At 45.4% G+C, this 60,948-nt stretch overlaps 1 protein-coding gene across 1 annotated transcript; it reads right to left on the bottom strand.

Annotated features, from left to right (window-relative positions):
- Nucleotides 1-849: 849 nt before the first annotated feature.
- Nucleotides 850-54,248, bottom strand: WNT4 (Wnt family member 4). The gene is made up of 5 exons (XM_074218185.1): nucleotides 54,172-54,248; nucleotides 25,210-25,445; nucleotides 9,864-9,995; nucleotides 9,546-9,688; nucleotides 850-8,926 (listed from the first exon to the last, which is right to left on the bottom strand). Exons 1-5 carry the CDS (start codon nucleotides 54,246-54,248, stop codon nucleotides 8,459-8,461), a joined length of 1,056 nt encoding a protein of 351 aa, XP_074074286.1. The 3' UTR covers nucleotides 850-8,458.
- Between the last annotated feature and the right edge of the window lie 6,700 nt (nucleotides 54,249-60,948).

Here is a 60,948-nt window from a genome sequence, read left to right as displayed (position 1 = left end):
GATCATATCCCATTCTAGATCTGTGATCCATAGTCTTCAGTATCTTCTTTTCCCCTTAGTCTTCAACCTCCTCATTCTTCTTTCCCCCTCTATCTCCCTCTGTTCTTCCATCTTCCTTAGTCTCTTAGTTGTTTATCACTGTCTTATTCCCCCCTCTCTCTTTTTAGTCTCCTCAGTCTTCCCTTCTGCATCCTTCAGTTTCTCTCCTGAAGGCCTTCTTCTTATCTTGGTCTTTGCTGAAGGGGAGACATTGGCATCTGTTAAATGGGCATCACAGTGCCTACACTAACTACCTCAAAGGACTATTTAGAGATGATGACATGAAAACTCTTTAAATGATGTGTCTAAGTATTGGGGATGGCCAGAAGAGGCAGGTGGTGGTGTGCTGGACAGAGTGCTGGATGTTCAGTCAGGAAAGTCTGAGTTTAAATTCAGCCTCAGATATTTACTAGCTTTGAGACCCTAAAATGATCTCTTGTTGTTCAGCTCTTCATGTCTCCATTTGGGATTTTCTTGGTAAAGATATTGGAGTACTTTGCTATTTTCTTAGGATCACACAATTAGTATGATCTGAGGCTAGATTTAAACTCATAAAGATGAGACTTCCTTATTTTCAGGCCTGGTACTTTATTGCATCATCTAGCTGACCCTTTGGGACCCTATATCTATTTAATTTCAGGGCTCAAATCTCAAGGCAAAAATTCCAGTTCATTTCCATTATTTTTGTTTTTGTTTTTTTCTGTTTTGTTTCTTTTGCAAGGCAAATGGGGTTAAGTGGCTTGCCCAAGGCCACACAGCTAGGTGATTATTAAGTGTCTGAGACCAGATTTGAACCTGGGTACTCCTGACTCCAGGGCCAGTGCTTTATTCACTGAACCACCTAGCTGCCCCTTGTTTGTTTATTTTTGCAAGACAATGGGGTTAAGTGACTTGCCCAAGGTCACAATTCAGTTGTCTGAGACTTGATTTAAACTCAGGTCCTTCTGACTCCAGGGGCCTGTGCTCTATCCATTGTGAATAGCTACCCCTCATTTCTGTGAATATCTACACCATTATCCTTTGGCTGCTCCTCCTCTCCAATACTGTCCTGGGTACTGGTGTCATCTCTATAAAAACCCAACTGGAGCTGATAATGCATCCTTTCTTCATCTTTCTCTCTCTCCCTTTTCTGAGGTTTGGCCAAAGGGCTCCTTTCTCCATAAAGCTTTCTCAGACTCCCTCATGTCCCCTCCTTCCTCTGTTTTCTGGTATGATATCTAGCTATGCTAACTTCTCCAAAGGAAGTGTTAATTGTCATGGCTTTGTCTTTTTATCTCCAGGGCTCAACAAGTGAATTAATTCAGAATCAGTGAGTCAGAGTTGTCTATCTAACCATTTTGGCTCATCTCAATTAAATGTGTCCTTAAATATTCTCCAATGCTTTCTTTTGGATCCTCTTCTCTTTTCACTCAATGATTCTGTCAGCTCCCACAGGTTTAATTTTCATTTTACTGCAGATAATTCCCAGACCTGTAGATGTAGTCTTCAAGTGTCTGCTGAGCTGCAGTCACCTGTTCCAAATGCCATTGGATGATGACTTGAACTGGATGGCCTGCAGACATCTCAAACATATGCTCAAAATGGAATCTGTGATCTTTCCCACTATTCTCCTTTCTAAAATTCCCTATTTCTGTAGAAGGCACCAGCTTCCACTTAGGTCACCTAGGCTTGAAATCTATATGTCATCCTTCATGAACTCATATTGACCCCACATATCCAATCTGTTGCCAATTCTTGTCTCTTCTGTCTTCATAACATCTCTCATTTATGCTTCATTCATACAAGCCACTACTCCAGGCTCTTATCTTGTTCCTAGACTATTGTAGTAACCAGCCTTCTTTTTTTTTTAAAGGTTTTTGCAAGGTAATGGGATTAAGTGACTTGCCCAAGGTCATAGCTAGGTAATTATTAAGTGTCTGAGGCTGGATTTGAATTTAGGTCCTCCTTATTCCAGGGCCGGTGCTCTATCCACTGCATCACCTAGCTGCTTCAGTAGCCAATCTTTTAACTGGCTTCCCTGGCAAGTCTCTCCCTACTCCAGTCTATCCTCTATCCTTCACTCAGTTGCTAAAGTGGTTTTTCTAAAGCGTGAGCTGATGATTCTCTCTCACTCTCTCTCTCTCTCTTCTCTCTCTCTCTCTCTCTCTCACACACACACACACACACACAAACATACACTTACACATACACATACACATACACATACTCCTTTAATAAGTTCCTATGATCCCTTATTTCTTCTCGGATCAAAAAAAATCATGTTTGTAAATTAATTCTTCATAATTCTACCACTTTCTTCCTTGCAGACTTTTTATCTGTCTCTCTCCTCAAAATACTGTATAATCTAGTTCCATTAGCCTACTCACAGTTACTCAAACACAAAGTCTATTTCCATCTCCATACCTGAAAAGCTTTGGCCCTTCACCTCCATAATGTAGTTTCTCTGTCTTTTTTCAAGATTCTGCTTCAATCTCTCCTTCTGCAGGAGTCCTTTCTTGGTCTCCCTGTATGCAAGTGTCTTTCTCAAATTGCCTTTCATGTATCCTCCCACATTTTATACCAGTCTGGTTATTTATATCTTTTTTCTCTTTGAAAGCAGGAAATGTGTTTTGCCATTTTTGATCTCAATGCTTAGTATGGTCCCCAGTAGGTAGTAAGAACCTATTACATGATTATTGGCTAGATTGAAATGGACAATGGCTTCATGTAGAATTCTCATTTTTTTATATAGACTACTTATTATGTGACAATTATGAAAGATCCTTTATCATTTGGAGAAGAATCTTGGCCCAGTTTTACACTTACCTGTTTACCTTACCTTTTACACTTAACTGTTCATCTTTCATATTGAACCCCACCTAGTCAGTATAGTGGATAGGGTATTGGACCTCGAAGACCTGAATTTAAATTTGAGCCTCAGACTCTTAATAGTTGTGTGATCCTGAGCAAGTCACTTCACTTCTAAATCTGCCTCAATTTCTTCTTCTGTAAAATGGGGATCATAATTCTATCTATCTCCCAGGATATGGGGAGAAACAAATGAGATGCTTTTTGCAAATTTTACTGTGCTGTATAAATCCTAGTTATAATTATGTATTCAGTTCTACATTGTGCCAAGCACTAGAGAGAAAAGACAATGATGAAGCTCCCTTCAAGGAGCTTACATTTTGCTATGGGGGTGGGAATATGACCGATCCTGGAGAAGCATGAGGAGTGGGATGGAGTTCTGGGGAAGCTCAGGACTGGAGTATATGAAGGGAAGCACCCTCTTATATCTATATGGAATTTGGAAAGTTTTTTCTCCAGGATTCAGGAAACCCGAGTTCTGGGTGTTGGCCTCTTAAACTAGCTATGTAATTGTAGACCCCATTAAAGAAGGAGTTGTGTCCAGGGTTCGGGAGGGGATTGTCCTGCTATCCTCCCCTCTGATCAGAACCCATCTAGAGTATTGAGTTTAGGTCCTTGAAGAGGCACAGTAAAAATCTGGATTAAGTTCAGAATAGGGGAGCCCAAATGATGAGGATCCTTGAGTCTAGTTCATTGGATGCTCATTTGAAGGAACTTGGGATAGTTATCCTGGAGAAGAGAAGACTCTGGGGGGAAATGATGGCAGTGTTCAAGTTATTAAAGGGTTGTCCAATGGAGAGGGTTACACTGACTAGGTATGACCCTATAGGGTAGAAGTAGGAGTCATAGAAGTAGAGGGTGGGGGAAAAGTTGCAGAAGCAGATATGGGTTGACTTTGGGAAAGGCTTCCAACTGCTTGCTGTCCTTCAGGGTGAAATGGGCTGCCTGTAGAGGTGGGGAGTTCTCCTTCCCTAGAGGGCTTCAAGCCAAGGCTGGATGGTCACTTTTCAGGGGATACCTGTGATGTAAGGGTGAAACTAGAAGTCCTTTCCCAATCTGAGATTAAGAAGAGCAAGAAAGCTATAAAGGGTTTTAATCACCCTGCTCTGCCTCCTTGGAGGGTCAAATGAGGCCTTGGATATGAAACCTCCTAGTGTGATAAGGGGTCACCATCATTCCTGCATCCAAAGAAGCACTGGCTCTTGAGTCAGAGTCCGTCAATAGTTATTCTGTGCCAGACCCTGGATTCAGATATCACTTCCAATATTCACTCCCCAGGGAAGTCCTGTTCTCTTCCCATTACCTCACCTCCCATGTGTCAGAACTGCACCTCAAATCCAAACTTGGTGAAGCCCAACCCCTTGCTTTTTCCTTCCCATGAATCAATTGAGCCACAAGCAGTACTTTGGGTTAGGCCCTCACTCCACCAACTCCTCCTGGCTCAGGGTGGGGTCCTCTGACCTCCAGCATCCTACATTACCTCTCCTCACTAAATGAGCAACTCTCTTCCAGCTGGGGACAATGCTCCATGTACATAAAATGATTCTCTAAGGGTGGAATTTCAGGCCTCAGCAGCTGGCTGAAGCTGGTTGGCGAGGGGTCCCTCAGGTCGCCTCCAGGGCAATTCTCTGCCCTTGCTGATCAACCACAGGCCTGGATTTTCTATTCCCAGACTCTGACAAAGTTACAACCACACATTGTAGTTAAAGAAATAACCATTTTTTTTTTATAGTGAACACCACTACAATGTGAGTCAGACTGTTTTCCCCCGGAATTGTCAGGTTAGCCTGGCAATTTAGTATAAAAACAAGGTTTGGGAATCTTTAGAAGGAAAGGTCGCAGTAGGGTAGCAGCATCTAGAGTTATGGTTCCTCTTTCAGGGAATGGAGTATCCATTCTCTTCCTCTTTCCACAAGGCTTTGGGGGGGAGGGGAGTTGGTGTCTGAAACTATGACAATCCCTTGAATACAACAAGGAGTTATTTGGATGAATTGACATCAGAAGATAGGTGTATTCTTTACTCTGGTGTGGTCCTTTCACTTCATCCCCAGGTCTGCACAGATGGGAGAAATTGGTGGGGTGGGCACCCATCGCGAATTGAAAAGTCATTGGGGAAGTCTTGATTTGTGAGGACCAGTTTGCAGAAACAGAGCTGAGGAGAGAGGGAAGTGATCGTTGTCTGGGACTCCAGGCCACTCAGATCACACTTTCGGAGAGAAACTCCCCGGCATGGGCAAGGCTGCCAGCTTGGAGAATCCTAGGAAGGGCAGAGGTCATCCTAGATCTTCAGATAGTATGGGTGCCCCACCTATGAACCCTGTGGAGATTGGGGCACCATCCTAGAGTGGAGGGTGAGGGGTAAAAATGAAATACTTAAGAAAATCATTGATCAGTAGGATGGCATGGGGGAACATGAGATTGTGCGTGAGGAAGGGACTTCTGCCTTGAGATATGCCCTGAATCTGACACATTCCTGAGGCCCTCAAGGAATGTGGACCCAGTCATTTGGGGTTCTACTCAGTCTATCATTGCCCATGGTGGGGTCGTGGACACCTCTGGGCCTCAACTCCTAGAGGCAACAAAGATAGACCCAGCTTTGGGGGAAGTCTGGACATCATAGGGACTTTGATCCAAACTAGAAGACCTTCTCGTGAGTTCCTTGGTGTTGAGGGGGCAGTGCCCATCAGAAAGACCCCTTTGTCTGAAGAAAGAGAGGTCTCAAACTCCTTTCAGGGACTGACTGTTGCCTGCATCTGGCTTCTCCGTGAATAATTTCCTCCCTGCCCCCTTCCCCTTCTTGGGGCTGAAGGAGACAATTGAGTGGAGCCAGACAGAGCCGAGGGGGCTCGGGATGTTACAGTGACATTTATGCAGCTCATCTTTCATCCACATCCAAGCCAGGGCCCTGCACCAAGAGTATCTATCTGCAGCATCTCCTTCAGTTTTGGCCTCTTTCCTAGATGGACAATGAGCAGAAAACTTGGCCCAGGGCCTGAGGTTGCTGACCTTCCCTGAGCAAGCTGGGGAACATGGGAAGGGAAACCTCAAGGCCCTGGGAAGACTCTTCTTACACGCTTGAGTCTAGAGCTGGGAACTGCAGTTCGGAGCCCCCAAACCTAGAATTAGAGGCTTCAGTGGAAGGCTCCCTTGGCTGGGAATTAGGCCAGACTTGGAGCTCTTCTTTGCTCTGTGACCTCCAATAAATCACTTCTTCCTGGGCCTCAGTTTCCTCTTCTATGAAATGCAGAAGGAAAAAGACCTTCTTGCTCAGACATTCTGTGTTCTGAAGCTCCTCCCAGAACTGACAGTTTTAAATGTAAGACCCCTTATAGATTTGACATCCTAGGACCCAGGGAGGGGTGGAGCTGGGGGACCTGGGTCCTATAAAAAGAGATAAGGGGAACCCAGGTTTGGAAAGTGGTTTATTTTTGGTTTGTTCTTCTTAAGGTGCAGTTCCCAGGGAGTCATTCATCTCAGATGGCGCCTTAAATGGGGATGGGCTGGAATCTGTTGTTGGTGTGGATGCTCTTTGCAGGCCTGCAGAGACCTTAGGGTTGGAGATGTTGAGGGAAAGTTAACAACCCAGCTGAGTTGTCACATTCCCTTCTTCCCCTCCCCCCTACTCATATTCCCTAGGTCCAGGGCCTCCTCAGTCCTGGCTCAGATGGGATTTAGTACCTGTCCCATGTTATTTTTTTTTCCCCTTTGCCTAAAAGGGAGTCAGCCTTCTGGAAAGGATGATCTTTGCTTACTCATTCCTTCCATGCCCCACCCCAAGAAAGGGAGACAGATGCTGACCGCCTAGAGGGGTCATCTCCCTGGAGGCCTGAGAGCTGGCTCAGCCTAACACATCCCTCCCACAGCCCACTGAGACAGGGGATGCAGAGAGACTGGCGCTCCCAGTCTCCTAAGTAGGCTGTGGATATTGGTGGCTGGCTGCAAATATATCCCTTTGGAAACCTTCAGTCTTTAATGTGGACCTTGCTCCCCCAAACTGGGAATTGAGGGTGCCTCAGTCTTCAGTCCATTCTTTGGCTTCCTACCTTTCTCTCCCCTATAACCCCTGCTTCTCTAGAGTTGACCAAGAGGGCAGAGATAGAGCCAAAGTATCCATGTCCAAGCCTTGGGGTTTCATGGAGGGTTTAGGATTAGAAATCAAGGCAGCTGTATTGACCTAGTAGATAGAGTACTGAGCCAGGAAGACCTGAGTTCAAATCTGGCCATGGACATTTGCTAGCTCTGTGACCCTGGGCAAGTCACTTCACCAATTGCCTCAGTTTCCTCATCAATGCTGGAGAAAGAAATGGTGAACCACTCTAGTATCTCTGCCAAGAAAACCCCAATTGGGGTTATGAAGAATTGGACATGACTGAAATGACTGAAGGACCAGAAATCAGACCTGTCCTGTTCCTGACCTTGACTTACTGTGACTTTTCTGAATCTCTGTTTCTGTCTTTTGAATGGAGATAATGATACCTCCCTATGCTTCCCATCTTTTGGAAAAGCATCTTGGAAAAAATCCAGGTTCTCTAAGATATGAATTAAGGTTACTCCTTGTGTGAAGTTAGGAAAGTAGCTTGACCTTTCTAGACCTCAGTTTCTTTGCTTTTTAAACTGAAGGTATAAGACCTTCTGTAATTCTTCTTGCCTCTTTTAACCTCTGGTAGGAATATGGGGAAGGTTTGGATGGAAGAGGGTATAGAATGGGACAGGGGCTGCTACTAGCTCTATCTTCAGGGTAGACACCCGGATGTAACCTCTTCAGGGTCCCTTCTCATCTGGGTTGGTAGGTCAGTAGTTCCACAGGGGCAGCGAAATCCTTAGACTTTGAAAAAGTAGACCTGGGTTTTAGCCCTGGCTCTGTCACTTGCTGTGTGACCTTGACGAGTCATGTCCCATAATTTTAGTTTCCTCTGTAAAAGGAGGGCATCAGAATCATTGATCCCTAAGGTGTCTTCCAACCCTGACATACTGTGATTTTGGGATGGTACTAGTTGTTTGATGCTCCATCTGCTCAACTGGGAGTTTCCTAAGTCTGGGCCATCATCGCTCAATAGGGACCCCAGCGGTCCCTCCAGAGGCCTCTGAGACAGGAAGGAGGTGAGTGAACAAAACCATTTTCTGAGAGTGGTCTCCTGAGCTGCTTCCAAGTGGCCACCCTTGCCTCCTCAAGGAGACCTGATGGGGTGGGGTAGGGGAGCTTTCATTCACACTTCTCCCTTTCCCCACAGATGCATCAGGAACTGTACTTGCTTGACCACTGTGATGATGTGTGTTTCTCTCTGAAAGTCTGAAAAGTCTGTATCTACAACAGGCAGAGAAAACACTAGCTTGAGGGGGCTTCGAGGGGGGCTGGTGTCCTTCTGATTGGCTGGTGGGAGGTGGGGATCAGGGCATGCCCTGGGCCTGGGTCTCTGACCTCTGTAATAAATACTATGAAGACATTAAAAAAAATACAACCAGCAACCTTTTTTGGGGGGGGGGCGATCGTGGCTTTTAAATTATTGTCCCCCCTCCATTGGCCATCTCTCTGTTCCTTTGTCTCCGACCCTGGGGGTGACCAGTGAGTCCATCACCGGCACGTGTGCGTCTCCACCAGCCGGTGGCAGTGGCGACATTTGACAAAGCAGCACCAGTGAAATTTGCAGCTGCAGCGCTCGACCACCTCCACCTCAGCGGTGTGGAAGCCCCGGCCACAGCACAACAGTTCACAGCCGTCGATGGCCTTGGATGTTTTGTTGCACTGGCGGCCCCAGGTACCCAACACGCCACTGCGGGCGTCATGCTCACAGAAGTCCGGGCTCGGCTCCAGGTATACCAGGTCCTCGTCTGTGTGGGGCTTGAATTGGGAGTTCCTGGGCACCAGGGCTTTGGAAGATCCCACCCGCCGCTGCTCCACCTCTGTGGCCCCGTCAAACTTCTCCTTGAGGACGTGGCCCACCTTGCGGAAGGGTGGCATAGCCTTCCAGCAGGTCTTCACCTCGCAGGACCCTGACACACCATGGCACTTACATTCTACCCGCATGTGGTTCAGGATAGCCTAGGGGTGGAGAGGGAAGGGAAGGTCATCGGGTGGTGAGGGAAGAGAGAGGTGGGGGAGTTAGGTGTCTGGGGGGTGGGGAGGAAAGAAGATGTGAGTGTGTAGTAGAGAAGTCTCTCATTCTAGGATTAGAGCTGGTTTATTAGTCCAAATCCCTCATTTTGAGCTAGTTCAACCTTCTCATTTTACAGGTAAAGAAACCGAGGCCTAGAGGTGTTGACGGTGGTATTTGAGGAATGGGAATGTGTCCTGGGGGAGGAGGACATAGTGGGGAACACCTTCTGAATGAGGGATTGGAGAATGTCTGGGGTGGTGGGAAAGGTAAAGGGGATAACTGACAGGTGGGGCTAGAGAGCATGTCTGGGGGTACAAGGGAAGGAGGGAAGGGATACTTCTGGGGTCCAGAGTGGCACAACTAGCTGGGGAAGAGCCAAAAGGGATAAAAGAGAAAGTTTGGGCAGGCAAAGAAGAATGTGGGATATAGCCAGAATCGGATCTTCTGGACTACTCCAATGGGTCATGGATGGGACTAATCTTGGTCCCCAAAGGAATGGGAGCATCCTTTCTCTACCTGGAGCTTTAGAGCATGGAGAGGGGGTAGGAACTGGGCAGCACTTACCTTTCTGCCAGCCTCATTATTGTGCAAGTTCATAAGAGCCCGGCTGGAGGAGGCCCCTTTGCTTCTCTCTCGAACATCCACAAAGGACTGGGAGAAGGCCACTCCATAGGCAATGTTGTCTGAACAGCCTGACCATTGGAAGCCTAAAGTGAGTGGAGTGGGGCAAGTGAGGCTTTGCCTTGGGCGGGGGGTCCTTTGTGCTTACCTCCCCAAAAAGGCCATTCTAGGAAGGACCCTCCTGGTGGTTTGCTGGGGGACAGAACCCCTCCCTATCCAGAGAAATACAGCTTTCCTCTCTCCCTTCCTCCTGACACTCACCCTCTGGGCTGACCCCATGCACGGTCCGGTCACAGCCACACTTGTCCAGCTCCCCACTACTGCAGGCCCGAGTTACAGCAAAGGCTACTCCTGCAGAGGAGATAGCGTAGACGAAGGCAGCTTCTCGGGTTCCTGTTAGGACATAAAAGGGGAAGGTGGGTCCATCTCCTTCAACCTGTGCTTCCACTTGGCCCCGACTTGGTCCACTATGCTGATGTCCCCCAGGGAAGGAAGGTCAAGAGGGAAATAGGACTGGACTATATTTAGGAAGCTTGGTGGTCATTTACACAGGGTGACATGATGGATCCCCCAAAGCCTCACCTCTTAAAAATATCCCCCCTTCTACCAGCCTATTAAGTGCCTAAAAGTTCCAATGTCACTCCTTCTTTGGATTTAAGGCCCTGTCTTCAGGGGGTCCCTTGTTACAAGACACTTGGCTCCCTAAGAGAGGCTATCGTAGTAAAAACTCCTATTTCTACAGGACTTTCCAACTGTAAAAGACTTTCTTGACAAGACCAGTACAAATATTATACCCATTTTACTAGATGAGACAGGTTGAGTGACAGTAAGCAGCTTTTTTCAAATTCACTCAGCTAGTAAGTGGTAGAACCAGGATTCAGGCTGCTATTCCCTGACTCCAGGTCTGCTGCCCTTACTCTGAGATTAACTGCCTTTCTTGGGTACATTATATAATATAAACCCATTAGTACTCAAGCTCACTGAAAAAACTAGTTCTAACAATAGCATCATATGATCTTGGGCAAGTCTCTGCAATCTGGATTTCCTCCTTTGTAAAATGAGAGACTTGGATCAATAATCTTTCAAGTTCCCTTTGTTCTAACAACCTCTGAGTTGGCTTGGTCCATTTTGTTTATAAAAGATACTTCTAGTTCACATTTAGGTAGCATTTTAAGATTTATAATACCCCCCCCCCCCCCATCAGACAGGTAGGGCAGTGGATAGATACTTGAAACTTGAAATCAGGAAGAGACTCATCTCCCTGAGTTCAGACTCAGCTCAGATACTATTTGTATGACCCTAGTCAAATCTCTTCACCCTTTTGTCTTAGTTTCCTCATCTGTAAAATGAACTGGAGAAAGACATTTATCTTTGTGAAGGAAAGCCTCACAAAGGATCATGAAAAATCAGACATGACTGAACAACAGTCACTAGACAGGTAGTGAAGAGATCAGAATCTTTTTAACTGATTAGGAACCAATAAGGAACCAATAAGCTGAAGAGACTTTCCCAGAGTCAAACAACCAATTACCATATACTGATACCAGGATTCTAACTCTTCAACCCTCATTCTGTGAATATGCCTTTAATTTGATTAATGGTAGGAAGGGAAGGACAAAGAAGGAAGATATTTGAGTCAGGATGTAGGAGAGTGGAGCTCTTGCTTCCTAACTTGAGTGCTGACTGACCTGTCTTTTCTTCTCCTCTTATTCTCTCTTGCCTCATTCTTTCTTTTGGGACCTGGTTGAAAACTTTCCTGCTATTCTGTCTGGCCCCCGTGTGTCTCTTGAATGATCTGTGAGCAAATCCTCCCTTCCTTGGCATCTACTGACTTTCTGTGTCCTGGGGAAAGGTATTTGCTTTTTTGACCTAGGGCCCATGGAAAGAGATACAAAGAGGCTGCTCTTACAGAATCAAAGAATTTCAGAGTTGGAAAAGATCCCAGTGGCCATCTTGTCCCATTCCAGGCCCTTCAACAACCCACCGGACAAGTGGTTGCTCAGCCTTGGCTTGAAGCCCTGCAGTGACGGAGAACAGACCACATCCCAAGGCAGCCCTTCCACTTTGGGACAGCTCTCATTGTGAGAAAGGTTTTCCTGATTTGGAGCCAAAATTTGCTTCTCTGAACCCTTTACTAAGTTGCACAGTTTGGATCTTCCCCTTTCCCTTTAGAAAGGTCCCCTTCCCCAAGTTTTCATGTTAACTCCCCTCAGTTCCCCTAACCAGTCCCCTTATAACTTGATCTTGGTTGCCTTTCACCATCTTGGATACCCACCCTGGACATTCCTTCAGCTTATTAATACCCTCCCTATAGTATAGTGCCCAGAAGTACTTGGAAGGACATTGGAGAGAGAACAATGTAGTGGGATGTCAAATAAGGCAGATAGACAGCCACTTGAGTCTCTGGTGTTATTATGGAAAAGCTAGAGAAGTGTGGACTAGAGAAGAACACAGATAGATTACAAATTAGATTCCTAAACCCAAAGAATTAATGTCATGACATCAACTTAGAAGGAGGTCTGCGGTGCAGTGCCCCAGGGATCTATGTTTCACCTTGTGCTTTTTAAACATTTTTAAAAATGACCTAGATGACTCCTTTTCAGACTTCCTGGTGACTCAAAGTTAGGAGGGGGAGATAACACACTAGATGATCATCAGCATCTAAAAATATATTAATCTACAATTTTAGAGTGAAGTTAATATAATTTTATAATCTTGTCTGTGTCCTGGTTAGTCTGAGGAAATTTATGGGTGAAGCCCTTCTTAGAATCATGTTTTAAAATACATACAATGAAATACATAGAATTACAAAAGAGACCAAAAGTTAATTAAGATAAAAATTGTCACTTTCCCCCCCATCTAAGTTCTTAAACCCCCCTGAAATTTAACAAGTTTAGAACATTAAGATGAAGTTTACTAAGGATAAATAGGACTTCTTACCCTAGGGTTAAAACAAATTGACTTCACAATGGGGGGAGCCCCTGATTAGACAGAAGCATCTCTGAAAAAGGCTTGGGGGCTTTAATGGATGTTTCAAAATGAACTGATGTGATAACAGTAACCCTAAAAGTGAATTTAGTCCTGAAGTTGCATTAGGAGGTATAACTTTCAGGAATAAAGAGAGAATTGTCTCACTGTCCCCTGGTTTGGTCAGGTCTCCTCTGAAGTATGGGTTCAGTTCTGGGTTCCACATTTTAAAATAAGTTTTATGACTGACTTTTGCTTTTATATCCTAGCCTTATCTATCTTCAACTTCCCCTCACAAATGAACCTTCTCTCCTGACAAAGAAAAAGTGAAGCAAAGCCAGTGAGCATAATGACCTCACCTAAGAGCATATGCAACTTTCTATATCCATACCCCCTCCCCCATTTCATCACCAAAAGGAAGGGGTGAGCACCAAATTTTAGAAAGAGAGGATGTCAAAACACTGGAGAGCATTTAGAAAAACATGACTAGGATGGTGAATTATTCCAGGTTTTTGCCATGTAAGGATTAGATGAAAGAATTTCCTTAAAATTATAAGTGGAATGGAAACCCTCAGAAGGGAGTGATTTTCTTCATCTTTTCCCTTTGGTCTTCAAGCAAATTTGGATGTATTTTCGATGAGTTCATTGTAAAGGTCCAAGTTAGGTGTATAGCAGAGGGAATGTATGGATTGGTGTGAATTGGATTAGATGATTACTAAAGTCCTTTCCAACTCTGAAATTCCACAATTTTGTGAATTTACCCTTCTCTCCCCTTCCACTCTTTTGCTCACAACACCTAGGTAGGCTGGTTCTTGGGTATATAGGCACACATTTCATCTCTGTTCTTGACTCAAATTTTTCCTCCTTTAATGAGATCTGGCAGAATTTACCCCCAGAGAGTCCAGGAGTATCTCCTTATCTTGATAAGGCAAGGGAAGAGTTTAGGGAGAGATCATTAATTTAAAGGGAGATTAAATAATTGCCCAGATAAGGGGCAACTAGGTGCTGCAGGGGTAGCTAGGTGGCGCAGGGGTGGCTAGGTGTATAGTGGATAGAACACCAGCCCTGGAGTCAGGGAGACCTGCGTTCAAATGCGGCCTCAGACACTTTATAATTACCTAGTGGTGTGACCTTGGACAAATCACTTAACCTCATTGTTTTGCAAAAAACACAAAACACAAAACAAAGCAAAAAAAAAATTTGCCCAGGAATAAAGAATTTTAGAGTTGGAAGAGATTTTGAAGCCATTATAATTCAATCTATATAGGAGGCCAGGAAAAAAAGGGAAATAGGATACAGTGACTGGGTTAACCCATCCTTCCCATGCTACTTACCACAGGCTAGTTTTATTTCTATGACCTTATGACTTATAGACTGTCTGAGCTTCAGGGATCTTAAGACAAGGAATATTCGAGCCAGAAGAACAAAAAAATGCCTATGGCTGCCAGCTGGGCTCAGTGAAGGCTAGAACCTATGTGGTTTCTATTTGTGTGATGAAGGGGATGTGTTTGCAAGTTCTGTGACTTCCCTTAACCTTGAGTGGACCTGTAACTGGGTGTGTTTCTGCCCTCCCAGGAACTGTGTCCCTGAGGACTCTCTTACTGTGTGTATCAGTGTCAGGAGGGTTTCTTTCTTGAATGAATGTGTGTATTATATCTGCACTGAAAAAAGAACGTCAAGCCAGACATTAAGAGAACTGAATTTTAATCCTACCACTCCCTAGCTGGGCAAGTCCTCTGTACCTCAGTTTCCATATCTGTAAAAAGAGGACAATTCTACTGGCACCACCTAGTTCATAGAGTTATTTTGAGGAAAGCACATTGTAAATCTTTTAAAGTCATAGAAATGACTTGTTTTATCTATGTGTGTATGCACACTGTGCGGCTCTGGCATGGCATGTGTGACCTTATCCTTTTTCTGGGCCGTGTATAGGGCTCTGTGTGGTGGTGACTGTCCTTCTGTCTCTCACTGGGGGTGTCTGTGTGTGTGGGAGCGGCTGGGGGCAGCCCATTGGCCTAGTGGTTGGCAATTATCTCCTGGGACACCCGGCCCTGCTTTCCCAGCTGTCCCAGAGAGTAGTCGCCGTGGTCAGGAGGGAACAGTAGACTCTTCTGTGCCCTCCTTTGTGGACAGGCTGGACTGTTGGCCAGAGGGAGGGAGGGTCAGGGCCCCGGGGGCAGGACACAGCTTCTACCCCAGCCTGCCTGGAGACATGATGCTTCCCCACCTTGAAGCTCCGGCTCCAGGATCCTTCCCCCACCCCACAGAACAACCTCTCCCCTTCCCTTATTATCCTGGACACTCTGGGGGTCAGGGCCTGGGACAGGGTGGGGAGCCCCAGCTCTGGACTGGCAATGGGAGCTGCTTTGGGGGCTGGGAGCCTGCGGGCTTCAGCCATTGTGGGGGCTGAATTCTCTCCAAGTTAATCGAGGCTAATAGCAGGATCGTCTTGGTTGGTTTGTGCTGTGGCTGCCGTAAAAGAGACGACTTCAGTTTCTGGTATTTCTGGCATTTCCAGGCCTGAACCAGCACAAATCTTATGCCCCAAAGATGGGGGAAAAAAGTTAAGTTGGGAGATGGGGTTGACTTCGAGGCAGAGGGAGGTGCTAGAGGAAAGGTGGGTAGGTCGCCACCTGGCATAGGCCTGACTCAGTTGAATTAGAGCATGGAAGAGTACAAAGCATAGAAATCAACTATTCCAATTACTTTGCTGAGAAAGACAGTAAACCTCTGAGACGTTAAATGATTCTTCCAAAGTCACATAGCTAGTAAGTAACTGAGCCAGGATTTGAGCTGGTTAACATCTTTTTGGTTCCAAATCCATATTCTCCCAATACCTCTCAATTCTTTGTCTCCCCTCCCTGCCTGCCCACACTCTACTTCCGTCTGGTTTGATCTTCCCTTTTCTTTTTTTGCAGTTTTCTTCTCTTTATTTCTTCCCCTTCATCCTTCCTTCATGTTAGTGACCCGGGATTGACCAGTTGGTAAGGAGAAGCTGTTGGGTCTTCTTAGAGTTGGGGGGCGGGGAGGCAGGAAGCATCCTCCTGGATTTGATCACCCTCTTAGGCTGCCACCCATCAGAAAGAGAAGGACTTGAGATGGCAGAGAGGAAATTGGAGAATTGTCTGAGCTGCCTCTTCTGTTGGCAAGCTCATAGAGACTCTGTCCTCTGCCCTCCAAGGCAACAGCTGTGTTCTTTGTGCTCCTGTGTCTTACAGGGGTCAGTGAACACAATTTCCCGACCTGTCCACATACACACACACACACACACACACACACACACACACACACACACAGACACAGACACATAGACACAAACACATATACACACAAGTACACTAAACTCCATGAGCAGTGAAAATGGTTCCATAACTTCTTTGCTCTGAGTGAAGGTAAGGAGTGGGCAGTCAGAGCCCTTATTTACCCACAGGGACTAGGACCCTACAACATGGGAGTGCAAACATTTCCAGGGAAGGAGTTTTGACAACTTCTTAAGCTTGAGGTTAGGAAGTACTTTCTGGTATCTACCCTAAAGTCTCTCACACTCTGCTTTAAACCCACTTCCTTTGGTTTATTTCTTCATGGCAAGGCAAGAAGAAGAAGCACAGTGAAGGGGGATATAGGTATGGGATCAGCATCCGAGGTCCAAAAGAAGTTCTAATAGTTATTGAGTCATCTGAATGATCTTGGGCAAATCCCTCACCCCCTCTGGGGTCTTTGTTTCCTTTTTCTTTTCTTTTTTTAGGTTTTTGTAAGGCAGATGGAGTTAAGTGGCTTGCCCAAGGCCACACAGCTAGGCTGGATTTGAACTCGGGTCCTCCTGACTCTTAGTAAAATGAGGGAATTGACTAGATTATTTCTAATCTCTGACGTCCTGTGTTCTTAGTGCCCTCCCAACTCTGACATTCTGTGTTCCAAGGCCCTTCTCAACTGAGATAGTCTGTGTTCTAAGCTCCCTCCAGCTCTGACATTCTGAGTTCTAAGGGCTCTCCCAGCTTTGACATTTTGTGTTTTAAGGACCATCCCAGTTGTGACATCCCGTGTTCTAAGGCTCCTTCTAGTTCTGACATCCTGTGTTCTTAGGCTCCTCCCAGCTTTGACATCCTGTGTTCTAAAGACCCTCCCAGCTCTGACATTCTGTGTTCTAAGGCTCCTCATATCTCTAGCATTTCATGTTCTAAACATACTCCCAGCTCTGACATTCTGTGTTCTAAGGGCCCTAGCTCCCTTGTGGGTATTTTCAACCTTTGAAATTCTGTTCCTAAGTCCCTTCCAGTTCTGATATTTCAGAGTCTGAGGTTTCTTCTATCTCTAACATCTTTGTGTCTGCAGGTCTTCCCCAAGGTCTAATCTTAACCTCTCTGAACCTCAAGTTGGACATTGGTGACCTCTTAGGTTTCCTTCCTCTCCCCTCCTTTTAGTTCTACATACACGATCCCAAAGTAGTGACTCCACATCTAATAGTCTTTGTAATACACAATTATAGGTGGCTGAGTGGCACGCCAGAAACCAGGAGGATCCGAGTTCAAATCAGATCTTCAGACACTTGATAGCAAATCACTTAACTCTATCTGACTCAGTTTCCTCAACTGTAAAGTAGACATATAACAGTACCTGCCTCCTAAGATTATTGTGAAAATATTCATAAGAAGGGCTTCTTAGCACACAGTAGGTGCTTAATATTTGCTTATGCCCCTTTCAGCTAGGACAGATCCAGGCTTCACTGACACCATGAAAGGTGAATCCTGCAGATCACTTTTGCTACTCAGGAATTATCTATACAGGATCCTGTCCAGGACTTTATCATTGTAGAGACTACAGCTTGGGGAATTACCATATTTTATACATGAAGAAGAAACTGTTTCCTTTGGAAGGGAAGGATAAGTAGAAAGATCAGGGATCTGAATCCAAAGATTGAGCCTCAGGGCCCAAATTCAGGCCCACTTCTCTCCTAACTTAGACTATTTCCTTTGAGTAGGGACTTGGCAGAAGATGCTTTTGGGGCCCACTAGACGACTATCACGCATGAGCTTCTGCTGCCATTATTTCAGCTAATAACCATTGATAGGGTGCTCTGCACTCGAAATACAAAAAAAGGCAAAGGGGAAGCTAGGTGGTGCCATATTGGATAGAACACTGACCCTGGGGTCTGAAGAATCTAAGTTCAAATGCAGTCTCAGATTCTGATTAGCTATATGTGACCCTAGGCAAGTCACTAATCCCATTGCCTCCCAAAATAAAAAATACAAAAAACAATACAAAAAACAAAAGAAGGCAAAAATAGTCCTTGCTCTCAAGGTTCCCAGTCTAATTGGAGAGACAACATGGAAGGTAATGTTGGGAGGAAGGCTCTAGTAGGTGAGGATGCCTGGGAAAGGCAGAGCCTGAGATGAACCTGGAAGGACCTAGCAAGGAGTCCAGTGGAATTGGACTTTAGGATATACCTGCTGCCCAGAGGATGATGGGCTCCAGGGGAGGAGATTAGTAAAAGTCAGCCACAGAGGGGATGTGGAAACTCAAACACAGCAGAAAAATATACTTAGCATAGAACAGCTACTCTGCCCAAGGGTATGGGACCCAGAGGAGACCTTAAAGGTTATCCAGTCTAACTCCACATTTTGTAGATGAGTAAATTGAGGTCCAGAGAGATTGACACAGGCAGATAGTGTTAAAGGCGTGATTTGAACCCAAGCCCTCTGACTTGAGAGTCAGTGTTACTTCTAGATTACCTCTCCAGTTGTTCCCTATGGGTTCTGAAAAGCTCTTGTTTTTCTAGACTGGATTGTAATTTCAAGAGACAGAATTTGAGAGAGGCCAGTGTTACCACATCATGTCAGACCTTCCCAATAAGCTGGGCTAATACTGTCTAAACCTCTTAACTTGGGATCCAAACTAATTCTGCAGTTAAATTCCAACCTACAGGTTTGTTCATTTCCCACACTTCCCTCTACTCCAACCATAAAGGACAATTCTCCAATCCTAGGTCCTATCTTATACTTTGTCACCTTTGCTCATCCTGTTAAACATAATTCTCTTTTTCTATGTGCAGAATAGTTAACTTACAAAGTGTTTTTCTCAGCTCTACCTTATAAAATGGATATTAATAATATTATAATATTATTTTAATAATTTTAGCAAACATTACATGGACTAGGCATTGCACTAAGCCTAGATAGATACTTTATTTGATCTTCACAACAACCTTGGGAGATAAGTACTATTATCCCAATTTTACAGATGAGGAAACTGAGACAGACCAAGGTTAAGTGATGTGCCTAAAAATCACACAGCTATTAAGTGTATGAGTGCAGACATAATAATAGAAGTATCATTATGAGAAAACTGAGGCCCAGGGAATCAGGCAGATTGTGAGTTTCTTGAGGGCAGGGACTGTCTTAAACACTTTTGAATATATATTTTAAGGTTCTTCCCAGCTCTGACATTCCATATTTTAACATCCCTTCAAAATCAAGAATTCAATGTTCCAAGGATCCTTCTGTTTCTAACATCTTAGCATCAAGGGTCCTTTTTAGTTCTAACCTCCTATGGCCCAGGGTCCCTTCCATGGTTTTACATTCTCCTGCCCCAAGGACCCTTTGAACTCTGATATTCTCTCTTTTCTGGTTTGGAAGGTCTGGGCGGGGAAGGAAGGTGGAGGCTAGCCAGTGGAATTCCAGTTGTTCAGGAATTATGCAGGGGGAGGCGGCCTTGATGAGCCGGTGATGGATAATTTCCACCAGAGTCACTGAGAGGACAGAGTATCTATCTTCCCCTCCTTCTTCCCTCCTTCCTTCCCTCCCCCATGAACCTGAGAATTGGGTATCTAATAATATACATTTAATTTGAGCACCAAAATTATAGACAAAAAGATTTGGAAAAAATTGTGTGCCTGTGGCATGGTGTAGTGTGTGTGTGTGTGTGTGTGTGTGTGTGTGTTTATACACACGTGTTAGGGGGATGGGACTAGCTTTCAGGAGAGGGATCAGAGAAGAAAAAGTTGTTTGCCTTGGCTAGAAGACAGCTTGGTGTGGGTGTGGGTGTGGGAAGGGTGTTGGGGACTTTGAGGTAATCTGGAGATATTTGTAGAGTGTAAAATCCAAAGAGGAAGAGGGACCAATGAGCCTGGTCAAGGGGGTGATGGTGGGAGTTACTGGAGTGCTGGGGATGAGTAGGGTCTAGGAGAGAAACCCCTGGCAGAGGGAATGCTCTAGTGGGAAACTGAGGGAGATTTCATGAGACAGGATGTTTTTTTGACTGGGACCCTGAGGGTCAGTAGAGTATGGGGCTGGGGGGGGGAGTGGAGGACTGGGGTTTGTGAGCATAGAGCCTCACATAGAGAATTTCAAGAATCTGGTACTTCATCTCTGGGGTAGGAACCTTGTAGTGGAATTGAAAGAATCCTGGACTAGGAGTCAAGGAACCTGGTCCAGATCTCATCTTCAGTATTGATTGGTTGAGTGACTGTAGGTCTTAACTGTAAAATAAGGGGCTTAAATAAGCTGACCTCCAACTTCCCTTTCTACTCAAAATTTCTGATCCTCCTCCAACCTTCTTCTCTTACAGAGTCACAAACTGAGGTTGAAGTAGAAGAGATGGCTTTCTCAAGGAGCTAGTCTGTAGGAAAGCTAGGCTGACAGAGATGGGATTATGTAAAATGAGTCTTTGCTCTGTCAACTTCAGAGTGAGAGTAGATGAGGGTTCTGCAATCTCTTTGCCTTCCTTTTATTTAGCAAATCTCCAAGCTCAAAGGTTACCTCCTCCAAAAAACTTTCCCTGATTCTCACTAATTTTCCAAATAGAACCTGGTCTGTCCTTATGGGATCATGGGATGGACACCTGAGGTCTTCTGCACCTATTCCCTCCTTCCTTTGGTTGTACCCTATCTCTTTTCTCTTAACACTTTATGTCACTCATTATACTCCTTGATCAAACAATACCTCAGTTATCCTGCATGCATTTTGGTCATTATTTCCAAGTCAATAGCCCCCCCCCCCCACCTCTTTATGTACTATTTTCTACTCTTAAGTTTGATTGTAAGCTTTTTTCCTTTTTTTTTTGGCTAGGCAATGGGGTTAAGTGACTTGCCCAAGGTCACACAGCTAGGTAATTATTAAGTGTCTGAGGCCAGACTTGAACTCAGGTCCTCCTGACTCCAGGGCTGGTGCTGTATCCACTGCGCCACCTAGCCACCCTGATTGTAAGCTTCTTGAGGGCAGTGTCTCTTGTTTTTCAATCTTTGTAGCCCTCCCAGTTTGGCTCATGAAGATAAAGGGATGAACAGACAGACAGATGAAAAAGATCTTAGAGGAGTGAAAGGACTTGGCAACTGCTTAGAAATAAGAGATAAGACTGAGGGAAAAATTGAGGTTAACCATAAGGTTTTGAACTAGGTGAATTTTGGTGCTATGGAAGAATTCTGTAAATATTCTTTTGTTGCTGCTCAGTCATTTCACTCATGTCCAACTCTTTGTGACCTCACTGAAGATTTTCTTGGCAAAGATATGGGAGTGGTCTGTCATTTCCTTCTCCAGCTCATTTTATAGAAGAGGAAACTGAGGCAAACAGGGGATGTGACTTTCCCAGGATTTGAACTGGTCTTCCTGACTCTGGAGGTGCTTTATCCATTGCACCACCTAGTTCCCTTGGAAAACATTTATTGAGTCCTAATTTATAGTGGAAAGGGCACAAGATTTAGACTTAGGCAAGGTTTGAGTTTAGTTCCACTTTTTTTTCTGGTTGTGAGAATTTGGGAAAACACTATGTGGGACTCTGAAAAAGAGGGATAATAATCTCATTTAATCAATCAACAATCATTTAAATTCTTTCTCTATAGGGGTTATTAAAAAAAAGTCCCTGCTCTCAAGGAATATAAATTCTAAGAGGGAAGATAAGAAACAGCTAACTAGTTGTGTGTGTGTGTGTGTGTGTGTGTGTATACATATATATTTGTGTGTGTGTGTATGTTTATATATATATCTTTATTGATCTATTTATATTTATATCCATATAGAGAGTATAGAATGGATGAAAAGCAATCTGAAAATGGAAGCTATTAATACCTGAGGGGCCTAGGAAAGGACTCTTGGAAAAGAGAGGATTTGATTAGAGTTTTGAAGAACTGAAGGAAGCTAAGTGGTGGAAGTGAAGCAGCAGAGTACTCTAGGCATGGGAGATAGGCAAGGATATTGAGTCACAGATACAGAGATGGAGTGTCCTGTTCCTGGAGTTGCAAAGACGCTAGTGTATCTGACTGTAGAATGGGTGGAAGAGAGCAAGGTGTAGGAAGGGAAGAAGGTATAGGAATAACAAGTTGTAAAGAAGTTGAAGGCTAAACAAGTGATTTTTCCATATGATCTTGGAGAAACTAGTGAGTTCCTAAAGCAAATTATGGAGGGAATGACATGGTCAGTTCAACCTTTTGGTAGCTAATGGAGAGCCTTGATTGAAACAGGGAGACCCATGAGAAGGCAATTACAGCAATCCAAGGGAGAGGGACCTGAATGAAAGCAGTTACTACAGGAGTGGAGAGAAAGGGGATCTATACTAAAGATGGAGTGAAGGAAGAGAAAAAAAGAGGCTTAGTAGTAGGGTGAGTATGAGATAGAAATGGAGGATGCCAACCTGGGGCACAAGGATTCCCCCAGAGAAATTGTTATTTTTATTATTGTCACTGAATTGTAAACTTACTGAGAGGACCAATACTTGTTTCCGCTATCTTCAGTGAGCTTTCTCAAGGGCATGGAAAACATAGGGAAGTGATTATAAGAAAGTTTTCAGTATCATTGAGGAAGATTTAGATGTGGGAGGGATTTTATTAGGACACAGAAAGTAAGGACTGAAAAAAAGATCTAGAATAGAAAACTTGGAGTTTCAAGGAACTATTGAATATAGAATATCAGGGATAGTTGGAAGCTTAAGCCCATCAGGAACAGAGAGGAATTTAGAACATAGAATGTTGGAGCTGGGAAGGCCCTTAGAATACAGAAGATCAGAGCTGGGAAGGATCTTCGATCATAGAAGGTCAAGGGGTAGCTAGGTGGCACAGTGGATAGAGCACTGGCCTTGGAGTCAGGAGTTCCTGGGTTCAAATCCGGCCTCAGACACTTAATAATTACCTAGCTGTGGGGCCTTGGGCAAGCCACTTAACCCCATTTGCCTTGCAACCTTGACAACCCAGGATGTCAGAACTGGGAGGGACCTTAGAACATAGAATGTCAGAACTGGAAAACAACATAGAATACAGAATGTCAGAGCTGGAAAGGCCCTTAGAACAGAGTGTCCTAGCTGAGAGGAACTTTAGAGATTATTTTGTCCAACTCCTTCATTTTACAAATGAGGAACTGAGGTACCAAGAAGAGTGACACAAAAGTTTTACTAATGTCTCCCATCTGTTGTTTCATTTAGTTTTCCTGAATCTTCTGAGTTTGGTGTGTCATGAGCTGCCCTCTAGGCCCATCCCTTAATTCTTCAGATATTTCGGTGATTTTCCAACCTCTCCTCTTAGTTGCCCTCTGTTGGGAGCCCTCCTGTTTCCTACTGAAGTTGCCTCTTGTTTATTGCTTCTCTGGATTTTTGGAGATTTTCCATTTTCTGCACATTGACCATTTTCTTCACGATTCCCTTTGAATCTTTTTTTTAATAGCATATTTTATTTCTAATTTGAGTTCTTCCCTTAATTAAAAACAAGTTCTTCAGCCTTTTATTTGCTCTTGTGAGTTTCTTTCCATTTTTAGTTCTTGCTTCCCTCCTTTAAGTATGCCATGGATCTGTTGAAGACCGTGGGGCATGGTGAGCAGACTTGGCCATGGGGATGGCAAGGCCTCTGACACTGAACAGCTTTGTGAATACCAGTGAGGTTCTCACCTCTTTGAGCCCCAGCAGCTGTCTAAGACTCAATTATAGACAGGTTGCCAGGGCCCTGGGATAAAGGAGAGTCTGAATTCCATCACCCAGTCAAAAAGCATTTTTGTCTAACTACTGTCCTAATTGCTGGGATACAAAGAAAGGCAAAAACAGCTTATAGTTTTAAGGAGCTCACAATTTAATTAGAGTGAAACAACAGGCAAACAACAAAGTCTATACAATATTGGCAGAAGGTAGATGGAAGTTACTAAGAATAAGTGAAGGGAGGGAGGGGGGATTTGGAAAGGCCTCTTCCAGAAAGAGGGAATTTAACTGAGACTTGAAGCCAGGGAAATCAAGAAGCATTCCAGATCCAAGAGACAGTCTATGGGGAGTGGGGACAGGTGAGCAGTGGAGGGGTGGAGAGGCTGTGTGCCAGGAACAAGAAGGTCAGTGGATTATGAAAGGAAGAAAACTGAGAGAAGGCTGGAAAGGTAGGAGGAATGAATGTCAGTTTATTTCATCTCTCAGTAGAAGGAATTTCCACACTGGGAGTTCTTATGTCATCAACACTGTAGGTACTTGACTTTGAAATACCTATTTTTGGCATTAAAATCCAGATTGCCCGACTCTCATATTCAGCCCCTTCAAGAGCTGTCCAATGAACTGGGCCATATTCCATATTTATGGGACACTTGGGTTGGATATCCAAGGATGGAGTTGGGGTATCCATAAAAGGATTTGTGGAGGCCCTGTCTGTAGGTAGGTAGGACTTAAAGTTGCCTACATGTTGTAGGAGGCAGCATGGTCGAGTATAAAGGGCATGGAGTTAGGAGTTGTTTTGTTGTTCAGTCCTATTTGATTCTCTGGGACCCTATTTGGAGTTTTCTTGTCTAAGATACTGAAATGCTTTGCTTGTCCTTCTTCAGCTCATTTTATAGGGTTGTTGTGAGAATCATTGAGATCACATCTATGAGGTGCTTAACAGTTTCTGTCCCATAATAATGTTATTTAATATAGCCTTCCTCCCTCCCTCCCTCCCTTCTTCCCTCCTTCCTTCCTTCCTTCCTTTCTCCCTCCCTCCCTCCCTTCTTCCATTCCTTCCTTCCCTTTCTTCCATCTTTGTGATGAATAACTGATAGCTTTTATTTTCTGTTGCATTGGATTAAGTCATGTGAGAATATGAACAAGAGTCACACAGGATGGACATTAGACAAGTCAGTCAATAAACACCTATTAAGTGGTGACTCTGAGATAGGCCCTGTGCTGAGCATCATTTTGGGGAGAACTTCCCCAGTTTTAAGGTTTATTAAATGATTTTCTCATATCTGGGTATAATGAACAGGATGCTTCACTTAGAATGAGGAGGGCCTGGATTCAAATCCCATTTATTAGTTATGTGATGCTGGACAAGGCCTCGGTTCCTCGTCTGTATAATAAGGGGTTTGTATTGGATGGCCATTAAGGTCCCTTCTAAGTTTAGATCCAGGAATCCAACTTATGATCCCTTGTGAGGAAGGCAGGGAAAATCATTACCCCCATTTTACAGATAAGGAACTAAGGTTCAAAGAACTGAATGACTAATCAGTGACTTATTAAGTACTTACTTTCTGTTAGTCCCTGGGAATATCAATGGCAAATTGATATCAATATCAACATCAACATCAAAAATATCAATAGAAAGAATGAAATGGTCCTCACTTTCATGGGTGATAAATGTGGACATGTGGGGCAGGATGGGTGCTTCCTTCCCCACTCCAATGGATTCCAGGGCCCTGTCTTCTTCCTATCCCCTCACCTTGCGTTACCACCTTGCCAAAGACTGGCAGGCTATCCAGAGTTGAGCAGTTCCATCGTCGGTTCCGGAACTGGTACTGACACTCCTCAATGGCGAGCTGTGCCCCACGGCGGACTGAATCCATCACCTCCAAGTTCCTCTTGCACATCTGCACCTGCCTCTGGATCAGCCCCTTTAACTTCTCGCAGGTCTCCTCATCAGAGATGCTGCCCACCGAGGACAATTTGGCCAGGTACCTGTGGGAGGATAGGAGGGACAGCAGGCGGATGAGGATGTAGTCCAACAGACCTTCCCTCTGCTGAATCCTGGAAGCCCAGGACTGGTGTATCCCACTCCACCCTCAACAGTGATCTCTATGATGCAGCCTCCACCAGTGATAGGGAGCCCACTACTCCTCAAGGTCATTCATTTTTTATGTTTTAGAATTGACTTCAGAGGTAGCATTGGTCAGTGCAGCATGGTGAAGTGGATAAGATTAATTTTCAGTCAAGAAGACCTGAGTTCTGCCCAGAATTTGATGGATGACCTGTTTCTTTATCCAGACAGCTAGGTGGTCTGAACTAAGAGTGCTGAAGGAAGACCTGATTTCAGATTCTGCCCCAGACACCTACTTGGCTCTGTGACCCTGGGCAAATCACTTAAATATCTATCTGCCTGAGTTTCCTTTTCTGTAAAATGGGGATAATAATATAATAATAATAAACCTCACAGGTTTATTGTGAGGATAAAATGAGGTAATATTTATAAAATACTTTGTAAATGTATAGTGCTATATAATTGTTATTATTAATAGTAATAATTTTGTTGTTCATTTGTTTCAGTTAACTCTCTCTGACCCCATTTGAGGTTTCCTTGGCAAAGAAACTAGTGAGTTGCCATTTCCTTCTGCAGTTCATTTTTACAAAAGAGGAGGCTGAGGTGGACAGAGGTTAAATGACTTGCCCAGGTCATACAGTTGGTAAGTGTCTGAGGATGGATTTGAATTTGGGTCTTCCTGACTCCAGGATTGGCATTGGATCTATTATGCCATCTAGATGCCTCTTATTATTTTTAATCTGTAGGAGGAATTTGGACTCAGTGTTCCCTAAGGTTCCTCCCAGTTCTGAAGCCCCTCTTTAGAGTTCTTGCTGGAAGATTTCTTGGAGATCCCATCTCCTCTGGAGGCTGCCCATTCTACTCAGAGTTTTCAATTTAAGAAATTATTTCTGTTCAGTGGAAATCTGTTTTCCAGGAACCTCTGCCTACTATTCCTTGTTCTGCCTGCTTGGATTTCCTCCAACTCCAGGGGTCAAGGAGCTGGGTTCAAATCCTAGCTTTGCTGTCTATCATCTCTTGACCTTGGACAAATTGGGTCCTTTCTTTTGGTCTTAGCTTCCTTATAAGTACCTTCCAGATTCAATTTTGAGGAACCAGAACATCCTTTCTCAGGAGTTCTGGGTACTGCTTGTAGCCCCAAGATAGGCTCTCAGGAGCTGTCCTGCCTTGGGGACTGGGCCTGTGTGGGCCAAGCTCTCTCCTGACTTGGCAGCTGGTCTTTCCTCCCTTCCCTGTTGGACTCTCAGGGAGCCATGGGGGAGGGGAGGGTGGCGGTGCTCTCTGCCATGTGAATGTACCCTGTCTTCTTGCCCAGGAAACACCCTGGCCAAGCACTACTAGGAAAAATCCAAGGTCCCTTGGAGTTAGCCAAAGTCAGCAGCAGCATGGGGCTCCTGCCAGCAGTCACCCCTCCCCATAGGGTTCTGTGACACCCAGTCAGCTCCTCTTCATGGCCACTCCCTCTCAAGCCCACTTCACAGGTTTACCCAAATCAGGAATGTAGAGGCTAATGATAAAAATAGCTCACATCTCTGTAATGAAATCCAATACAAGAAACATTTACTAAGTGCCTACTGTGTGTGAAACAACAAAAAGAGGCCAAAGATTCCTGGGGATGACTGAAGTTTTATGAAAGGAAAGGAAGCATGATATGATGGAAGGTCTGGGTTCAAGTTCTGGTCCCATCACTGACTTCTTGGGTGACCTATGACAAGCCACTCTTTGAACCTTTGTTTCCTCTTCTATAAAAAAGAGGGGTCTGGTTGGGCTGGATGAGCTAGAGAGTCCCTTCTGGCACCAGTAGTTTCTGATCCCAAATGTCAGCGTCAACCTTGAACCCCAATTGACTGATTTTAAGACTTCACTCTACCAGGTCCTTTCATCCTCAACAATTACCTGGGAATCTTCACTTGGTTGACCTTGTCTCTCTGTAGTCCTGCTCTCAAGGATTTCTCATAACTCCCCTCAGTCCCCACTCCCTGAAGAGAGAGACTTGGACCATATGGATCTCAGCCCTATGATAGGGTATAAGAGTGAGAAGGTGTTGGAAAGAGATTATAATAAGCCTCTTTGAGCTGAGGTTCCACATGTTCCTTCCCACAGGCATCCACCTCTCTTTGAATCTACATTGAGCCCCTAGGGCTTGCAATGTTACTATCTCCCTTAGTATACAGACCATAGAAAGCCATTCCCCAAGGCAGAAAGGACCCCTTTGGAGAAGCCAATGTCCCCAAACCTCCTGGAATTGCAGAATCTCGGAGTTGAAAGGGATCTGGGGTGAATGACATCTTGTCCAAATCATTCCCTGAAAAAAAAGAAACCTCCTGGACAACTTCCTTGCCTAGTAATTTCTAGCCTCTGTCCTCAAGGGCTCCTTCTAATTTTGGACAACTAAGAATTTTAGAGATGACAGAATGTTTGGTCAGTGCTGGAGGTGAGGAGGGAGTGTCACAGAAACATAGATAGAGACAGAGAGGGAGGAAAAGAGTTTGGGGGTCTTGGATAAAGAAGAGATTTGTTTCTTTTTTGCTCATTTTATCCATCAACCTATCTGCCCAGCCTTTCACCCCTCTATCCATGCTCTCTCCTATATCTCTACCCACAGGTGAACCCACCCATCCATCAAATCATCCATCCATCCATCTATCCATTCATTCATCCATCCATCCATTCAGTCATCCATCCACCTATCCATACTCCCTCCCGTCTTTTCATTCATTTATTCTCCCTCCTATCTCTTCTATCAATCATCCATTCACCCAGTCATCCTTATTCCCATTTCCCCCTCACTCTTTCCCCTTTGCTCAGCTCTATTTTTCTTGATGAGAGAATGGCTCCCTCGGGGAAAGATTCTAGAGTCTTATGAGGGCTAACATATGTCCTCCTACTCCTGGCCCTCAGCTGCTGACCCTGGGCCCTTTCTGCTGTATATAGCACCAAAGGCCTGTAGGGGGCACCAACAGCCAAGCTTGTGGTGTGAATCTGTGGTTTCTCCAAGATCCCCAGGTTGTTGGAGGGGTCCCCCACTGAAGGGGTCAGAAGTTTGACTCTAGAGACTTCTTTGCTCTGAGTCTGTTGGACAGAGGCTACAAGCTGGCCTGGCCCCTAGGGATTGGAGAGGAAGCTGCTGTGGCCCCAGGAACCCCACAGTTTTGGGGGTTATAGTTAGGGAATGTCCCTCATCTCCTCTTCCCTTCTCATATCCAGAGGAAGCCTTGTCTTCTTTTTTGACTCTTACTGTCTTTGTGATCTTGGACAAGGTACTTGTCCTCCCTGGTTATGTTTCCTCTGAAAAAATGAGGAACTTGGAATAGTTGACCTTGGAGGCACCTTAAAGCTCTAGACTCCATGATCTCCTTCCTTTCTAAAACTCTGGTCTCTGATAGAAATGGAGTCTGTACTTTTTTTCTCTGAATTGTGCTTCTCACATCTTCAATCAAGCAACAGACTTTAATCAATCAATTAACTAATTGATTAATTATGTACCATGTAAATGACAACATAAAGGTGAGGGAAAAAAACAATCTCTGCCTTCAAGGAGCATGCTTTGTCCTAGAGTAGAGAAGGCAGACTGGCATGTGGAGAGAACACTGAATTTGTAGCTGGAGGATCTGAGTTCAAATCCTGCCTCTTCCACTAAGTACCATTGTGACCTTGGGCACATAGTCAATCCACAGACTGGCTATGAACAGCTCTGGGGATACAGAGACAAATACTAATTCAGGATTTGAACTCAGATATTCTACCTCAAATCAATTCTACAATTCAACCCACATCTATTAAATGCCTGCTACATGCTAGGCAGTACAGTGGATAGACCCCAATGACTTGGAGTCAGGAAGATCCTTATTCAAATCCTGTCTCTGACTGGGTGACCTTGAGCAAGTCATTTCCTTGCTTTCTGCCTCAGTTTCCTCAACTATAAAGTGAAGATAATAATGGCACCTACCTCCCAGGGTTGTTATAACAACCAAATGAGATACTATTTGTAAAGCACTTAGCAAACATAGAGTCTTAAATAAATGTTCACTCCCCTGCTCCCCTTCTTTCTTCTAGAGACACGGCGCTCTTACTTCTATACTAATGATAGAATTTAGAACTGGAAGGGAACAGACGGTGCCAGGTCCAAGGAGGGGAAATAAAAGCTCAGTCAGTGACTGAGTTAGGTCTCGAACTCATGTCTTCTGGATTCTGATCTGATGCATGTTCTGTCTTGCCAGAGAGGCCTAAGAGTTTGCACCATCTGTACAAGGGTGTAGGATCAGGGAAGTCGGGTTGGAGAGTCTTATTTTCCAGACTAAACCTCCTGGACATGCAGAGAGGCTGAATCTTCCCATTCCACCCCCCACACTTCTACCCCCCAGTTCCCTGGAGAGAATGCTTCCTGGCCTGTGGGGCTGAGGTAGCAGCGAGATCATCACTCAGGACCCAGCCCCACAGCCAGGGGCTGCTGGCTGCCAGTCCCTGGAGGGGATTAAGGAAATCCTGGGCTGGGATCGGCATCGTGCCCTCCCGGGGCATGTTCCAGGAAAAGATGGAAATCTCCCCCTGGAGGGCAAGTGCCACTCCCTGGACTCAACCCCCCTACACCCCCTCCCTTATAATAACATCGGATGCTCATGTTCAGCAAGCTCTTTAGAGCTGGCAAAGTTCTTGCCCTTGGCCTTTGAAGTGCTGATGTTCCCAGGGGGAGAAACAGACTTGGAGAATGAAGAACCTTGTAGATGGGCCACACAGCTGATAAAGGTGGAGGTGGGATTCGAAGCAAGGCCACGGTCCCACCCAGTGTTCTTCCTGCCACAGGTGACCTCCTCATGCAGGTGGCCACTGGCAGCTGGCCCATGGCCCACAGAAGAGCTCGGTGGTGCCACGAGGCCTCTTCCTCTGCTAGTCACCCAGGAAGAGCCTCCACCAGCTTATAGCACTTTACAGGCAGAGGTTATGAACCCCTCTGAGGTTTAATCCCCATTTTTCAGATGAGGAAACAGAAATTCTGAGAGTTAAATAGATTATTGATTTAGAGGTGGTACCACAGAACATAGAATGTCAGAGCTGGGAGAGTCCTTAGAACACAGAATGTCAGAGCTGGGAGGACCCTTAGAACTCAGGGTGTCAGAGCCAGGAGGGTCCTTAGAACATAGAATGTCAGAGCTGGAAGAAGGGACCTTACAGATAATTAGTTCAATATTTTCTTTTAACAACCATGGAAAGCGAGGCAAAAAAAGAAGGGACTTATCCAAAATCACTGAGGAAACAGGTATCAAAGGTGGGACAAAGGCCAGTTTCCTGCCTCCCTGTCCAGGATTCTCCTTCTCTGGCCCTCCACACACTCAGGCCTGGCAGGGGAGGGATTTCTGAGGCTCAGGGCTCGGCCTTCCCATCTTCTCCCTGCAGATGTTCGGCCCCAATTCAAAAATGATAATGAAGCACCTCCCCTGTGGTGAGGCATGCCTGGTGCTTGTTTGCTTGGAAAATAGAGATGAGATAACATGTAATTCCTCCCCTTAATCTGGGGGTGAGTGTGGGAGGGCCTGAGACATGGACAATCAGTCAGAAATCAGAAAGTGAGAACTCACAGTACGTGGTTAGAGAGACGACCCGGAGTTGGGAAGATCTGGGTTCAACTGTGACCTTAGACACAAATGCTGTTTGCCTCAGTTTCCCGTCTGTAAAATAGGTATAATAACAGCAACTGCCTCTCAGGGTTGTTGTGAGGATCAAATGAGATAATTGTAAAGTTCTTGATATACAATATATAAAAATGTTAGTTATTTTGTTGGCATTATAAATATGTTGATTCTGATTAAATCATGTCTCTAAACTGGAAAAAAAAGTCAGTGTCATTAGCTTTATAGAATAGGCCAAATCAGATGTTCGGAGAGATTCAAGTAGGGGGCCTCTCTTCTGGTTTGAGAGTGGGGAGGGAAGTCTGTCTGCAGGAGGTGACAAAGAGCTGGACCTTGAAGCACCTGAAGGTTTTTTTTTTTAGGTTTTTTTGTGAGGCAATGGGGTTAAGTGGCTTGCCCAAGGCCACAGAGCTAGGTAATTATTAAGTGTCTGAGGCAGATTTGAACTCAGGTCCTCCTGACTCCAGGGCCAGTGCTTTATCCACTGAGCCACCTAGCTGCCCCTACCTGAAGATTTCTACAGGGATTGCAGGATTATTCCCCCTCAGGTCCCTGATTAGGATCATAAATTCACAGCTGGATGAGAGCTCTAAGATCATCTAGATCATTATCACCATTGCCCTTTTATTTTGGGTCTTTGGACCCCAAAATGTAGCATTGCTTCCCATTGCCCCACCTAGCCGCCCAGACCTCCATGAACTGAACTCAGGCTCCCTTGGACCAGACAGGCCATCATCCCAGTTGTCTCTGGTCTGGCTTTCATTCTTAATCTAACAACCAGCTCATCTTCCAGGTCAGCTTCTCCAGCATCCAAGGTCCTCTGGAAGGGTCCTTGAAGAGCACTGAATGCAAGTAATCACCACATTTTTTGGTAGATGGTGAAACAAAGACCCAGACCTGGTCAGGATCATACAGGCAATTTAGGATTTGAACTTAGTCTCTCTAAACCACAAAGGACTATATGTATATTTATATTTTTTCTTTTCTAAGCTCCTGAAGCTCATGGGTCAGTGGTCTTGCTCACTCTTGTACACGGTGAGTTAGGAGAGACAGATATGTTGGTTAGTGACTTTAGTGACTCACATCAGGAAGGGAGGAGAACCTTCCTTCAGGATTTAGCCTGGATCATCCCTTCCTGAATGAGTCCAGGTCAGACTTTGCCCCTTTTCTACTCTAAATTTTGGCTTTGGAAGATGCTTTTGGTTTCTCCACTTGACTGAGGAAACTGAGGCGACCAAGAGGGAACCGGCTCTCACCCAGCTCATGCAGCTAATTCATAGGAGCACAGCTCTGGAAAGGGCCTCAGATCTCATTGAGCTGGAGGAAGTGACTTGCCCAAAGTCACAGAGGAAGGGCCCCTGAGAACCCTTTCCACTGTTCTACAGTTTCCCTCTCCCTCTGCTACCCATAGCAGAGTACAGACCAGACCTCAGTCATTTTGGCTGATAGTCTATTATGGGCTCCCATGTCATTTCCAAGTTTAGAGTAGCTGAGGGTAGCACTATGTTTTCTTCTCCTAAGTTATGACTCCAGAATGAACTGCTCTTCCCTCTGACCCCAACCGTATGGTCAAGTGCCCCTGAGGAGAAGAGGGGCATTTGATGTTCCGAACAATCTCTCCACTCTGACAGTCTATGTTCTAAGCATTCTCCCCGTTCTGATTTTTGATGTTCAAAGCAATCTCCCCACTCTGACATTCTATATTCTATGCAATCTCCCTGCTCTGTCATCCTATGTTTTAAACATTCTACATGATCTCTCTTCACTGACATTCTATGTTCTAAAGAATCTCCCCACTGATATTTGTTTTCCTCTCTCTGACACTCTTATGTTCTAAGCAATCTCCGTGCTCCGACATTCAGTGTTCTAAGTAATCTAGCTGTGGAGTTCTATGTTTAATGGTACTTTTCAGCATTGGCATGCCAGTCTGTGTTCTAAAGGATCTTCCAGCTTTAGATTTTAAGACAGGAGACCTCTGCCATCACCTGCCTGATAAGGGTACCCACAGAAGTAGAACTTGACTGAAGACTAGTAAGCAAATCAAAGCATCACATATTTTTTTAGGCCCTTTAGGGCCTGACACTGTCTTAGGCTCTCTCAGTCTAGATAGCCCCATGGGCCCACAATGACAGAAGGAAGCCCTTCTGTCTTATAGAATGGCCTGACCTTTCCCCCAGAGTCGGGAGGACCGTTTTCTCCTCCTAGAGGAGAAGACTGGACTCCAATGGGAGCAGCTTAGGCCATTCCTGGAGATATTTGGAGAAGAGACCGATGAGAGGCTCCCTGGGGCCTGCAGCTCCTTATGTCCATGCCTGGCCCTATCGAAGGACTTGGCTGATGCCTTTCTTCAAGTCACTTCTCTGGTTCCATCTTTAACACCCATATTTAGGCTTCTTCCTGGCCCTAAATACTAGGTTATTGATTTACCACCTGCTCCCGAGTTGCACAAGTATCTGAGCTATCCCATTGCCATTGGTCAGGTTACCCTTTCTGGCCCTGAAGGTTCTGCTTCCTGCAGCTGGGGGCCAGTTCCTCTATTTCTAAAAGAGTGGGGGGTGGCAAGAAGCTCCCCCCCCCACCCTGTGCCTGGCTCCCCCTGGCCACCAGCCTGGAAGGCTTGAAGGCTTCAGCCCTGCCAGGAAGATCCGATCCCTTTGGCCACCTGCTGTTTTCATTAAAACTAAAATTAGCTGGGCCGTCCCCAAGCTCTTCCAGGTTTCTTTCTTCCCTTTTTTTTTTTAATGTACAAATTCTTAGAGTAAAAGTCTGACCGCTTACCGCTCCTCCCCACTGGCTCAGCCTCTGTAGAAAGGCTGGCCCTAGGAAGGAGATGGGAAATAGCTTCAGGGCTTGGTAGGCGGAGGCAGCTGAGAGTGGCTGGGCCTGGTCTCATTGTGACCCTGTGGGTGCTCAGGTGGGGGTTGGGACTCCAGCCAGGTCATTGGAGCCTGGCTGTCCACTCCCTCCTCTGGCTTCCCCCTTCACCCCAGGGTCACATTTAGAGACTTATCACCCTCACCGTTATCACCCACCCCAGAGGTGGAGGAGGCCAGACAAGGGGCCAGAACAAGTGAAGCATGTATTCATTCATTCGGTGGCAGAGAACCCAGGGGCCTGCACAGACCCAGTTCTAGACTGGACCTCTTATCCAAGCCACGACCTTCAGGGTCACCAAAATAATGACGCTCATGTTTGGCCATCAACTTCAGGCTTACAAAGTACATATCTCAAGGTCATTCTGAGTGCTAGACTCTAGGGTTGGTCATTTTAGACATGAGGAAATAGAAGTCAAAGAAGAGAAAAATGATTGCTTGGTTTTCCACTTGATGCTGGTGTAAACCCCCTCCCTCTCAGTTTCCTTTTCTGTAAAATTAGAGCAGTGGGTTCTTTGATGCCTAAAGTCCTGTCCCGGTTTTAAGAACAGTGATCTCAGGACCTGCCCAGTCACTTTGCTGGTGATCTGAAGATTTCCTACTTGCAAACCCAGAACTTAGGGGGAAAAAAATAACATTTTTTTAGTTAACAAGCATATATGGTCTTTTCCTTCCCATACTCATTTTTTAAAAAGAAAAAACAAAGTTTTCATAGCAAATATACATAGTCAGATCAAATAAATTCCAACGTTGGTCATGACCCAAACTGAGATGTCTCATTCTGCATCTCAAATCTAGGACTTATTTCCACCCCCCTCCCTAGGGTGCATCTCAGGCCACTTTCTCTTTCTCTTTCTCTCTCTCTCTCTCTCTCTCTCTCTCTCTCTCTCTCTCTCTCTTCTCTCTCTCTGTTTTTTTTTTTTTGCAAGGCAAATAGGGTTAAGTGGCTTTCCCAAGGCCACACAGCTAGATAATTATGAAGTGTCTGAGGTCGGATTTGAACTCAGGTACTCCTGACTCCAGGGCGGGTGCTCTATCCACTGTGCCATCTAGCTGCCCCTCAGGCCACTTCTCTTGAAAGGTTCAAGCTGCCCCCTCCTGCCTGAAAGTTGGGTTATTATCCACACCTGAAAGATGATGAAAGAGAGAGGGACATGAACTGCCAGTGACCTCTTCATCCAGATTTCCTGCCCCAGCACCAGGGAATGTACTCTCTGATTTCTCTTTCAGTGATCATCAGGTTCAGGTTAGGAAAAACCAGATGGGTGGGGTGATGGTGACCCTCAAGAGGAAGCCTGAAACTGGTATGGCGTCTGGGAGAGCCAGGTCAGTTAGTCAATTATGAATAGGAATACCTGGGTTCAAATCTAGTAGTATTTAGATTCTTACTATGTGATTGACCCTTTCTAAGCCTCAGATGTCTCTAAGTCTCAGATATAAAATGGGGCTTATAGCACTTATCCCACTGAGTTGCTATGAGGATCAAATGAGGAAATGTATATAAAGTCCTTTACTATATAAGTAATAGCTGTATAAGTGCAACTAACCTTTGTCTGCCTTAGTTTCTTCATCTATAAAATAAGGATCTCAATAGTCTTTACCTCCCAGGGTTGTGAGGATCAAATGAATCTCACATTTGATGTAATACTATATAATAGTATTATATATATGATATAATATATATTATTATATATGATATATTATCATATCACATCATTATACAATATAGTTAGTATTATATATGATATATTATCACATATCATTATATATTTAGTATTATATATGATATATTATCATATCATAATATAGTATGTTATGCATTATATCATATGCATCAGCATATGATATAATATATAATATATGATATGATATGATATTGTGTTATATTATTATATATGACATCATAGTTTCCTCATCTATAAAATAAGGATCTCAATAGCCTTTACCTCCCAGGGTTGTGAGGATCAAATGAGTCTCATATTTGATGTAACACTATATAATAGTATTATATATGATATAATATATTATCATATTATATATGCTATAATACATATTTAGTATTCTATGATAGATTATTATATATGAAATAGTATCATTATATTATTCTATATGATATATATGATATATAATATAATGAAATCTGGCCTCAGATACTTTGTGACTCTTGGCAAGTCACTTCACCCTGTTTGCTTCAATTTCCTCTCAGGGTTATCAACTCATATTATATGACGTGAGACAATTTAACAGAATATAACTCATCTAATAATTGTAAAGCATAGGGCACAGTTTCTGTTACATACTAAATGCTCTTCTACTTCTTATTTGGTGGTGCAGTGAATAAAGAGCTGGACCTGGAGTCTGGAAGACTCATTGTATGACCCTGGACCAGTCACATAACCCAAGTGTTGTAGAGTAGATGTAGATGTGCTCTGGTAGAAGAAATTCTCTTGCTGGGGAATCTTAGTACTAATAAAATCATAGGTCATTCCCCCTTCTCCCCCATTCACCTCCAATTCCCTCGCCTGTCTTGCTGTCCATGGAGGTTTGGTGTCAGCAGAAACTTTCCAACAATGAGAACTATTTCAGAATAGAAGAGGCTACCTTGGGACATGGTGGATCTCCAAGCAGAGGCTGAATGGCCACTTCTTGGCGGTGTTGTAGAGAATAATTTTTTTCTGAATTTTTTAAGTTGGATAGGGTGGATAATGAGGTGAACTTTGAAAATTTGTGAATATTGGATGATACTTTGATAGCACATTTTATGGCTTTCATTAGCAATTTCTAATGTTTCACCATGTTTTAGAGTCAGAAGCCCTCAGTTTGAATCTCACCTCAGATCACAGAAGGCAATATGATTGAAAGGTGACATGAAATAAGTTCAAATCCTTGTTCTGGTCCCTACATTGATGAGATTTTGGGCAAAGTGTTCCTTTCTGGATTTCAGTTTCCTCAGTTGTAAAATGAGAAGCTTGGTCTAGATGACACCTATGGGCCTTTTCACCTCTAACTGTGGGCTTTCAAAGGCAATATCAGTGAAGCCCATGTGCTGGTAAGCCCTGCCAGGCCTGGTTGGAAAGTCTTTGATTTGGCAAAGAAGGACAAGTCAGTCAGGCAAGACCCATCACCAAACAGCTGGCCATTAGGAGTTGTTTTATTTTAACTAAAATGACCCATATATGAGAATAATCACAGCTCCCATTTTCGTAAGACTTTAAACTTTACAAAACACTTTTTCTTGCAGCAGTCCTGGTAGATGGTTGGTGTGAATATTATAATTCCCATTTCACAGATGGGTTAAGTGACTTGTCTAAACCAAGGTAAGGATTTGAATTCTGACTTCACAAATCCCACGATACCATATTGCCTTTAAGACTACAAAGACATGAGGAAGGGGAAGGTTGTGGTCTGTGATGCTGAGGTATGGTGGGGGGAGTCGTGATCTTTGTTGGTGGAGGGCGTGATACTTGTCCTTTATTCTTTTTTTTTTTTAGGTTTTTTTTTTTTTTTTGGCTTGCCCAAGACCACACAGCTAGGTTTCTGAGGCTGGATTTGAATTCAGGGACTCCTGACTCCTGGGCCGGTGATCTATCCACTGCACCACCTAGCCACCCCCTTGTCCTTTATTCTTTTTTTTTTTTTTAGGTTTTTGCTAGGCAATGGGGTTAAGTGGCTTGCCCAAGACCACACAGCTAGTATCTGAGATTGGATTTGAACTCAGATCTTCCTGACTACAGGGCTGTACCACCTAGGGAACCCTTTTGGTGATGGGATTAATGACAGAAACACAGATTTTTAGAACTGAATTATTTCTATAGTGCTTTACAGCTGACATGGAGATTTCCTCATGGCCTTCTATGAGATGGGAAGTTCAAGTATTAATAATAATAACAATAATAGCTATTTTACATGAAATTTTAAGGTTTAAAAATTGCTTTATAAATATGATGTCATTTGATCTTCACAACAATCCTAGGAAATAGGTGCCATTATCATCATATTGCAGTTGAGACAGCAGAAGAAGCAATTTGCTCAAGGTCATTTAGCAAGAAAGTTGCCCGAGGCTGGATTTGAACATAGATCTTCCTGATTCCAAGATGCAGCACTTGATCCTCTGTGCCACCCCGCTGCCTAGAGTTATGGGTCCCTTCTGTACCCCCTGAGGTCAGTGATTCTGAGAGCCCAGAAAGCAAGCCCATTTATCTCAGAATCATCAAGTTGGACCAAGAATCTCCTCCTCAAAATCCTGAATAGTGGTCAGCAAGTCTTTGCTTGGAGAACTTGAGTGAATGAGAACCTGTCACCCCTCAAGGCAGTCCCTTTTCCGGGGGCAGGGTGGAGAACTCTAACTGTCAAGTTTGTTTCTCATTTCAAGCTAGAATCCACTTCTCCACAACTTTTGCCTACTGCTCCTACTTCCGTAGCCAAGGAGAAAAGTGATAATTGTCTTGGATTCTTTTCCAGCCTCATTTTCCCTCATCTATAAAGAGGGGAGTTATAGTAGATGATTTCAGAAAACCTCTAAAAAATCTCTAAAATCTTTGATCCTGTTAAAGCAAATTGGAGCCAACTCTGCTATTTATTTTTAGCTTCTTAGCCTTAGTTTCCTTATCTCTAAAATAGGGTTAGGTTGTAATGAGAATCAAGTGTGATGATATATGTAAAGTGCTATAGACAGGTATCTTTTATTATTCCCTATGACAATCCTTCAGTTACTGGAAGACATCAATCATGTTCCCCAAATCTTCTTGAAGTTAAAAATCCCCAGTACTTTTAACTGATTCTCATATGATATGTTCTCCACGTTCTCTTTGGGTCCTCTTCCTGCTGGATAGTGCCCTACTTTTCTAGGTTTTTCCTAAAATATGATATTTATAACCTAACAAAATAGTCCAGACAGGGTCAGACCAGGACAGAGAAGAGGACTATTACATTCCTCTGGAAAGTTGCTTCTCAAGGTAATGGCAGCCCATCTTTTCTGCTGTTTTCTGTCTCTCTATTTCCCCTTGGATCACCCTCTTTCTTCCTCTTATTTCTAATCCCTCTTTATTCATTCTCTTCTTCCCTATGCTCCATAAATACAGCCAAGTTTCCCAATTTTTAAAAACTCCTTCCCTTGTCTTCACTTTCCCTTCAAGCTTCATCTTGCTCCTTTCCTTTTCATAGTCAAACTCCTAAAAAACTTTCTTCTACAATCCTTGATTCTATTTCTCACCTTCTACCTAATTCTCCACTCTTTGTCATTATGGCTTTATATTTCATTATGTTAGATTATCCTTTGAAGGCCATCAATAGTGCCTTTATTGTTGAATCTGATGACTTTTGGTCAATTTTGGTCCTTTTTGACCTCTTTGAAGTCCTCATCTCCCTTGCTACAAGTGCCATCTTGTTAGATAATCTTTTCATTCCTTTGTTTTTAATGACAAGGCTCTCCCCATTCTTCTACCTCCTGGATTGCTCCTTTGCAGAATTATCAGCCCTGCCCATGTACCCAAAGATTCTTTTTTTTTTTCCCAAGGCAATGGGGTGGCTTGCCCAAGGCCACACAGCTAGGTAATTATTAAGTGTCTGAGGTCGGATGTGAGCTCAGGTCCTCTTGACTCCAGGGCTGGTGCTCTATCTACTGCACCACTTAGCCACCCCCCAGAGATGCTTTATCCTGGGCCTTCTTCTCTCTCTATCTTGGTGATCAGCTCCCATGAATCCTACTATCATCTTCATCATGACTATAATGACTCCCAGCTTTAGTCTCTCTCTTAAACTGAGTCCTTCATCTCAAACTACCTGCTAGTTGTTCAGCCCTCCCTCTCTTAAATACCATTCACTTGCTTGTCATGGCATTACTTCCCTGATGTTATGGGTCTCTTCAAGAATGAAGCACAAACAGCATCTTGCTGACTGCTTTCACTTGTTTCCAAAACATCTCAAACTGATCCAAAATAGAATTCATTATCTTTTTCCTTAAACTCATATTTCCTCTCTATTTCTGTGGAGGGAACCACCCTCCTTCCAGTCACCCAGATTTGTGACTTCAACTCTTTATTCTCCCTCAACTCCTGTATGCACTCAATTGATCAATATTATTGATAGTAACTTCCACAACATCTCTTAAATCCCTTCTTCCCATCATCTCTTGCTTGGATTACAGAAGTAGTTTCTCTTAGTTGGTTCCCCTACCTCCAGCCTCCCCCTTCACAATAAACAATAAACAATCTCAATAAACAACCAATAAACAAACAACTGATATGTCTAAAGCACAGATCACTCATCACTCCCCTGCTCAAGAAGTTTCAGTGGCTTCCATTGCCTCCAGAATAGAACAATATCCTTTTTTGTCCATCAAAGGTCTTCACAAAAGAGGCACTAGCCTCTTTTCCAGACTTTACACACTACTTTCTGGCCAAACCAAACAGCTTCTGTTCCTTGCATGAGAATCTTCTACCTCAGGGCTGTTCTATATGTCCAGAATGACCTCCCTCACCCTTCAGGATTCTTACAGCACTCAATTCAAAGGAGACTCCCCCCCGCCCTAGTTGCTAGTGCTCTTCTCTTTTCCAAATCTTTGGTATGGATTTTGTTTTTACTTATTTGCAGATGTGTTGCTTTTCCTCAATAGAATGCGAGCTTCTTGAGGGCAGAGATTATTTCATTCTTTGCCTTTTTATTTCTAGTATCTGTTTCTGGTACACAGCAAGAACTTAATATATGTGTGTTTAATCCAATTCAGTTACTGTTATTCCCTTGATGAACTGAGTCTATCTCCCAGTTTCACTTATTACTTCTATGCTCATGGCCATCAAAATGTTGCCTCCAGTCTTGTCAGAGTTTGAACCCAGGTTTCATGGCTCCCAGTTCAGGTCTTATTGCATAAGAGGTCATCTTTTTGTGTATAAGAGTGTTAACTGTTTCATTGAGAAGAACTGAGAGTCCTCAAGACCTTGAGACTGAGGAATTCTCTAGTCATTTGTATGCTTTTTTTTTTTTTTACCCCAGGTGAAAACCTGAGAGGTTGATGGGCTTCAGGGGCAGTCCTCAGAGAGTCTGGAGTTTGCGGTGAGGACCAGGGCTTTGTAAGAGAGTCAACAGGGTTGGACACTGGCTTGGGCCAGGAGAAATAGGTTTTGGCACCATGTATGTAGGTATTGCTTCTTTCTCATCCTTTCCCCTTGGGACTTCCTTGTTGATCACCAGACCTACAAACAGGGTGGGTGGGAAGGGGCTGGAATGTCCAGTTGGGTTAATTTGACTGGATGGAGCCAAGTGCTGACCTAGCTGTGGCCGCCTTAGTCACCAGGAGGGCATCCGTATCCCTAGTGCCTGATTCATGGGAAAGTTGAGTGGTTGTTGGGGTAACATACCATCCCCATCCCTGGTAAACCCACTTCCCTCCACATCCTGGCTCGGAAAGCTCTGCCTCCACCCCACTTCCTATTGGAGAGTTGAGCCCCGTCCTGCTCCTCCTAAGGTGCCAGCTTCCTTTCTCCGAGTGTCCACTCACTTATGCAGCTCCTGTCCTGAAGGCTCAGAACCCTATTTTGCTCCCCTTTCTTATCTCTGAAGGCTCAATTCTTCTTAGCATAAGAGATTCAGGGATAGAAGGGATAGTCTAACCTCATTTTATACATAGGGAAACAGTTCTAGAGGGGTGAAAAAACTATTTAGGATTATCTGAGGCAGGATATGAACCCAGGTTTTCCTGACTCTAAGTTTTGTGTCCTATTTCTGAAGCTTATTCTCCACTTTCTATCCTAAGTATCCAGGCACCCTCTCCTATTACTTCCTGTCTCTGAGAGCCTGGTTTCTTACTTTCCATCTCTGAAGGTCCATATTGCTTCCTATTAGCTGGTTATTTTTTCCTACAACACCTCTGGGGAGTGGATGTATAAATGAAATAATGCCCATTCATAGAGGGAGAAAAAGAGGCTCAGGGAGGGGTGACTTGTCCTAGGTCACATCGTGAATAAAGGTCAGAGCAGGGTCTTATGTCTCTGAACATCAGTGGCTACTTTCTGCTGTCGTGGCCCAGGTCCCTCACATCTTATCCCTCAGAGTGCATTTACTCTTTTCTGCCAAAAGGCTCCTGTTCTGGGGGCCCAGTTTCCTCATCTTATTTTTGAGAATCTCTCCATACACTTTCTGGGTTTTTTTTTTTTTTTAGATTTTTGCAAGGCAAACGGGGTTAAGTGGCTTGCCCAAGGCCACACAGCTAGGTAATTCTTAAGTATCTGAGACTGGATTTGAACCCAGGTACTCCCAACTCCAGGGCTGGTGCTTTATCCACTATGCCACCTAGCCGCCCCCCACTTTCTGTTTTGATGGCTTGGCCCCTGGCAATTTTCAACCTTCAGGAACAAGCCTACCTCACTTATCTTTGGGGAGTCTAGTTCCCCCTATTTCCTAACCTGATGGCCCAGTTACCCTGTTCCTCTGAGGGTTTCAGTTTCACCAGTTTCTGTTCTTAGGTAGTTAGATGATATAGTGGCTAGAACACTAGATCTGGAGCCAGGAAGACTTGTATTCGAATCCTGCTTGAGACCCTTACTAACTGTGTGACCCTGAATAACTCACTTAATCTTTTGCTGCTTCAATGTTCTCATCTGTAAAACAGGGATAATGGTATCACCTTTCTCCCAGGATAAGGTAACTAGGATCTAACAAGAAACATAAGGAGCTTGACCCTCAGAGAGAGGAAGTGGAGTAGGGGTCAGGCATTTGGAGCTAGGAGGTGTCCCAGGGATGGGGAGGTATGTTGCCCCAACAACCACAGACTTTCTGCTGATCAAACAAGATAATATATGTAAAGTGTTTTGCAAATCTTAAGGCATATAAATGATAGCTATTTCCTGTGGGCCCTAGCTCCCCAACCAAGTTCCTGGGGCTCTTTTCTGCCCCTCCCCTGTCTCCAAATACTGGTGAAAGGGCATTTCTCTGGATTCTTGCTCCCAGGGGAACTGGCAAGGGCCTGGGTGGGGCTGGCAGCAGCGGTAGCCAAGGCTGTTGGGGAATCCCCAGCATTGGCAGCCTCCCTTCCTTGGGAGCTCCTAGGCCCATGCTGGTAGGGTTGCCGGCACCATAGCAGCCCAGGCCTGGAGGGAAGGAGTGGGGACCAGGTGTTTTTGTAATGGTTATCTCAGGATCAAGGGACTGGGTGCATAGTTTACTCAACAACCAACCCCATTTTAGGGGAGATTCCTATCTAGTCCAGGCTGGGTTCCTCCTCCCCCACCCCAGGATTTCCAAACGAATTCCTAAGGATCCTGTCCTTAGGAAAGGAGGGGACCAGGAGGAGCTGTAGGAAGAGTGAAAAATCAGAAAGGCTGGGCTGTCTCCATTTGGTCAAAAGAAAATCTCTTCTAGGTAGAGCAAAAGCTACCCTCATTCCCTCAAACTCCAACACACAATCCATCCTGTTACCTTCTTCCATTCTGTTCACAGAATGAATGACTGGATCCTAGAATCCTAGTTCCTGATATTTCAGTCATCCCCTCACAGCCCCAGAAATATAGTGTAAAGATTGATAGAGAATCTGAGGCTGAGTCCTGACTCTGATATCTATAATTCCTACCTGCCCAACAATTGGCAAGCCACTTCATTTTTTCTGACTCTCAGTTTCCTTCTTTGTAAAAAAGGGAGTGATGATAATTGCATATAATAATTGACCTCCTTGGGGTAGATGCTCAATAGTAGGAACACTAAGTTGAAAGGTGTGAGTAATTTAGTGACCTTTCCTTTACTCCCAGAATTACAAAATGTAAATGCAAAATGACTGGAACAATTCAGAACTAAAACAACGTTTGTCATTCCCTCCAACATTATTCAGTCTTTATTTTTTTCACCTATATCAATCTCATGGGTGGAAGGTGGAACCTTGATTGTTCATATTTGACTCTTCCTTGGAAAACTTTGTCTTTTAACATATACATTATGTCATCTTCCTCTACGTGTTGGCAATCAGACTTTTATCTAAAATAAATGATTTTGTCTTCTTGATAATTTTTCTTCTTATTCTAGCTGTATTGATTCACTTTCTGTAAAAACATCGATGTTTTATATGATTAAAATTGTCTATTTTATTTATTTCTGTCCGTTGCTTGGTTTAGAATTTTCCTCTTAGCTCTTGATGTGAAAAATATCTCCCTTTTGCTTTTGTCTTTTTTAAAAAAATTACATTTTATGTTTAGGTATGGTAATAATCATGCTATGATAATATGATAATAGTTATGCTACATGTATCATAGGGCTCTTAGGAGTAAATATTTCCTAAATCTTAAAGTGCTTTAGAAATGGGAACTATTGTTATTATGGGAAACCGGGGATTCTTGAGGAGGTAATATGGAGAAATGGGAAGGAGACAAGCATTATTAAGAACTAGGTACTTTGCTAAGGGCTTTGACATGGTATGCTAGAAATAAAATGTATCTGCTGCTCTAGGTAAGGCTTTAAAGGAGATCAGAAAGGTGCAGGGATTCAAACAGAAGCAAAACAAGTCAAGGTAATTCTTTCCCTTCCCACCCCCCAACCACCATTTTTATTGTTGTTAGTTGATTCAGACTCTTCATGACCCCATTTGGAATTTTTCTTTGCAGAGAGAGATACTGGAATGGTTTGCCATTTCCTTATCCAGCTCATTTTATAGATGAGGAAACTGAGGCAGAGTTGAGTAACTTGCCCAGGATCACACAGATAGTAAGCATCTGAGGCTAGATTTGAACTCAGGAGGCAGAATCATCCTGATTCCTGGCCAGCATTCATCCACTATGGAGCCCCTAGCTGCCATCTAAGATTCTACAGCACGGTAAGAGAGCCAGCCGGTCCAGTGCTCTTTCTACTTTACTCTTTCTACGATTACTGATCGGCCTCAGGGAGTCTTCTCAGAGCAGCAGCAACCCAGAGCCCCAGGGGACCCCCAGGACTCCCATCTCCCCTTTCTTTTCCCGGAGCAGGTTCCTGCTTTCTTTGCAGATGACATGTTTTTCTCAGAATAAGTTCTTTCCCTTCTGGGCATAGGCCGACCTCCTTCCTTTCCTCTTTCTCTTGGCCTCAGCTCAGGCCAGTTCCCTTAGACCTGTAGTTCTCTGCCGGTTTGGATTTTTTTTTTTTACATTAGTTTGGTGTAAAGTGTGCCTGGAAGGAAGGTGGGGTGGCAGGGGGAGGGGAGCTCAGGGAATGCTGTTGATGGGGGTCACTGCAGGAGCAGGACCCCTTCTGCCTTTGGCTAATTCACAGAGGAGGAGATTTGGGACTCAGAGATAAAACCTGGCAGTCCCCATGGGGAAATCTGGAGACAGACCCAAGCGGTCAGAGGGTCACTTTCCAGCTGGGTTGAAAGCATGGGGGTTTGTTGAGGGAGTGGATTTCACAAACAGCCTTTTGGTTTCAGTATCTGAAATGGAGGGTCATCAGATGCAGATGCAGAAAGAATATTAGGATGTGAGAGCCTAGAATGTCTGAGCCAGGAGGAACCTTAGAACCTAGAATGTCAGAGTTGGGAGGGTACTTAGAACATAGGATGTCAGAGGTGGAAGCGACCTTAGGAAACATAATGTCAGAACTGGGAGGACCCTTAGAACACAGGATGTCAGAGCCAGGAGGTTCCTTAGAACACAGGATGTCAGAGCCAGGAGGACACTTAGAACATAGAATATCAGAGCTAGGAGGGTTTTTAGAACACAGAATTTCAGAACTGGAGGAGACCTTAGTACACAGGATGTCAGAGCTGGGAGGACCATAAGAACATGTAATGTCAGAGCTGAAAGGGACCTTAAAGATGATCTAATTCATTGCCTTTATAGGAAAAGTTGGGGAGTAAGGTTTGAAGAAGGGGCAATGATTTATCCAAGGTCAATAGCCGTGTTGGAATTTGGCTTCCCTTGCGGTACACGTTCATAGTCCTAGTGCATAGTACATAGGCTTTGCTACTCTTTTTAAAGAGCTAAGTTTAGAGAGAGATGGTAGGAACTGGCCCCCTTTCCCTAAGCCCAACTGGCTCTGTGGGTTGCTTCAGGGCCTTGTATGTAAAGAGCCAGGAGTCTGGGAGGAGGGTTTGGTGTGAGCATGACGCTTTCCAAAGAGAGCCCAGAGGGCCAGGAGTTGGGCGAGTTTGGACAGGTTTGGGGAGCCCCTTCTTGTCAGACGCTGGCTGAGCCACTCAGTTGTTAATCCAGGAGCCCCAGAGAAAAATCCAAAAGGAGCAGACAGCAGCTGGGTCATGGGGGTGCCTGAGCAAACCCTTGTGGAATGCCCTGATCTTTGGGCCTCTGAGAGGCAAAAGAAGAGAGGGCATGGTCCTGGCTCCGAGGGCCATAACCAGGGATGAGGACTTGCCTGCACCTTCTAGACACATACCTGTCCATACACACTCCACTGAGCTAGACCCTGGACTGCAGGCATTGGAACCTAAGCCTCAAAGAAGGGACAAGGACCAAACCCAACCCAAGACTAGACCTGGGTCCTCAGAGAGGATTCAAGGTAATGGAAAGAGCCCTGGATTTGAGAGTCAGAAGAGCTGAGTTTACCAGCTAGGTCTGGTATTTATTCAACATAAATTCAAACAACATTGAATCTGTGCGTTCTCTTTGGGTTTTATAATATGAGTTACCAGTAGGCACACAAAGACAAATTGAAGTAGAATTCCTACCTCCCTGGAGTTTACATTTGTGTTTGTGTGTGTGTGTGTGTGTGTGTGTGTGTGTGTGTGTGTATGTGTGTATGTGTATGTGTGTAGGGGTGGGAAGAGGATAAAGTTCAGGTAGGTAAACACTAGACAGAGAAAGGAGAAAGGACTAACAACGATGAGTTAAATGAAAGAATCTAGGGATTCTAAGAAAAGGAGGTGCTGGGGGAAGTGCATTCCAAGCTTGGGGAGGGATAGCTCAGACAAAGGCATGGAGATGGTAAATGAAAACTTGAGTTCAGGGAACAGTAAGTAGCTTTGCCCACTTTGCCTGGACCCTGAAGGAAATGAAGGCAAGCAATGGAAAATAAAGTTTTGAAAAGCAGGCTGGTGCCAGATGGAATGGCTTTGGGTGCCAAGCTGAGGCGTTTGTAACTTAGAGGCAATAGGGAGCTGCTGAAGGTTCAATCACTCTGAACTTTATTTTCTCTATCTGTAGAACAAAAGCTTTAGGGATGACCACCAATGTCCCTCTAGTTCTAAATGTTGTGATTTTATGACATGCAATAACTTAGATGTTATGTCTAAAATTTAACTTGAAGCTCCCTGAGTCAAATGCCATTCATTCATTCATTCATTCAGTTCTTCATGCAATTTTTATTGCAATACTGCTCTGCTCAAGGCATTTAAAGTAGAATATTGTATCCACGTAGCTTTGATGCAAGGTTTTGTAGCACAATGGAAAATATGAGGGATTTGAATTCAGAGGATGTGGGTTCAAATCTTGCCCTCATTTTTCCAAATTTACAAATTGTGGAGATCAATTAAGTGTTTTCTCAAGGTTCCTTCCAGCTTGATCTATGAGAGCATGATTGCACAAAAAACCCAAGACAGGTCTCTAGAGAAGAGGGGGAGATTCTTCCCAGGGGATGCTGAGCAAGAGCTGCACAGAAGTGATGGGACACCCCCTCCCCTGTGAGTGAGCAAACTCAGCGACACACACATCCTCAAATTGATGCACACACCTGTCCTCGAATTGATGTGAGCCCTCCAGATCCACCCTGAACTTGGAGCAAATATGCAAGTTTGGCTCACCAGAGCCCATGATGGCACAACATGTCCTCACCATATAGGGGGCATTACACTCAGCTGGAGCCTGTGTCCTTCTGACATGCCCCAGGGAGCAGACATATTTAGGCTTGCTCTAGGAACACATACGCCTGGGGAATCAGAATAGGGATAATCACCCTCCTCCCAGAGGGCTGGCAGTGAACACTGTGTGCCCTAAGACAGGCCTGGGCACACCTGGAGAGGCCTTGGCAGCACTCCTGGTGGTGCCAAGTCATCACCCTGGGTTGTCCCCCCTGCTCTCTCCAGCCTGGAGCTGCGGTGAGAAAAGAACAAGGAGGCAGACTTTTCAAATCTCCACTTCTCTATCTGCTCTGGTCTGCATGACTCATCCCAAGTCCATTCGCTATCTCTGGACTCTGGGTTGGGCTTCTTTAGAAAGAGGGGGATGGGGGCAGCTGGAGTCAGGAGTACCTGAGTTCAAATCTGACCTCAGACACTTAATAATTACCTAGCTGTGTGGCCTTGGGCAAGCCACTTAACCCTGTTTGCCTTGTAAAAACTAAAAAAAAAAAACAAAACCAAAAAAAGAAAGAGGGGATGACTTAGAAGATTCTTTTCATATTGAGCTCTTTAGATGAGAGGGAGTGGGTTGTAGAGTTCACCCTGCTGTCTTTGATAGTCAGGAAGATGGCTTTAAATCTTGCCACTGACATTTATTAACTAGATGACCTTGGGCCAATCTGAGCCCTCTATTCCCTCACCTGTAAAATGGGGATAAGAGGACCTAATTTAGAAATGTCATCTTTGAGACTTAAATGAGATAATGTACATAAAGTACCTTGCAAATCCTAAAGTGTTATTTAACATCAGTTATTATTGTGATCATGATGGAATTATCATAATAATATGGAATATGGAAAGACAGGCAAGAGGGGAAACTTCAGTGAGTCTGTTACTAACCAAATCCTTGGTGCCTATTCCATGATCCTGTCTAGACAGAACATGTGCTTACAAAGCTGGGCCAGGGAGGAAGCCAAGACTCTTCCATTCTCTTTCACACCTTCCTTCCTTTGGCCCAAGTCTCTTACCAACCGGAGTAAAAGATTATAAGACTGTAGGGGAAGGAGCTTACTTAGGGCCATCATGTCTCCACCCCAGAACCTCAGAGTTGGAAGGGATCTAAGTGACCATCTTTTGGGTTCTGAATGGAAATCCCTTCCACAAGATCCCTAGCAAGTGATCCTTCATCCTCTGCTTGACTATCTCCAGGAAAGAGGAGCCCCCTCCTCCTTGAGCTGGGCCTTCCACTTCTGCACAGCTCAACATTCTAGTGAGGCTTTGCTGACATCAAACCCAACTTTGTTTCCCTGCAGTTTTCATGAAGAAGTAGGCAATGGACTTGCAAAAAGGTAATTACTTGCCCAGGGTTTTTCAGATGGCAAGTAGCAGAAGCAAAATGGGAAACCAGGGCTTTCCATAAGGTGCCCTCAATAAATACCTACTATGTGATAAATACTACTATTGCAAAGACAGAAAAGAAAGAGTCCCATGGGAATCACTGCTGGGAACAGCCACTCAGTCCCTCACTGGGATTCTATGGGTTGACATTCTATGATAACAAGAAGCCACATTCACACAATGATTCCTAGTACATCATGCTTTAGGTATAATGATCTGTCTGACATCCATGTGGGGAGGTTGCTCTCATTGCCTTTCCTGCTCTCTCAACCCCTCTTAGCACTCTGTATTTTACTGTTGTTCAGTCATTTTTCAGTCATGTCTGATTCTTCATGACCCAATTTGAGGTTTGATTAGCAAAGATACTGAGTGATTTGCCATTTCCTTTTCCAGTTCATTTACAGATGAGGAAATTGAGACAAACAGGGTGAAGTGACTTGCCCAAGGTCACACAACTACTAAGTGAATGAGATCAGATTTGAACTCAGGTCTTCCTGACTCCAGACCCATCTAGCCACTATGTCACCTAGCAGCCCTGACTTCTAATACTAAACTCTCCATTATATCCTAAGGTCTGGGCATGGATACTTTGGCCCTACTTCTTCTTTCTTGGCTAACTCTAGATAGGCAAAGGTTGTAAGGGGAGAGGAGGGTAGGGCTCAGTGATGTGAATTGACTTTCAAGCTAACAAGTGACAGAGTTGAGTTGAAAGAAAATGGAATTGGGTGACCATGGGATCTGGTTTCAAATCTACTTTCTAGCTGTGGGACCTTGGGCAGGTCACCTGTATAAGCCTCAGTTTCTTTAGTAAAATGAGGAGATTAGACTAGTTCCCTTCCAGCTCTAGCTCAAGGAGATTATGAACCTAAGGCTTCTGGAATCCAGTTCCAGGGCATTTTCTGCTTCTCTCCTTTTCAGGGAGATAATTATTCCTTCCCTCGTTATCCCTGCCCCCCACTCCCATACAGTTTTTCAAAGTACTTTGCAGCCACTGGCTTAATTGCTTTTTGGAGCACCCCAGGTACATGGTCTTTAGCCACAGCAAACTATTTGTCAGAGGTCCCAACAGCTAGTGAGTAAACCCTCATCTGCTCAAGTTTTCTGAGAACCCATCTTTGTAACCAGACTAAAGCTGGTCACCATATCTTGAAAGTGTGGCCGCATATTCCCTGTATATCCATGGCCTTCATGAATCAGGATAAGCCCTGTTCTCTCATGGGATTTTCACTGACTGATCCCATTCCCAGAATGCTCCCCGTACCCACTCCTGCCTTCTAGCTTCTTTTATCCCTCAACTGAAGTCCCACGTCTTTCAGAAGTCTTTTTCAATTCTCCTTGATGCCAGTGTCTGTCCTCCAGGTTATCTCTGATGGCTCTGGTTTGTACAAAGTTGTTTTTCTGATGTCTATACCATCATTCTATGAGCTCATCCCAGGACAGGAACTGACCTTTCTTTGTGTCCCCAGGACCTAGCTTTGTCCCCAGTAGATTAATAAATGTTTATCAACTGCCTGCTTAACAGAAACATTAAAGAACAGAATCTAAACTTGAACCCAGGCCCTGATGACAAATTCAGCATACTTTCCAATGCTCTGCCCAGCCTTATCATTCACTAGCCATTTCATAGGCCAATTTTGCCTTCCACCTGGAGGATAAGCTTCTTGAGATGTCAAACCCCTCAAGCATGAGACAAGGGGCAACAGGATGAAATGGATAAATCAGAGTATTTGGAATGAAGAGCCCCTGGTCCACTTCTACTCTATGACCATAGCTTTTATTTGAGGATCAAAGGTCTAGATTAGAAGGGACAACCCCCTTATTTATTGTCTTCTATTTTTTTGTGGTAAAGTTGTAGTTGTTTTGCAAGGCAGTGGGGTTAAGTGACTTGCCCAAGACCACACAGCTAGGCAATTATTAAGTGTCTGAGCCGGGATTTGAACTCAGGTGTTCCTGTCACCAGGGCTGGTGCTCCATCCACTGTACCACCTAGCTGCCCCAACCCTCTTATTCAAGCAAGAGCTGCAGCTCTTAGAGGGGGGGATTGTTTTATTTCATGAACTCGACACTTAGCACATAGCAGGTTCTTAAAGAAATGCTTATTGATTGATGAGGAAGCTAAAGTCAGAAGAGGTCAGGTGACTAATTCAAGGTTACAACAGGCAATCAGTATCAGAGGGGGAATTTGAACCCAGGTTCTCTTGCCCCCCACCCCATGTGCTTTTTCCCCCCACTGTACTATGTTGGTCAAACTGCTTGATGGTCACTACAAAAGGGTTAATAAATACTCATAGTGCCTATCTCAACAACTTTTTGGAAGCTGAAATGGTATATATACAAAGTGTCCCTAAAAGTCTTGGAGCCGTTGAAAGCTCTAAAACCTTAAAACTGCATTAAGAATTTTGGGACATTTTCTAAAAGTGGGTGTAATAGAAATGTGAACTGTTACTATTGTTTTTTCTTTGCATTTCCTATGTGGGGGGGCACTGTGCTGGGTCTCTTTAGGCTAGCTCTGGACACTTTGGGAGATGTTCAGTGATTCAGTTTAATAACTATTTATCTAGTTGAGTCTGGACTAGATGCCCTTTGGGGTCCTTTCCAGCTTGGAGAGTCTGGTCCCCTGGATTCTCTGAAACATGTGGAATGCCTGTGATTGACCTCATCTTGGAACAAGGCCAATGCTACACTCAGGGCAGTGGAGCCTCAGAAAACTTCCTGTGGCCTTTGGTGGTGGAAGGGGAACTATCCAGGCTATCCCCATCATCAGCTGCCCCACCGCCGGACCCACCTGTTGGCTTTCCAGCCTCTGCCTCTAGGGCCTCACCCTGCTTCCATAATATAAAAATTGGCCTGCCGAAAAGTTCCCCATGGACTGTCGGACCCACTGGGTGGCTGTGATGTGACTGGAGAGTAGGAAGGGGCTTCTGCACTGGAATGGGGTGGGCTGATGTATGTATGTGATATGTATGTATATGTGTGGTATTGTATTGCCCTAGCTGTCCCTAAAGGATCACAATTCCCAGTCAGAACAAAAATCGATATTCAGACCAGGGGAAGAAGCCGGACTGGTATCAGAAAAACTTGGGGGTGGTTCCTGACTCCTCGGTGGATTACCTGGGATAAATCACTTTCCTTCCCCTAAACCTCAGTTTCCTCATCTGTAAAATCGGAAGAGAAGGATTTATAGTACCTGGCCACCAGGATCATCAGAAGGCTCACAGGACTGAAAAACTGGGAAGGACCTTGGAGATCATTTCATCTGGTTGTGGGGAAAGTGCCTCCTGAATTATATAAATCCTGGTAGAAATGGCAGCTAATATCGCTTCCCTGAACTTTCACTCTCCACAATCCGGGTGGTAGGAGAGCTCCCACCCCAGCCAACCAGGCTGCATGTAGCCTTTGGCTCCTTGACGAGATGCCCAAGACAAACAAACAGCCCTGACTCAGACAGAGCTTGGGCCATTGACCCCTAGGACCCCAACTCTCTACCTAGAGGCCAGAACTTAGCTTCCAAAGTGACAGGCCTGGGGGCTCTTCAGTCACTATCCCCTCCAGAGGCTCCATCCTGGAGGTCTCCTCCTTTTAGTCTCAGGGGTTTGCTAACTAGTTCCCACCCCGTTGGGGGTGTGTGGTGGTGGGGGGAGATGTATGGCGCTGGCTTCGGTTTGTGTAAGCACCATGGGGCAGCTCCCGAAGTGTTAATCAAATTAGGAATCCAAGAAAAACAAAACTGTCTACCAGCCACTTGCAGCCTCCCCCAGGCTCTGCCCCAAGTGGGTCTCCTGAGCAGCTGGGAAAGTTCCACATCACCTCAGTCCCCAAACTCCCCGGTGGCTCTGACCCCAACTGAACACAGCTCCTTCCCAGCAGGCCCGGCAGGCCACAATGACCTCATAGCAACAGCCAGTGGACACTTAAGGCAAACTCATGGGAGACGTTTGTTCTCCAGTCTTCATGCAGAGAGAAAATTTTTTTCCTCTCTCCTCGGTCTCCATGGAAACCCCCAGGCTACGCTGTTGGTTATATCCCCCCTTTAGTCCTCCGATCAATATTGGGGTCTAGGCTCCCTGGGCAGCGAAATAAAACAGGGCTGGATTATGCTCGCAGGTGCCGCGGCATCTGGGGGAAATGGGGAGGGGGGCAGATGCCAGGGGGTGGGGGAGGAGGAAGGACTGCCCCCCCCCCTCTGCTTGCCCTGGCCTCTTTCCCCTGAGCGGCTCCAACACCCCCTCCCATCCAGGGACCCTCCGGGGATCACAGAGCACCCCCCCGCCCCCCCGGCCCCTCCACGGAGCTGGGGCAGGGAGAACTAAGTTCCCTCGGGGGCCCCCGAAGGCCACTGGCCCAGCCACAAGCTCGGGAGTTGGGGCGACTGGGGGGGCGGGGAGGGTGTGGGGTGGAGAGGTCCTCCTCCTATTCGGCCCAGGCGATGTTCTTCCTTGGGGAGAGGGCTTCAGGACCAAGGCCGGCTCGGCACCCTCTGAGCAGCCAGCGTGGCCCCGGGGCCCGGCCCCTGTGGCGGCGCCCCCCGCCTCCGGCCCCTCGGGCCAGGCAGGTCCCTACACGCCGGCTCCGGGGCGGGCTGCCGGCCGCGGCACCTCAGCCCCGGCCCAGGCAGCTCCCGGGGGCTCCGCTCCGGATTAACCTGCTCCTGGTCCCGGAGCCTTTCCCAGGGATCGCCGGCCCCGGAGACCTGTCAGAGCCGGGCCCCGGCCCCGGACGGGAGGGCAGGGCAGGGGGGTGGGGTGGGCCCGGGCCGGGGCGGCCGGGGCAGCCCGGCCGGGAGCCCCCCCAAACCCGGCTCTCCGCGCCCCCCGCCCGCCGGCTCGGACTCCGGCTCCGTGCTGCCCAGGCCGCCCCGGGGCGCCCGGCGGGGACGGTGCCCGCCGCGGAGGGCGCCCGCAGAACACCTGCCCGGCGCCGTGCGGGCGAGCCCCGCTCCCGAGCCCCCGCGCCCCCCGCCCCGGCCCGGCCCCGCGGCGCGGCGCCCCTCTCCCCCAGCCCCACTTACAGCCAGTTGCTGGCGGCGGCCGAGAAGACGGCGAAGACCAGGAGGCGCAGGGAGCGCAGGCAGGAGCGCGGACTCATGGTGCCGCCGGCTCCGGGCCGGGCGGCGGCCGCGCTGGGACCCTCCCGTCGGGGCTGCAGGTGGGCAGCCCGCGGGCTCCGAGGCCGGGAGCCGGGCCGGCCCGGGGCCCCCGCGGGGCGGGGCGGCCGGGGCGGGGCGGGGGCGGCCGGGGGGCCGGGCCGGGCCGGGGGGCGGGGGGCCGGGCCGGGGCGCTCCCGGCTCTCTGCGCTGCGGGCTGCCCGGCGGCTGCTGCGCCCGCTGCCCGGCTCCGCGCCGAGCCGACTGTCAGCGCGGCCCCGGAGTCCCGAGACGCGGCGCGGGAGGGCGCGGGGAGGCGGGCGGGGGCGGGCCGGGGGCGGGCCGAGGATGGGGTTACCTGGGCGGGCCCAGCGGCCCGGGACACCCCCCCCAGGGGGGCGGGCCGGCCGGGCCCGGGGCCGGGCACGCTCCCCGCTCCCTCCGCGCCCGGCCTCCCTCTGGGCCCCGGGGGGCAGCGCGGGCCCGGGCCTCGGAGCCGGCCCCGGACGGCCCGCGGAGCCCCCGGCCGCCGCGTCCCCTTCCTGCTCCTGGGCCAGTCCGGGCCCGCCAGGACCCGGCCCGAGGCCCGGGGCGGCGGGGGGGGACTGCCCGAGATCTCGGGGTGGGGGCGTGTGTGACCAGCTCCTGCAGCCCGAGATCTCGGGGCCCTCCCCGGGCCGGTGGGAGCCAGGGGTGCGCTCCCTCCTCTTCTGGGCGCTCTGGGCTCGGGCCCCGCGGAGTCTCCGTCCCCACCCCTGCTGGAGGTGTGCAGCCCTACTTTCCTCATTTTTCTCACGCTGGAATCGAAGGGGACCCCCGTTTCCATTCACAGGGCCGCGGTTCAAAGCCAGCTTCATCACTTATTCCCTTTGGGACCCGGGGCAAGTCATTTCCCTTCCCTCTTTGTGAACTGAGGGCGCTGGCTTTTTACCCGGGGTTCTAACTCTCTTTGGGAATGCGTGTGGCCCGGACCCCTCTGGCAGTCAGTCTGAAGCCTTGGAGCCCTTCTCAGAATAAGGTTCTTAAAGTGCAGAAATTACGAAGGAAATCATTAATACTGGAAATAGTTTGCAAAATATTTTTTAAAAAGTTATCCCAAAGAAGCTCACAGACCACAGGTTCCTAATCCATCCACTGATCTCAAAGAGTTTCGGTTCTCATTCTGGGATCCTTGTCTAAAGGACCAGGGGGACAGGCTCAAAGGGCCCTGAGGGGGTAAGGAGTCCAGAGATCAGAGTTCCCCAAGCCTTGGTTTCCTCATCTGTACGTTAGAGGCAGGTTAATAGTGCCTGGCTAGACTGAGGTACCTAGTAAATATCGATTAAGGACTGATGGAGCCCTAAAAGTATTCTAAATTGTTCCTTCTAGGTCTGATATTGTTGCTTCTAAGCTTGCTCTGCACTGATATTCTCTGTTCTGAGGCCTCTTTCAGTTCTGACCAGAAAGGAACAATTTCCTCCACGAGGGAAAAAAAAAACCTCTGAAGATTCTCCCCCTGCCCCAACTTCCCCCTCTCCAACAGGGGGAATAAGGGATCCAGAAGAACTGGGGAGATCTGGCTAATAAGAGAAGAGGGAGCCATAGAGAAGGTCTTAGTGAAGCTCCACCTCACCGGGTGTCCTTGGCCAAATGACTCTCCTTCTTTGAGTTTCCAGATATTTCAGTCTGTCAAATGGAAATCAAACTCCTTCATGAAGTAGTGAGGTCATGGGCGGGAGGGAGAGAAACTTCTCTGAGAGGAGAAGAGGATCCAAAGGGCTGCTGCAGTAATGAAATGGAGTGAGAGAAGTTAATAAATACCACAATGGGATGACAATTATTCTTTGGCCCTGCGATAAAACCTTCCCTGATCTGTCGATCTCTCACTTCTCTGATTCATTTCTCTGGTGACCTAATCACATACTTCCTGCACTTTCTGAGTCGTGGAAAAAAAGCCCTGGAGACAATATTTTAGACCTTATTCTATTATAAAACTGTGTATGATGTTGGGCAATCTCTGTGAGGTCTCTGGGCCTCAGTTTCTACATTTGAAAGATAAAAGGGTTGATCAAGGGTTCCCAACTTTTTTTCTCGAACCCCTTTCAATAGCAAAAAAATATATTTGTGAACCCCAGAGTAATCTAGTATATTGCTCATAATATTCTGCATTTATACCATTAAATAATTTTTAACCCACTTTCATGGACCATCATTTTTAAATTCCCAAAGGATTTGAGAACCATGAAATGGAAACCACTAGACTGGATGAACTTTAAGGAAGTAGGTACGAGTTGGAGGGAGCAATCAGCCCAGGATAGGGGAAGGAGGGTTGGACAAGAAATTTAAAGCATTTTTTCAGCTGAGACTCTACGTGGCACAATAGATAGACCACCGAGTCTGGAGTCAGGCTAGACCTTAGTTCAATTCCAGCCTCGGTTACTAGCTGGGCAAGTCACTTAACTTCTGTCTGCCTCAGTATCTCAATTATAAAAAAAAAAAAAGAGGACAATAATCAATTGTTAGAATAAGATAAAATAATGAAAGCATGAGGCTCCAGAATTGTGGGGAGGATTGAATCAGGTAAAGTACACAGTGGGTACTTAAATATTTGTTGCCTTCCTTTTTGCATTATTTCTGCATAAACCTGATTTTCTTATATGTAAAGAGAGGACAAGATTATCGCTACCTCAGTCAAGGGGCTGTTGAGAGGTGGTATCATGGACAAGTTAGAAAGAGTAGACTTCAAAATCCTTCAAGTTTCTAGCTGTTTGTGACCCTGGACAGATCACATTAATTTTCTCAATCTCAGTTGCCCTGTCTCTAAAATGAGTGAGTTGAACATGATGCCCTCCAAGGTCCCTTCCAAATTAAACTGAAGAAATGTACACATTCTAGTGGATTATTATTATCCTTGTGCTTACTATGGAGAGGCCAGGTAGGTGCAGTGTTTAGGGCACATGATCTGGAATCAGTAGGTCCTGGATTTAAATTTAGTTTCTGACATTTTCTTCTACTTAAGTGACCTTAGGCAAGTCATTTATCTGCTCTTAACTTGTTTTCTCATCCATAAGTGAGGATAATTTCATCTCCCTCATAGAATTGCAAGGAAGATTTAATAATAATAACAATAATAATAATGATGATAAATATTTAGCATATACATCACTTTAAAGTTTTGAAGCATTTTACGTATTATTTTATTTGATGCTCAGTTAATGTATCAAAATCACTTTACCAACCTTAAAACTCTCCCTATATAAAAATTTCTTTAAATATACTTATATATAAATATTTCTATTTCATTATTTCATACGTGTCCTTCCTACCCCCAACTAGACAATTGGTGCTTGGAAGTCAAGGAGCATGTCTTATGCCTCTGTTTCCCCCTCAGCTAGAACCTAAAACCTAGTTAATGTTCAAAAGAGACTTGTTGGACTACCCCAATCTTACCCAGGCCTAGTGTCAAGGCCAAGCCAATGGCAACTGCAATTAGGGTGGTATTTCCAACAGCATGACTACTTGTCCTGTGTTATCCCTGGATTTGCCCTTCGGTTCCTCTGGCCAATCTCTGGTAGCTGATTAGCACCCAGGCTGGGTAGGCCCCTTCCTGCCGCCAGAGCAGAAATTAGCTCAGAGGGTGTGGAAGAAGAGTGGCTGTGTGGGGGATGATGGTGTGTCACCACTGGCCTACCCCAAGGAGGGTCTGCTTGGGGCTAGGTTTCCACAGCAGTCAGCAACCTACAATAACACCTTCATTACCATTTCTGAGAAAGAGCCTTAGAAGCTGGAAATCAAGAGGAAAAAAGATCAATGGTAATTAGCCCTATTGGGGACAAGGACTATTCAGTCTAATTCAGTGGAAAATATTAATTAGAAAATGGACATCACAAAGTTCTAGAACATTCAGTCAGGAAAGCATTTTAGAACATATAAGGTTGGAAGTAGGAGGGTGCTTAGACTTGAGAATGTTAGGATGAAGAATGTCAGAAACGGGAGGGACCTGAGAACATGGGATACAGAACTGGAAGGGATTCTAGAACACAAAATGTCAGAACTGAAAGTGGCTTTGAAAAACAGAATATCAGAGCTAGGAGGAGCTTTAGAACCCAGAATATCACAACTGAGAGGGTTCTTAGAACAAACAATGTCAGAACTGGAAGAATTCTTAGAACACAAAATGTCACAGCTGGGAGGGTTTTTAGAACAGACATTATCAGAACTGGGAGGATTCTTAGAACCCAGAATGCAGAGTTGGGAGGGTCTTTAGGACATAAAATGTCAAAGCTGAGAGTGTCTTTAGAACACAGGATGTCAGAGCTGGGAGGGACCTTAGAACACAGGATGTCAGAGCTGGGAGGGTCCTAGAACACAGAATGTCAGAGTTCAAAGGGGCTTTAAAAAACAAAATGTCAGGGGCAGCTAGGTGGTACAGTGGATAGAGCACTGGCCCTGGGGTCAGGAGGAGCTGAGTTCAAATCTGACATACACTTAATAATTGCCTAGCTGTGTGACCTTGGGCAAGTCACTCTTTACCCTATTGCCTTAAATAAATAAAAATGAAAAAAACCCTAGACTTTCAGAGTTGAAGGGGCCTTTAAAATATAGAACTTCAGAGCTGGATTTGGAACAGGAAAGGGATAAAGATATGAATATTGCAGTATTTTTAGCTAGTAAGAACCTTAGATCATTTAGTTCAGTCTCTCATTTTGCACAGGAGAAAATTGAAGCCAAGTAAGCTTGCTGACACAAGTCTCACAGGTAAGAAGTATCAGAACCTCATCCACTGTTCTGACTGCTTGGTTGGACCAGTGAGCAGACCAATTTGATTGGAATGAATCACCTTGGGGAGTAGGATTGGAAGGGAAGGTCAGGGCCAAATGTGGAGGCCTTGAATGCCAGTTTGAGTACTTCTCTTATAATACGTAGGTAGCCAATGGAGGTTTCTGGACAGGGAAGTTATGTGGCACAGTCTAAGGTTCATATATGTAAAGGATATGCAGGATAGACTAGAGAGGAGAGATTGGGAGGCCGGGTGGCCATCAGGTCATAGATTTAGGAATGGAAGAGAACTTAGAAGCATTGAGTCTGACCTTCTCTTAAAAAGAAACTGAACCCCACAATGGTAAAGTGACCTGCCCAGAGATAATATGGCTAGTAGTCCTGGTGAATTCTGATGAAGGCTGAAGATGACAACTGAGAGAATGCAAAGGAGTGGGGATAAACTCTCATCTTTATAATCCCAGTTTCCAGAATGAAGCACATAGTGTGACAAATATATTATAATATAAGGTGCTTAATAAATGTCTATTGAATTGTTAGTTTAAATGATAGAGAAAGAATCAACCAGACTGGGCCACCTGGTTTGGATATCATGAATAGGATCTGAGCCTTAATTTCCTCTTTTGTAAAACAAGTGCATTGAATAAACTGGTTGTGCCATCACATAATGGGAGACAGTAATAAGTTGGTGAGGGTCCTGTCCTCTGCCCTAGTCAGATCACATCTAGACTATAGTGTGTTGTTCTGGATGCCATAGTTTGGGGGGGCACTAACAAGCTGGGGTACATGGAGAGAATAGCCAGGATGAAGAGCCCTGAGATCATGACCTATGGGATTGAGTACATGATCTGGGGATGTTTTAACCTGGAGAAGGGAAGACTTGGATGAGGATCACTTCAGCTGTCTTCAAATATTTGAATGATTGTTTAATGGACCATCATGGTTTTAATCCACTTGATTTTAAAGGACAGAACTAGAACCAGTGCTCTGAGGTTGCAAACAGACTTTTTATCCAAAAATGGAATGGGAAGCTTTAGGAGCCATCTTAAGCTTACATCTTAAGGCATCCAAGCAAAGACTGAATGACTCCTTATTGGGTGAATTGTGGAGATTTTTTTTTCAGGTACAAGTCAGATAATCTCTAATCTCCCTTGGACAACTCTGAAATTCTTCTAACTTGAAATCCTAATATCTGGCACATAGCAGGCACTTTGGTAAATATTTGTTGATTGATTGATTCCTTGTGCTTCTAATCTCACCAGATGGGGCAGGTTCAGGGATTTGGAGCAGAAGAGTACCAGGTTTTTGCTTGGAGAACCACGCCTGTGGGTGACATCTAATGAGGAGGATGGTCAAGACAATTTTGGAGAACATGAGAACTGTGGAAGTGGCTGCTTTTAAACCAAGAGGATTTGTCAAAGTGTGGGTTTTGGTACCTCGGATGGAATGGGTTGGGATAAGTTAGGGAGGAGTCCATGGAGGGGAGATGATCATGGAAGTGATCCTGGTTAAAAAATGAGGCAGTTCAGTTAGGGGAAGAGGTTTATTTTGGAAGTCAAGATGATGCAAAACTAAACTGGGAAGAAAAAACAGGAGAGGCGGAAGAGAGGGTCTGTCTGTGGCAGCTCTAGGAGGGAGTGTTCACACTGTAACAGTGCTGCTAAGCAAACAGATGGGCATTTCAGGTTTTCTTTATGTTAGCTATAAATACTCTTGCCCGGCAGGCTAGGGGGGAAGGGGGGCTGTGTTTCTGGGGTTGTGGGTGTAGAAAACATCTTACAGAAAAGGCTAACTGCTGTGGAAGGAAGGGTGGTGGCTCCTTCACTCCTGTTCATTCTTTGGAGACTAAATTCCAACCTTCTCCACAAAGCCTCCCTCTGGCTCTGGAAGTTCATAGTCCTTCCTGCCTCTGAGACCCCACAGCACTTATCATAGCTAGAAAGG

This window comes from Macrotis lagotis, chromosome 1, assembly GCF_037893015.1.
Source record: "Macrotis lagotis isolate mMagLag1 chromosome 1, bilby.v1.9.chrom.fasta, whole genome shotgun sequence".
Classification (NCBI taxonomy): domain Eukaryota; kingdom Metazoa; phylum Chordata; class Mammalia; order Peramelemorphia; family Peramelidae; genus Macrotis; species Macrotis lagotis.
Note: the sequence above shows the minus strand (reverse complement) of the source record. Positions and strands in the feature narration are given on the sequence as shown.

What these genes read in the sequence shown, in the direction of transcription:
- WNT4 (XM_074218185.1), bottom strand. Translation starts at nt 54,248, where the DNA reads ATGAGTCCGCGCTCCTGCCTGCGCTCCCTGCGCCTCCTGGTCTTCGCC. An exon ending in TGGCAAGGTGGTAACGCAAG is followed by an intron (nt 9,996 to 25,209) that starts GTGAGGGGATAG and finishes ATGTCCTAACAG; the next exon opens with GAACCCGAGAAGCTGCCTTC. An exon ending in GCATGGGGTCAGCCCAGAGG is followed by an intron (nt 9,689 to 9,863) that starts GTGAGTGTCAGG and finishes CACTCACTTTAG; the next exon opens with GCTTCCAATGGTCAGGCTGT.